The sequence below is a fragment of the Lygodium microphyllum genome, chromosome 29 (genome assembly GCF_053477565.2).
Source record: "Lygodium microphyllum isolate KBCC chromosome 29, Lygodium_microphyllum_v1.1.10, whole genome shotgun sequence".
Classification (NCBI taxonomy): Eukaryota; Viridiplantae; Streptophyta; class Polypodiopsida; order Schizaeales; family Lygodiaceae; genus Lygodium; species Lygodium microphyllum.
This window is the reverse complement of record NC_141163.1, coordinates 108,648,525-108,720,613: the sequence shown is the minus strand read 5'-3', so window position 1 is coordinate 108,720,613 and position 72,089 is coordinate 108,648,525. Positions and strand designations below refer to the sequence as shown.

The 72,089-nt window shown below is 39.8% G+C and overlaps 1 protein-coding gene across 1 annotated transcript; it reads right to left on the bottom strand.

The window, feature by feature from the left end:
• Positions 1-32,113: 32,113 nt before the first annotated feature.
• LOC148011008 (protein neprosin-like) lies at positions 32,114-46,881 on the bottom strand. Its single transcript, XM_087671605.1, has 7 exons — positions 46,636-46,881; positions 46,223-46,309; positions 45,592-45,915; positions 45,029-45,211; positions 44,445-44,507; positions 44,118-44,264; positions 32,114-32,524 (listed from the first exon to the last, which is right to left on the bottom strand). The coding sequence occupies exons 1-7, from the start codon at positions 46,879-46,881 to the stop codon at positions 32,114-32,116; spliced, it is 1,461 nt and encodes a 486-aa protein (XP_087527731.1).
• Between the last annotated feature and the right edge of the window lie 25,208 nt (positions 46,882-72,089).

Sequence of the window (72,089 nt, the reverse complement as noted above, 5' to 3'; positions counted from 1 at the left end):
AAGGAAGAGGGAGATCCTATGGATGGCCTAGTGGATTTTTTTCATAGATATATATATATATATACATATATATATATATATATATATATATATATATATATATATGCAAGTCTCCTTGAGCTCAAATATTGCCTCTAGCCATATATCGAGCACTGTTTGGCTCTTCGTCCTTGCCCTCCACCCTAGGTGAAACACACACACACGCACACGCACACACACACATGCGTATATATATAGAGCTCTTAACCACATATTTAGGAATTTGGAAGTGTTGATAAAGTTTGGGAATTCCTAATGTGATTAATATTTGTATACATTGTCAAATCTTATCCCCTTATTTGAAGGTGAAATATTCCTTAGATACTATATAAGCAACCCCCCCAAGTCTCACTCTCAAATATGGGGTTAAGATTTAGCATTAGGAAAAAAATGACCTCACAAATGGGCCCTTAAAAATAATATGGTTTAAGATGTGGGCCGTTTGGATTGTCCAATAGGAAGGCTAGATGTTGACATCCATGGAGGGTGAATCTTCTCTCTCCAAATCTTGGGTTTTTTAATTAAAAAAATGGGTAGTGGGGGATTTAAAAAAAGGGAGAATGAATAGTACACAAAATTTGAGTTTCTCTCACCTCGTATTTTTACCCCTTTTTTGGAGAATTTTCAATTTTGGTTTTTTTCCCTCTCATAAAATCAGTTCATGGTGAGATTAATTAGGGTTTTGAGCGTTCTGCTTACCTTTGCACTTTCTTCTCCATGCAGCTCCAGATTTTCGGCAAAACACAGGTGCCCATCTCTCTTTGCATTTTCTCTTGTTTGCTATTTTTTCAATAGGGTTAAATGTCATTTCTTACTGTTATTATTATTTTATTGCAGAGGTTGTTTTTGGGCACGAGGCATAGGTGCTCATCTCTCTCCCTCTCTCCTTTCTTTCCCCCCTCTCTCTATGTGTTGTTTCTCTTTTATGTTGTGTTTTCAATAGAATTTGATTTTGGTTCTAATTATTGTTTTCTTGCAGTGTTTATTTGGAGCAAGAGGCAAATGTGTTAATCTCTCTCTTTGTTTATTTTTTTTTGCTGCAATATTTTCAATACAGGATTATGTTAATTCTAACCCTTGTTGTTGTTTTATTACAGAGATAATTTTGGGTGACATTGTATAAGTGCTCATCTCTATCTCTCTCTCTCTTTCTCTCTCTATGTTTCCTCTTTTCTACAGCTTTTTCAGTATACCTTCATGTAAATACTAACTCTTGCTATTGTCTTTTGTAGAGATCAATTTGGGCAAGATTGGATATGTGCTCATTTCTTTCTCTCTCCCACGTACTCACAAACTCTCTCTTTCTTCCACTCTACATTTTTCCTTTTCTACTATCTTTACAATAGTGGTTGATGCTAGTTCTAACTTAAGGATAAATTGTTGTTGCAATACTTAACACAAGATAGAGTAGAGATTCTGTAGCTCAATTTATGGGTGAATCTGCAATATTTTGTGGTATCAAAATTTATTCATTTAATTAGTGACTTTTATGTTTAATGGGATTGATTTTTTCTTTTGTTCATAATTTGCAATGGGTTTTGATAAGCAAGGATTCAATCTTATCTTCAGCAGATTAACTTTTACGTAAGTTGGCCCTATTTTGTGTTGCTTCTATTCATGCAGTTATCTAGATATTTTTTGTTAAAAGAGATTTATGCAAGTATTTTTGTTAAAAGAGATTTATGCATGTATTTTTTTGTACATGTAGATATTGTACAAGGTTTAGATGAAGCACATAATTCTCGATTGACTATTTTGATGTGGTGAGTGATTTCTTTGTGCTGGATAATATGGATATGCTAGAAGTCGATGGTTTAAAAATCTTCTACTTTATTGGTCCTGTGTGTTCATTTGAATCTCCATACCAATTGGCAATGATCCATGAAACTCTTATATCATATAATCCATATAATGCACAATGTGTTGAGTCATAGAATATCTCATGTGTCAATCCAATGTGCCTATTAATATTTGCATGCCATATGGCTGCCATCCTTGCAACAACTACTCTATAATACCCACGTTTCATACAATGTATTGAGTCAAATCAGACTCCTATTCATTATAATGAAATTTATTTCAGCAAAATTCTTTGAGTATTTTTGTGCTATTCTTTCCATTATATTTCATGTAAATGATATGTGGTGAGTGATTTCTTTGTGCTGGATAATATGGATATGCTAGAAGTCGATGGTTTAAAAATCTTCTACTTTATTGGTCCTGTGTGTTCATTTGAATCTCCATACCAATTGGCAATGATCCATGAAACTCTTATATCATATAATCCATATAATGCACAATGTGTTGAGTCATAGAATATCTCATGTGTCAATCCAATGTGCCTATTAATATTTGCATGCCATATGGCTGCCATCCTTGCAACAACTACTCTATAATACCCACGTTTCATACAATGTATTGAGTCAAATCAGACTCCTATTCATTATAATGAAATTTATTTCAGCAAAATTCTTTGAGTATTTTTGTGCTATTCTTTCCATTATATTTCATGTAAATGATATGATTAAAGTGATGCCTTGAAATTGAATCTATACTTTGTGTTGATGTGCATATCCACATGCATTTTGATATCGATGTTTGTGTCTATTTACAAAAGTGTAAACATCTCTTAATGCCATGTTGATTTGTATGGCATATTGGTGATTATTAGATAGACTTAAAATGCTTATTATTTAGGGGTAAATATATACTTCTTTACATCTAGTGCCTAGGTTATAATGCCTGAGAGAAGACCAAGCATTTTCTCGATAGAAGTACGTAACAGAAAAGATGCAAAAGGGAATTGGATCATTGATATGTATCATTACTTGTCTTGGGTACATATGCGTCCAAGTATGAAGGGAGCTTTCAGGGTGAAAGCATATGCACATTTTTACAACATGTATTCATGAAAAAACAAATACATATTGCACCCACTGTGCCCTTTCAACGAAACATTGCAAATAATAAGTATTTGCAACTCATTGAGAATGATAAATTTCATGCTATCTATGTAATTACTTGTCTCATATTTATAGAAGTATACCCTTTGGATTGCTGTGAGTGGTAAAATGAGTTTCATAAGTTCTTTTAAGTATTACCACCTTGAAATCGATAGACTCCTCTTTGAGGGGCATACAACTAAGCAGCTTGCAAAGGACCTTGTTTTTTTCTATGACTCCAAGTACATATTGCCCAAGGGGGGTTGAGAATATGGAACCCTTGAGTGTATACACATACCAAATTTCCATAGCATAGAATGGTCATTGTGTAGTAGCAACATTTTGCACATGTGTAGCACAAAAAATTTAGCAAACATATTGAACTCTATGAAGCCATGCATTGGCTCAAATAATGTACATCTAAGCTGGTTTATACCATTTGCATTTTTGCACATATGCAAGGAATGTAAGGGTTTGAGACGTACCAAAAGTACGTACATCATAAAAAGTGCATCGGGGGATTATGTAACAAGGATTCTAGGCAAAACTTGGACATAAAAAATGACTCACAGTCCTGACACAGTGGAGTATCATGTCACAACAATGGACATGGATTTCAAGTAAAATTTTTCTCTGTTAGTTGATTATTATCTTACTTTGGGATAGATCAACTAACTTTCCTTTCCAATTACATGTACTTTGTTACATGACAGAATTTATGCCTAGTGTTCAAGTATCGTAGATGGAGGATGCTCAAGGGTAAATGGTTGTATCTTGATCAAGATATGCGTGAAAGTGTAGCTATGGATGTTACTATCATTTGTGAGGGGTGCAAGCCTCAAGTGTTGCAAATGGAGGATGATTGGCCCTTGAGAATAATGTATAAGAAAATTATAATGTTAATGCAGAATCCACCTGTTAGCTTCTATTTTAAACTAGATGGTAGGAGAATTCGAAGTTGAGCTAAGGATACTATTACCAGTGGAATGTGTGTGGCTCCACATATTTTAGAAATTGTAGTCTCCCTAAAAATCCCAACACCACAAGTTGTAATATCCAACACTTGTAAGTTTTTGAAATTTTTTTGGCCAATAGAATATTGTCGCTTGTAAACTTGTAATATTCAAAAATTATGGTATTTATGCAAAATCATACATTTGCTATAAACTTTCCACATCAACGCATTTACATATACATGTAAACTTTACAAAGACGTAAGTAAAGCCATAACTAAATATCATATACAAACAGCCCTTAATGGTTTAAAACTTAAGGTTTTTAAGGTAGAACTAGTTTAGTTCTTGTTTCATTGTTTCATTTCACACTTTCTCTCTTCATCTCTTTATATCCACCATATCCCTCCTACCTATTATGATGGATGCTCGCACACACTTTGACGAGTGGATCCACGAGACTATCTTTGCCAGCCAGGGTGACGAGATATTTTAGGTTTTCTCAAAGAACTTCAACCTTGAAAGCATGCTCTCATCACTGGATCCCCCCTTCAGGTTTTGGAAGACTTTGTGAGCACTATTGCTACCTGCACATTCTCCATCGAGGGATTCGACATGACTTAGGTGCCTCTGGAACAATTCATGGTATTTTGGGCAGGGAAGAATCACCAAAAGTGGTGAATAGGTGTCTGGCCCACATGGATCCTTCGCACAGAGTATGTATTGTTCCCATTGGGCAGTGCACTAGGTACAACACCTTTGGATCTTGTGGAGTCTGATTGCGCATTGTCAATTTACCTCATTGCATTGGATACACCCCTAGAGGAGGAGAGAGATGAAGATACAACTCCACAGGTTGTTGCTATCACATACACTAGAGAAGAGCCAATTGAAGAGCTCATAAATATTGAAGGGAAACATCGGGTGGTGGTAGAGCAAGGATTGGCTCTCATGGTGCCATCTTCTTCAGAAGAGCCACAAAGTCGAAAAACCCAACCTTTCCACTTTGACGCCCATTGAAGTAGATGGTGTACAATACTTGCTTCTATCAAATGTACTGTAATACTTGGAAATGAAGGAAGAAGAGTTGTCTTCATCCTAGTCAAGGATTCTATGGAAGACTTGATCAATTATGATTAAATGGATGTGGATCTGACAATGGCAAAGATTGAAAGATATAATGGCACAAGCTTAGATATAGTGAATGCTATCATAGCAGCACAAGAGCATATTATCTTGGTTGAAGAAGATTACCTTGTGCCGGATGCTTAATTTGAAGCACTACAACACTATCTGTTCGGACCAAGGCCCCAGCTTCTTACCAAGGAGTTTGCAGATCCCTCTACCCAAAGAGGTGCCTCGTTGACACATGAGGAATTGAAGATGCAAGATAATATAGAGAAGGTGAGATTTCTAACTACACCTTGGAGTCCACTAGTCTACTCCCCAGAAACCAAACTTTGGACGGCGCAGCTGCTGCAGGCATCATTTTTAGCTAAGATCTCACTGGTGGACTCTAGGGGACCCGATGCACCCTACCATCAAGTTTTGTCACTTTCTGATAACTGTAGCTTAGTTGCTAAATTTATTGTTTGATTTGACTTTGTCATTCAAGACATACTATATATAGATGAGTTTATGTTACCGTGTTTCCCGCAGCACAGAGGAGCGGAAAACGAAAAAAAGGAAATAACAAGAAAGGCGTAGGATAAAAGCAGAAAAAGGCGCCTTGACCGCTAACCAGACCCTAAAAAATTTAAATGATCGGGCACGACCCTCAAAAAGTCTCAGTGTCGCCCCGAGGCAACAAAAGAGTAAAAGGTGCACCATTAAATATGGAAGCGCTCTCGAATCCTTGTAAAAGAGCGCCAGGCTCGCTCCTGTGCAAATTGTACGCATTAGTTGGAAATAGGATGAAATTAGAGTGGTGGGAAATGGGAAAAAGGGCCTAGGCCATGTAAAAAAGGGAAAAAGGGGATGACCGCCCAAAAGGGATTTAGGGTTTTGTATATAAAGTTGAAAAGTGAATGAGAAGCTCATTCTTTTGGTGTGTGGCAAAAAGAGACTTCTTCTTCCTCTCTTCTTCTCTCCTTCTTGCTTGTGTGTGCTCTTGAGAGAGGGAGTGTGAGAATGTGAGGGAGTGAGTGTGTGTGGGAGTGAGGGATCAAGAGGGTGAAGCTCTTCACTATCTCCTCTTCTCTTCTTCTCTTCTCTTCTCTTCTCTTGCGCATGTGGCTATGGAGGATGGAGCTTGGAGATGGAGGAGGCTTGAGGATGCTTGAGCTAGCATCAAGAATCGTGGAGCTACTGGAGTGCAAGAGAGAGGAGGATATTTGATCAAGCATCAAGGTAAGCTCACTACATTCGTAGGATCGATGGCACGTCGGCTAGGTGAGAGATAGCCATTAGAGCTCGCTTGGAACGCTTGAAACAATAAGCGGTCCATGGGTCTTGGCGGTTGAGCAAAAGCTCCCATATTTTGGTTTCATTGCCAGGACCAACAGATTCAAGCTTAAGCACTTGCGCGCCTCATATCGAGCATCGAAGTAGGGGATACATCCCCGAAACGGAGCTTGAGATAGGTAGGAAGTTTGGGTGCTTTTGATCTTCAAAACAAGTAAGTATTTTGGGATATTTTGGTTGTTTGATGATTGGAAAGCATGGAGAATCTATTTCAGTTTTGTGCCTTCGATCTTTGTTGCATTTAGCGTAGGTTAGAGTTAGGAAATCGAACCGGAAAAGGGTAGGGTTTACTGTTTTAAAACAGGGCAAAATAGGGAAAAAATCATGCAAAATGGGTAAAATGCTCGCTAGTGATGCCTAAGATTGGCAAGTGAGTGATTGGGGGCATCAACGCCACATTTGGGAAGGCATATAAGAGCCAGGAGGCCAAGGGAGAGCTCATTTGTGCCATTTCAGATAGATAGATAGATAGATAGATAGATAGATAGAGAGAGAGAGAGAGAGAGAGAGAGAGAGAGAGAGAGAGAGAGAGAGAGAGAGAGAGAGAGAGAGAGAGAGAGAGAGAGAGAGAGAGAGAGAGAGAGAGAGAGAGAGAGAGAGAGAGAGCTCCAGCCCGTATCGATTCGATCGCATCAGCGACGCACTTACCGGCCCGTTCAGGTATACGAATCTCTCCTTCTACTTCCCTAGATAGGATTTGGAAGTGCATGACCATGGCACCGGCCTACATTTGGTGAAACGATCGAAATCGCGTTCGCGCGGGTTACGCGCGCCACATTCGGCCAGTCCGAGTGGCCTCTCCTGGGGTGAGTCCCAGAATCGGCCCTTGGCCCTTGTCACTCAGCCCACTCAGCCTAGTCGGCCCTCGGACTGTGTTTGAGGCAACGGTCCGAGTCAACCCATTTGGCCATTCGAGTCAAAGCTTTTTGCCATGTGGCACATCCGGCCTCGGCCCGTCTGAGTGACCCATCCGAGTCTCAAATTCGGCCCTCGGCCACATCCCAAATTCAGCCCTCGACCCAAGTGCCATTCGGCTCGTCCAAATCACCCTGTCCGAACTCGCCATTCGGCCCATCTGAATCAAAATTGTCCGAGTTAAACCCGGAAATTCGGCTCTCGACCCTGTGCCTCTGCCCGTCCAAGTGACCTACTCAGACCCTGCAATTCAGACCAGTTGGTTCGAGTGCAACTTTTTGTCAGAAATTTGACCTGGCCCGGCAAATACGCAGCAGCGCAAACTGTCGAAACCCTTCGGGTACTCAGAACTTGATTCTGGCACACGTGATAAGAGAAATTGTAGTGCGTAGCCGCTTAGCGGCTAGAAGTGGACAATTGCGAGACCCAAGGACTTAGATGCGAGCCGCTGAGCCGTAGAACCTAATCGACCGAAAACAAACAAGGCAACATACGAGAAAGCCCTGAACCCTAACAAAACGGCCAGAAAGTGGACCTACAAGCCTATCAGGCCGGAAACAAGTGAGAGTGTGTAAGACGCTGAGGAATTGCTTACTGCACTCACATTGAATTTCTGCACTTGAAGAACATTTAAGAAAGCTGAAAGCCTGATAGGGCACAAGTGCACGAGATGCGACACACGCATCGAGTGACTATAAATTTAGGGTTGTATTCAATAACCAAAGGAACTCACTCAGATAAACCACTCAAGGAACCCACCAATAGGAGAGGACTCGAGATATAGACAAACCATCAAAGTGCAGAATAGGACCAAGCAGGGAGCGCCAACGACGAGGATCTGTCAAGTCCATTCAACTTGATCGACAGCGTAGTGGAGCGCAATAACTCAACCATGATAGAAGAGAGCTCAGACCATTGATCTAATGAGGATCTTGATTTGAACGTATTCCCAGATGCTATTCAGCAGAGCTGGTGAGCAGTTACGACGCGTACGCCTGGTACGAGCACCGCGGCAGGACAGCAGACGCAATCATTGCAGATCTAGAGGAGGAGAGAAGGCTAGCCCGCAAGGTATTGCAAGGAATACCTGAGTACAATAGGGATCAGCAGGCTAGGAGCCAAAGGCAAAGCATGGAGCTGCATGAGGTGCAGCGAGTGCTGAACTTGGCTGGCCGAAACTGAATGGACCATGAGAGAGCACTGGAGGGAGACTTGACGTTGAGTGAGCTTCTCATGAAATGGCTGCTCGATAATACAACAATAGAGCGGAGTGCCACTGCACTAGTGACGTCGCTACTCGCAGGATTAGGGGCGAACCAAGGCTCAAAGAGCCAGGCCAAAATACCGATTATTGCCAAGCAACTCGATAAGTAGCAACCTCAGGACGACCCATATAGCTTTGTTGAGCAGTTTGAGCAAGTCTGCGAAGCCAACAGCCTCAACGACCAAACTCAACGCTCGCAAGCATGTGGGCTTTGCCTAGGCGACAAGGGTAGGATGTGGTATATGAGCCTAGATGCTGCAGAGCGAGCCAACTTCAATGACCTCAAATATCTCTTCGTCAAGAGATTCACCGAGCCCGGATACTTTGATAACCTGCTAGTACGCTTGATGAATGTCAGGCAGAAAGAGAAGGAGAATATCTGTGACTACGTGACCCATGTGAGGAGTCTCTTTAAGAGAATCCCTCTGTGACAGAGCAGTTTTGATTGTATTCATCAGCGGAATTCGAGATGAGGAGTTGTATAAGGCTTTGGCAGGCAATTCAAGCTTGCAGCGGGATGCGGTGGCTAGAGTGTTTGAGGAAGTCATTAGGGTCGATGATCAGCTAAAAGAGCGGAGCTCCAAGAGCTCAAATCTAGAGGAGACCAACTTGCGAAGCTCAGAGAGAACATTAGCCTCTAGCGAGCGGTCAATCCCATCATCCCAAGATAAGGGGAAGGCCAGAATGGAATTAGCCAAGTTGCAAGACATGTTGAGATGACCAATGCGCCCGTACGTCCAATGCGTGTACTGTGGCGGAAACCACTTGCCGGTCGAGTGTCAAGACCCTAGGTCAAGACCTTGTGTTAACTGCAATAGGTTCGGCCATGATGTCATGCATTGTAGACTACCAAGAAGACTTTCATACTCACAACCCTATGGCCAGTCTTATCTAGCGAACACGCCGCAGTCATTCTTCGGAAGGGGAGCCCCATTGGCTCTTCCCGTGCCTAACGACATGAAACCAGCCGTCCCTAGAATGGACATAAATCCTACAGGCATTCCTAGACCGCCTGGTCCTTATGTGACCCACCCACCAAGCGACGCTCCAGTACACTACGTGGAGGAATCGAATGATAAAGAGACCTACATATACCCTTACATCTTGCACGACGACGAGGGCAACATGGTCCTCATGAATTATCGACCCGTGCTGGTGATGGCATTAGGACGAGAACAAGGTAGAGGCCTAGGAGGGCAGCCGCAGGATCCAGTCACTTGTTGGGCTTGTGGTCACCCCCGTCATGTCTCATCATGCGGCCTGAAAGAGAGCAGCAAAACAAAGACAAGGCTAACCAAAGGTGCGCAGAGTGCGGAATCACCCATCTTTTCATAGATTTCCCAAAGTGAAAGCCATCCTCTAGCTTAGCCAACTTGCCATCTGTCCCATTGGGGCTGTTTGGTGTCGAAAACCCCGATGGGGAGGCCACACCTATTCCATTGCGGGTCATGACCCGAGCCCAAACGAAGCAGGCCGGCATCTCTCTGCCAGGACCTAGCAATCTTGACGCAACCTCCATAGGGAAGAAAAGCCGCGGGAGGAAGAAGAAGATATCGGAAGCTAAAGTCGCACCAAAAACCAAGAGTGCTACGACTCTGCCTGCGCGAAAGAAGGTTTCAGATGCAGAGGCAAAGACTTCAGCCCCTAAGACGGCCGAAAAGGGAAGCGCTAAGGTAGGGGAATACACGCATCCTAAGCGACAATTAGAGGCCATAGAAAAGGTGAAGGAATGGGTGAAGGAGGCTCAAGAGCATCTCAAAGATGCTGAGCCCATCATAGAGGACGAGATCGATGATCTCTCTAGCATAAGCACGCCAATATCACCACCTCAACCTAAGTCGGTAGAAGTAATTGTGCCACAAGCAGTGCTGCTAAGACCAAGCCTAGACGCGACAGAGCCGCAGATCACCCGCGGCCATTGGCCCGGACAATCTAGGTTAGGGGAAGGACGAGTACCTAATGATCTCTTGACCACGCTAGTGACCATCCCTATAACACTTAGCTTGGGAGTTCTACTTAAGCATCATCCTACCCTATGGCAAGATCTTAAGCAGTGGGTCGAAGGATCACAAGAGCAGGTCACAGCAGAGGGTCCCTTAAGACCAAGATGCAGAAACACAATTGCCAAGTTTGACGCTGCACTCCGTGCCTAAATCCTTGCACGTCAACGCCTTTTGGGAAGGCTCTGAGATGCACGCGGTCTTGCCGGTCCTAGCCCTGGGTGACACAACAAGAAAGGGAATCATAGACATGGGAGCTGGGGTTAGTGTGCTTAGCCACGCAATGCTTCAGACTTGGGGAAACCCGCCTGTCAAAGCTGCTAGGTTTAATGTCACACTAGCAAACGGTATGAGAGTGAAGCCATTCGGGGTACTGAAGAATTGGCTAGTGAAGATCACAGGTGTCTAGTTTTCTGTCGACTTTATAGTCATGGAGTGGACTACGATGTTCTATTAGGCCCAACCTTGGATGTGCAACGCTAGAGTCATCAAAGATTGGGGTAACGGCTTGATCTTCCTTGGCAATAGAACGGACGCCGTAAGAATAGAGATGGACACTTGGAAGACCTCACTAGTCGACCTAGACGCCATCTCTGCTATGCTTAAGGGGAATACTCAGGTCAAGAAGCCCTATGGGCCCTTGAGCAAGTATATCCCATGCCCAGAGGATGAGCGGGATTGGATGCATGTTCTTGCTACAATTGACCTGCCATTCTCAGATCATGAGGTATATGAGGAGGCCATCAAAACGATTGGCAAGTCTAACGAAGCACTCTCTACACTAGTGTGCATGATGGCAGGGAGCCGCCGGGGAAAGCCTGTGAGCCTGTCACCTTCCAAGTGCCATCCAACAAAAGGGAACTCCAGGGGGTCCTGGAATACCTAACGGACTAGCTAGTTGGCAACCCAACTGCAAATTTCAAACCACTCCAGGATCTCTTAGAGGATCCCAAGTGGCAATAGACCAGGATGCACGATTTGAACCTCATGTATAACTGGGCCCTAGTTCCTGACCAATGACACAAGGCATATCAAGCCCTAGGAGACGATGAGCAGTCGGATGACAAAGATTCTAGCGACGAATACGAAGACTGTCAATCCTTCAGTGATGAGAGCGAGGGTGAAGTAGATACTATAGAATACAACACTGAAGGACGAGAAATTGAGCAGATACGAGCAGACGCCAAGCCGCAGGGAAGGCAAACCCCTAGAATAGAGCGAGGAGTCATACGCATGGAATGCGATCGCGCTTGGTTGAAACGCATAGTATCCATAGACCTTGAGCAAGCAGGCCTAGCCCAGCCAGAAATGACATCAATACTTAGGACTGAATCACCATCTGAACTGCGGCCACCAGGGGAGACCACCTCTTCCAGCGAAGATGGAGGGTTTGACTCTGAGTTGGAAGTTAGTTTGGGTAGTGATCTAGAGATCCCTAGGCCACCCACAACCAGACGCACCAAGGGGGACTTACCCGTCCACTTGAGGTGTAGACGGTTAAGGCAGGAAAAGGCAAAGCAACATAGGGATACACGATTAGAAGAACAACGGAAGCCATAGGACCTCCCTAAACACTTCACGAAATTCAAAAAAGGGAATAGGGTAGTAGTTCTGTTAGGTGCCAAACGTCAAGGGCAGACGAGGGAACCAATCGAAGGACCAGCCAAGGTCAAGGAGGTAGACCTAGCCCAGGAAGGGGAAACACCTCGACCAGTGTTCATTGCCGACGACTTGACTGGTGAAGAAGAAACAAGTCTTGTCGCTCTCTTGCGAGAGTATGTAGACATGTTTACCTGGTCCTTAGAGGAGCTACAGGGGGTAGATCCGAGTGTTGCGACTCACAATATACCCATGATGTCGGATGCAATGCCGGTCAAGCAGCAACCGTATCCTATGAATCCAAAACACGCTCATGCTGCCAAAGAGAAAATTGACAAGCTGATGAGAGCTGGATTCATTTACGAAATTAAGCACACAGACTAGGTATCACCCATAATCATTGTGATGAAGAAGAACGAAAAAATCCGAGTGTGCGTCAACTACAAGAAGGTGAACGCTACTACGAAGAGAGATAACTATCCATTTCCGTACACTGAGCACATGCTTGAGAGGGTGGCAGGCAAGGAAGCCTACAGTTTTCTGGATGGCTTCTCAGGGTACAACCAGGTGCAAGTGCATCCTGCAGACAGGCACACCCACCTTTGCCACTGAGTGGGGCCTCTTCGCATACATAGTCATGCCCTTCGGGTTGACCAATGACCCCGCCACTTTCCAACGTCTCATGTGCACTATCTTTAAGGACATGCTTCGCAAGGAGTTAGAGATCTTTGTCGACGACCTGTGTGTCCATTTGACCTGGATCGAGCACTTAGACAAACTCCGCGTAGTCTTTGAACGGTGTCGCTTATATCGTCTCTCCTTGAACCCCTTGAAGTGTCAGTTTTGGGTAAAGCAAGCATGCATCTTAGGACACGTGGTGTCGAAGAACGACATTGCCACTCACTTCTCAAAGGTCAGGGTTATTGTTGACCTTCCATCCCCAATTAATTACAAGGGAGTTCAATGCTTCTTAGGCCATCGCCAGACCATTGTACAAGTTGTTGATTATCTTTGAGTGGACCGAGGCATGCCAACGAGTGTACGAAGAATTGAAAAAGACTCTAACAACATCACCAATTCTATGAGCCCCAGATTGGGACCATTACCTTCCACGCGCACATCGATGCTTCCAAGTTTGCCGTGGGGGCAGTGTTGTGCCAACCTGGTGAGCACAACTTAGATTATCCAGTGAGCTTTGCTAGCAGACAACTCACTGAGATGGAGATGAATTACTCGACAACAGAAAGGGAGGGATTAGCCATGGTGTTCGCTGTGAAGAAATTCTGGCATTATCGGCCACACCTTTCATCTTTTTCGTGGACCATCAAGCCCTGCTCTATTTAGTAAATAAACCTTGTGCTACAGGGCGCATAGCTCGATGGCTCCTCTTGCTTCTAGAGTTTGATTTCTCCGTGGTGGTACGAAAGGGAAAATAACATTACATGGCTGATCACATGTCACGCATACCCACAGGAGAAGCTGCTGGACAAGGCATCATTGATGAGTTACCTGACAGCCACTTATTCCACCTGTCCAGCGAGAGAGATTTATTTAAGGCTGATCTAATGCCATATTGGGCGGACGACATAGTCCAAGTGCTCAAGCATGGACTACCTGAGCGACCAATAGAAAAAGCCCGACTTAGGCACTTGATCCTAAAAATCCAGCCCTACCAGCTGATTGCAGGCCAACTTTATAGGCTGGGGCAAAACAGATTGCTGTGTAGGTGTGTGTGTGAGCATGAGATGCACGATGTGCTCTCGGAGGCGCATAGCAGCATTGCGGGAGGACACTTTAATGGAGACACAATAGCACGGAAGGTGCTGCAATCTCAACTATGGTGGCCCACACTTTTCCACGACACCAAGCAATTCGTCAAGCATTGTGACGAGTGCCAACGGACAAAAGTCCCAATTCGTATAGATCAAATGGAGTTGACCCCAATTATTGCTCACCAACCCTTTGAAAAATGGAGAATTGACTTCATAGGACCCATCAGTTCTGCGGCGTAGTACTCACAAGCCAAGTACATCGTGGTGGCACAGATTACCTCACGAAATGGGCAGAGGCAAGAGCCACACGAAAAAACGACGCTAGGACGACTGCCAAGTTCTTATGGGAGCAAGTGATCTTGCGCTTCGGTTGCCCCATCGAACTGGTTACCGACCAAGGCACACACTTCATCAACGAAGTGATAGTACATCTCCTATCCACCTTTCTCATCATCCATCGCAAATCCTCACCATACTACCCTCAGACCAATGGCCAGGCAGAATCAACTAACAAGATTCTTATCAATGTCCTGACTAAAGTAGTCTCAGCCTCACGAAGCGACTGGGACACTAAGTTGATGGCAGCCTTGTGGGCCTACCGCACTACTTATAAAACAACTGTCAGCCAAATCCCCTTCAGACTGACCTATGGAACTGAGGCAATTCTACCATTAGAATTCTTCATTTCTAGCCTGAGAATAGAACTTCAAGAACGATGGGAAGGGAAGTAGGCATGGACCCAATGCCTGGTTGAACTTGAACGCCTATCAGAGACTCGTCTTCTGGCCACCCACGCGCTTATATGTGAGAAAGCTCAACGCAAGAGCTGGTTTGAAAAGCATGTCAAGCAGCGCGAGTTTGAATAGGGTGACTTAGTGCTCCTTTATTCAGTTAAGGGGCATAAGCAAAAAATGAAATTCAGAGGTCTCGGACCCTTCAAGGTTCGTGCGATCAGCCGAATCGGCAATGTCCAGCTTGAGACACTAGACGGTGAGGGAAAAAGCTTCTTCAATGGCAGTCATGTCAGGAAGTACTATCCCCCCACGCATCCTTGGCATGATTGCTACAATCACCGAAAGCAACAAAGAGGATGAGGAAGCCGTAGAGCCCGCTTACCTCCATGTCACGGTCACTGCCAAGCAAACATGCGCTTTCAACGCCTTGATCGACGAGGGAGCAGACTTTAATGTCTTAACCCACAATCATTGGATCCAACTTGGCAAACCACTACTTCAACCCACAACTGCCAAATTAAATCCATATGGGGCCCAATCATACGCACTTCTCGGCAAGTGCAGAGTCGCCATTTCTATCGAGTCTGAGACTGTTCCAATGCTCTTTTACGTATTGCCAAGTGCTACAGACGTAGGCACGGAGTCACTGCTGGGGGAACCTTCAATAAGTAGACTCACTGCAATGTTGATTATGAGTCGCAACGCATCCACCTAGCAATAGGCAATGTGCGCATTGTCACAGTTTTCAACAAGGGCTGAGCGACACCATCACTGTCCGCAAAGCCACTGGTAGAAACATCTGTAGGCAAGACTAAGGAGGGGGTAGTGCGTGGTTGCCACTCCCCAACTTCCATAAACCGCAACCCACAACGACCAAAGTGAAGGCCCAATAGCCTCGCTTCCAGTGGGTGCCTAAATAGCCGCAACAACCGCCTAGGAGTCGATGCGCCTATCCTCATAAGACCCAAAACTCTAAACCTAGGAGGCCAAGACACAATCACAGGAAGAGCCGCATGATCAAGCAAAGATGGGTTCCTAAAGCCCTCTTGCATGTGCAAGGCTACTATGAGGGAAATACCTTACTGTGGATCCGTAAGGCCCCCATGGCCAAAGGCACTATTCATACGCCACCCTCAAGCTTGATCAGCGCATGTCCCGTAACACCTCAAAACCATAAGATGCAGTGCTCTCCAGAGCCCCAGGCATTAGACTCATCTACGCTTCAGCCCAAGAAAGTCGCACAAACCTATCGGCCCAAGCAACAGCCACCGTCACAAGAGGCATCATCCGACCAAGTCAATCCGACTCCCAAAGCAAAGATGAATGTAGTAGTCCATCTGTTGGGGCTGACCCTAATCCACCCATATTCTAAACAGCCCAACTGCAGGCTCAAGGAAACTCCCAACCGCCCATCTTCATTATCAAAAGTGCTTGTTCTGTCAAACCGCAACCACCTGTCGGCCTTACACCCTCCTATGAACGAAAATCGTTTCTAGCGCTAGCCGCTGACCTTATGGAGGACACTAGGGATGACATGGTGGAATGCATTAAATGACTCAATGCCACCTTCATGTCGCTAGCTCTCAGCTACGACTGCTTGGACTTAGGTCTATTAGAAGAATCCTTTGCAATGGAAGTGCGCAATATGCCTTGCTCTTGGGAGACCTTTGAGTTCGCATTTGCAAAGCTTCTCACTCTGGATTCACAGCGAGATCTCCAAGGAGCAAGCCATCAAACAGCGCCTTATCACATCATACGATCCACGAACCACTTCTGCTATCATTGACTAAGAAATCGCGGAGTTATCACCTCGCTGATACTAGATCACCTTTCTTGAGGCGATGGTACGCTCTTAGGTTGCAATGGGAAGTTGAAGGATGTCGCATAGTGACCAATGTTGAGCAACGCCGAGCCATCAAAACGGCAGAGTATGATCCCACTTACATCACGCCCACCTCGTATAGAGTGTTAACCACTCTTCGGGGCCGACCCATGGACGAGTATATCAAGGGGCATCCCTATCTTGACCGCCTCTTAACAGAGGAAGAACTCCACATTGCGAGTTGGGTTGACTCTGGTGACTTCCTCACAGATGTTCTCACATACATCACACACGTAGGAATTCGACCCTTTGATTTGGACCACGCAGCTCAACTGGAATACAATCCAAATTTCTATACTTGGCTCCTTCACAAGTAACTCCTACCCCAACATGCCGAAAGCCCTTAACCTTTTGACCCTCAATCCTAGGAAGGATTCTTTTCAAGGTGGAAGGGGAGGGGGGAGGGTGAAATGAATCAGATGAGAAATGAATCAAAAGGGATACAGTAAAGTAGAGTTAGTGAAAAGCATAAGCATGTAGTATGGAAAAAAAACGGACGGGGTAGGAAAATGGGCAGGAAAAACTTTGAAGTAAAGGGCAAAAGTCCAAGTCTAAAAAGAAAAATCTACATGGCTTCCTAAGGAATTCATTTAAAAAGCATAGAGTTTTTCTTTTTTCGCAATCGGCGAATTGATATGTGGAAAACACTAATGAAAGTTACGATTTATGGCAGAAGCATAAAATGTTGCAGCAAGACCGCGCCCATCGACTCCTGTTCACAGATGAGGAAAGGGAGCAATACCGCATCCATCTAGAGAACCACGCCTTCAGCCAGCTCAAATTCCGAACCATCCACAACAAAGAAGTCGTGCTGGCCAAGGAGGAAGCAGCCAGGAGGGTGGTGGAACAATGCAACCTCACGAAGTATCTCGAAAAGTTCTTGCAAGAGCCAAACCACTTGAAGTGCGTGGAGTTCCTCAGAACATACAACCCGGATCAATAATGTGGTATTGTAACAGTGGGCAGAGGAGAAGATGCAAAACAGGTACAGGTCCGGTTAGACCCAGCCTTGGTGGAGAAGGCTTTGGGATTGGTACCAAAGACACAGAGGAAACAAAAAAGGGATGTTTATGCCATGCTGAAAATGAAGAAGGAAGATGTGCTTACTAATGACGGCATAAGCATCCAGGATATCCCTGACACAGAAGCTAGGTGCAGGCCAAGCTAATACATGTGCTCTTCTCTAGCCGGCGTTACAATTCCTTGATGCATCGAATTAGCGTACCGGTACTGGAGAATGTAGCAGCCCATACCCTAGATGAAGTGGATTGGAATGGGCACGTGCAAAAAATGATTGATCAGGCGGCCAAAGCGTTGGCCCTGGGAAGTGCACCAACAAGAGGAGAATCTCCGGTTTTTAAAGTTACGGAAAGAAAGAAAGCCTCCTCCAAAGCCTCCTTCATCGGGTATGGAGGTATCTTGACTGCACTCATTCAGGAGGCAGTGAAGGAAGAACAGGAGGCAGAAGAAGGAGAAGGAGAAACGGTAGAGAGGTCGCCTCCTCACCAAGACAAGGATAGGTCCACCGATAGAACCAAGACAGAAGAAGAAGGGGAGGGACAGACTAGCAAAAAGACAACCAAGAAAACCAAGAAGAAGACGACGCAGAGAAAGAAGAAGGATGACGAAGGCAGAAAGAAGGAGAGAGAAGACTTGGAAAGGGCAAAGAAAGAGTCCCTAAAAGAGGCCAAGGAGAGAGAGAGGACAAAGAGACAGGAGGAGGAGAAGGAAAAAGAAGAATTGCAGAAAGCAAAGAAAGCGTCGAAACAAGAAGCAGAGGAGAAGAAAATGAAGGAAAAAGAAAAAAAAGGGAAGAAGAAGGAAGAGCATAGAAAAATGGAGGAGGAAAGGAAAAGGAAGGCGGATGAGGAAGAGGAAGAGCTACGAAGGAAGGAGGAGGAGAACTTGGCGGAAGCCACACGCCGGTCCATTGAGCAACAGAGTCGAGCAGATGAACTGAGGAGCTTGAGCCCGCATAGAGAAGAGGGGCCAGGGTCTAGCACACAAGTGCAAGATTTTGTGCCACCTCCAGTCCCTCAGGGCAAGGGCAAGGCGCGATTCATCCAATTCCTACCCTCCTGGTGCCTTCCGTTGAACCCACCACCATCACCCCTAGCATTCCGACCAGTGCCGACGTGCCAAACTTTGTGGCGTGGATGCAGTACTTCATCAAAAAAGAGATGGGCCAGGGATAGAGCACAGAAACCACGGCCACAGGACAAAAGAGGCCAGCTACGGATGCGGAATCTAGGCAAGGGCCCAAAAGGCAGAAGGTAGAAGCCTCAATCTCACCCATCCACACAACGATGATGGCTAATTACGGCGAATACGTCACTGAGCTGCTCTCCCAATTGGAGAAAGCTAAGGAGGAACACAAGATAGCTGTGGGACTGAGTTGGCAGCGGAGAAGGAATCAGTGGCCGCCTTCCAGCTGGATAAAACAAGAATGATAGCCATGCAGCAGAGGGAATTGCAGATCTCAAACAAGAAATGAAGGCTAAGGATGAGAAGGAGGAGCACTGGAGACAATAGCTCGAAAACGAGACACAAGAACTAGTCAAAATGCAAAGAGAGCACAAGCTCTTGATAGTACAATATCAGGAGCTCACTACGAAATCTGCTCAGGTGGATGCGCTTGTGACTAAGCTGAATGCCAGGGACGAGGACAGAAAACAAGGCATAAAGGAGCAGCAAGAGGAGAACAAGCGCCTGACAGATCAACTAACCTCTGGAAAAGAAGAGCAAGAGAGGCTCATTAGGGAGTTGGAAGACTATGACTAGAAACTTATGATACTAACCCTAAAGCAAGGAGAGGGCTCAGAAGAAATAAACAAAAGAGCAGAGGAGTGGGCTGCACACAATGAAAAGAGGGTGAAGACACTGGCGCAGCGCCTTGCTCTGGCAGAGAAGGAGAAAATCATCGCAGAGAGTAAGGCAGAAGCGACCCAAGTGGCCTTCAACACTCAACGGAAGGCCTTCCTCGACACCATCCTGGACACCACCCATGCAGCGTCAGAAGAGTCATTGGAGGTGACACAGAGAAAGCTTGGCATGGCGCGGAGAGCCCTACACGCTGGATTACAGATGCCACCCTTACCTGCGGAGGTTAGGCTGAGCTTAGATGAGCAAAGAAAATATCTATTACTGGCCGGCCTAACCCCCTAGGAAATCGACGCCCTCGGATTTGAGGAGGAAGCAGCATAGGGAGAACGGCAGGGGGAGGAAGCAAAACTAGAAATCGACATGAACCGATTCAGGGAGGATGTAGTCCCACAACCCCCCTCGCAGTAGTCTCAAGAGCCACCATAAGAGGACCCATCTACAGAAAGAAAAGCCGCCTCTAAGGAAAGACGCAAGAAGCTAGTAGAGGAAGCCAGGAAATAGCTGAGATCCAAACCAACCGTGCTATCGTCCGCACCTCTCCCACCGTGCCCTGATGATCTCCCCACGGGATTCCACGCAGAACTGGTGTTGTGGGAGATACATGAACAAGGAAAGGATCCATTCACCTTTAGTTTCCTCCTACCCAACAGTTTGCGGAGGGTCCTGCCGCTCAAGGTGATGGACGAGGTAATCGCGGTCAGTGGCCGGTTGGGGCAAAGATGGCTAGAAGAGCGAGAAAAGACCCCGAACTCTTGGGGCACAGAAGTGGCTGACTACTAGCAGAATAAAGTTTTTGAAGTCCCACACACAGTACAGGGCTACAAAAGCCAACCCCTGTGGACGAGGCGAGTATGCGACATTAGGATGCTCGCCTGGATGGCGTTTTGTAACACCCTGCCATTCGAGCAGAAAAACCCTACCTATATGGCATACCCTCGAAGGCTAGGGGTGGACTTTGATGCCACCCTCCACATGCGGTACGACTTTCCTATTATTTATAACTCCACTGTAGTATTCTTTGAGCATGCTCTTCTCTTTACCGTCGAAAGCCTAGATGTGCTATGACACGCTTTCTTGGGGATTTCTCCTCATGTCCTGACCCCGCTTTTGTAACAACCTGTAATTATCTTAGGTTACTTAGGCTACTCCTTAAGCAGGACCTGACTCCACAAGAGTGCAGCCTACCTCCCCTATTCTTTGACCCTAACGCTATAGACAACTGCGCCATGGCTCGTCTTATGATGAGGGCTAGTCTCCTTCCCTCTTTTTGCCTAGCCCTCCTAGAAGATATGAATGACAGCCAATTCACTAGGTGCAATCACCCTTTCCTGTCCACCACTTCTCTTCATGTCTGCATGAATCTAAAAGATTATATGCAAAGTCGCTAGTTTTTGAGCAAATCTATCCGAACTTCTTCCCCTCCTCATTCCGATAAGACAATTAGGCCTGGTTATCATAAAAAAAGAAGAAGAGAAATGCACCACAGTCACTGCACCTAGGGTTTTCCCTAGCCCCCTCCCCACTTCACACTTAGAGCAAATCAAGGGCAGGACTTTTAGACCTGTCACCCTAAGACTTGCACCGCACCTCAATGACGCATGAACTGGGTCCTCAAGTGTGGGACATTACCAAGGGCTTGCCCAAGGTTAGACCCATCTCCCAGTTCCACGGCCACGGACACCACGCACTACATTGAGAGACAGACACACCCCTTAGGGAGTGCACAAATTTTCTTGCAGGTTATGTTCGAGTTTCAAGAAATGGCTACTCCGCTGAAGAGGATCACCCACGGCATCCTCTAATGACCAAAACTTTTTCCATGTGCTGGTGTCCAGCCATCTGCCTCTGCTGATGGCTACCATGATTGAACCAAGTCAAGATAGATTGCTATTGGCATAGATCTTGGAACCTTATCTTCCAAAGATGCATGCCCAATGCCTCAAGATCTACGGATCACTTATTGATTCCACAATCCTGAAGAATTTCAATGCAGAGTTGAAGATCTTCAACGCAGTAATGAAGACCTTCAACTCAAAGACAAAGATCTTCAAATCAAAGACACAGATTTTCAATGTGAAGAAAAACCATATCTTTGTCAAGACAGAGTTCGGGGAGGCTTCTCCAGAATAAATCCCTCCAATACCATCCTCCTCAAGGATTGCTTATTGCTTCAAGCGTTTCTGATGCTCAAGGGACAATCGGCTACATAACGGATTCCACAACTGTGTGAAAGATGTCGAGCATCTTCATGGAGCTTAAAGCATGCCGGAATCTCTCCTGGTCATCGTCACTAAACTCCATCAACTCTCATTCACACAACCACCTTGAAAACGGTGTCATCCACCCACCAGTTCCGCCTAGCAGCAGACCTAAGTAGCCACTACTTCCCATCGCAGTGCCATGGGACTGGCACTTGGCTAGGAGGGGGGTAATGTTACCGTGTTTCCCGTAGCACAGAGGAGCGGAAAACAGAAAAAAGAAAATAGCAAGAAAGGCACAGGATAAAAGCAGAAAAAGGCGCGCCTTGAACGGTAACCAGACCCTGAAAAATTTAAATGATCGGGCACGACCCTCAGAAAGTCTGAGTGTTGCCCCGAGGCAACAAAAGAGTAAAAGGCACACCATTAAATATGGAAGCGCTCCCAAATCCTTGTAAAAGAGCGCCAGGCTCGCTCTTGTGCAAATTGCATGCATTAGTTGGGAATAGGATGAAATTAGAGTGGTGGAAAATGGGAAAAAGGGCCTAGGCCATGTAAAAAAGGGAAAAAGGGGATGTCCGCCCAAAAGGGATTTAGGGTTTTGTATATGAAGTTGAAAAGTGAATGAGAAGCTCATTCTTTTGGTGTGTGGCAAAAAGAGTCTTCTTCTTCCTCTCTTCTTCTCTCCTTCTTGCTTGTGTGTGCTCTTGAGAGAGGGAGTGTGAGAGTGTGAGAGTGTGAGGGAGTGAGTGTGTGTGGGAGTGAGGGATCAAGAGGGTGAAGCTCTTCACCATCTCCTCTTCTCTTCTCTTCTCTTGCGCGTGTGGCTATGGAGGATGGAGCTTGGAGATGGAGGAGGCTTGAGGATGCTTGAGCTAGCATCAAGAATCGTGGAGCTACCGGAGTGCAAGAGAGAGGAGGGTATTCGATCAAGCATCAAGGTAAGCTCACTACACTCATAGGATCAACGGCGCGTCAGCTAGGTGAGAGATAGCCATTAGAGCTCGCTTGGAACGCTTGAAACAATAAGCGGTCCGTGGGTCTTGGCAGTTGAGCGAAAGCTCCCACAGTTTGCATCGAGGTAAGGAGGAGCTCGACATGGGGATCGACGAAAGGATTTAGCTCTAAAGGAGTACATTGGCAACCTCGTTGCAAACTTGGTGGTCTTCCATAATAAGTGCTCACCACGAGGGCAAGAAACAATCATGAAAATTTGTGCTTTGACCAAGTTTGGACCTTTTTGAGTGATACCTGTGACATCTAGCTTGGAGAAGGTGGTGCTAGTCTAGCGGTCAAAGCTTCTTTACTTGTTTAACCAAACACATGGTGGAGCAATGTGTGTGCTTGCTATATTAGATGACCTTGGTAAAGTGTCAGATCCACTTCTCCTGGTGAAAGAACTGAAGGGGGAGAGTGTCATTTTTGAAACAAAGAAGGAACTTCTATTTTCATCGGAAGCTGGCCTCTCCTCTCCACCGATGAAAAAGCCAAGGAACGAATGAGAGTTCTTGTTGGTCATCGACTTTTTGTATCAACCATTACTATTAGCCATCACATGTATTTTTCTTGATGAATATAATATATTTTACTTTGTCCCTATAAATATGTATTTATTGAATAAATGTGTGGTTTGCGTAAGTGTGACGATAATGTATGGTACATGAATGACGCATTCGCATACGTTAACATAATCCAATTTAATTATGTCAATGCGTAGTACTGCACTTGTGATTGTGCACATGCAATAACGTAACTCGTATCCGTATGCATTACTACTTTCGATGCATGCGTATGTTAAACATAAATCAAGAGTCGTGTGTTTTAAGAAACAAAACAAAAATAAGTTTACTCAATTATTTGAATTCAATACATATCGCATAATATATATATATATATATATTACAATGTGGTAGAGTATACAAAATGTTTTGATCTTCCAAGATGCTATGGTGCTATAACACTCATTACAGAACCTTGTATCATTAATCTCATAACCTATGGAGGAGTCCCCTTGCCGTGTCGAAGGCGAACAATAAAGTTCATGTCTTTATCTATGATTGTGACGTGCTTTGCATGGATGGCCACTAGTTGTGTATATCAAACAAGTCAATGAGAAACCCCTCTACAGCTGTTTGCAGGGCCTCCATAGCTGCAATAGTCCACCTTCCTGCATGTGGGCCATCTCGCACTCGTGCCCAAAATCTTCCCATCCCTTTCAGCTCTAAGTCTTGCATGACTTCTCATACAACCTTATGAAAAGATCTTTTCGAGATAAGAAGCTTGTATCCACACTGGATTCTCCTTATCTCTCGAAGGGCGACAATGCCAGGTTTCCATCTCCTCTTCTTTTGTGGTGGTCATTGTGCTCTATGGGAAGCACTTGCTACTGCACTACAGGAGACTCCACATTGTGCTCTATGAAAATATCTTTTCGGGATAAGAAGCTCGTATCCACGCTAGATTCTCATTATCTCTCGAAGGGCGACAATGCTAGGTTTCCATCTCCTCTTCTTCTGTGGTGGTCATTGTGCTCTATGGGAAGCACTTGCTACTGCACTACAGGAGACTCCACCTTGTGCTCTAGGTGGTGGACCTTGGCATGAGGCATTTCCATGGCCAAAACTATGACATGCTTGCTTGGTGCGTGTCATGCAAGCTCAAGGAGAGCAAGATGGAGAAGAGATAGAGGTTGGGGGTGTGAGAATAGAGGAAGGAAAGGAAGGAAGATGTGAAAATGAGAAGAAGAATGAACTTTTAACCCATTTAAATCCCAAAATCGGGTTAATACAACTTTATACTCATTGTCTATCGTGTGATCGTAAATCCATAACCTTTTATTAGAATGCGATGAAACTTCACACTCACTCTTGTTAGGTGGCCAAAAGCTTGAATTAATTTTTCTTGGAAAAAATAATACCTGCAAACCCTTGGTCTGAAGTTTAGTGTCTGGAGCCACTTTCCAGCAAATAATTCGGGCTCTTAGCCACCTAACGAGCGTGCGTGTGAAGTCTCGTCGCATTTCGATACACTTTAGTATTTTAAAAATCATCCCATACCAAAATTATGGATGGATCGATAATTGAGAAATCAACATCGCAACTACTGGCCCTTAGAAACTTTGCACCACATAGACAGATGCATTAGGAGTAAAGTCGGCAACAAGGAATCATCAATTTTTGTATGTTTTTCCTATTGAAATTGATAGTACTAGCGAAAACTATAAGTAAGAGTTAAAAATACAGCAAAGATGCACAGTCAAAGTTGAGAGTGCTGGACAAGAGTAAAAAATTAATTCATATTTTAAGGGCGCGTATAACAGTTTTGCACTAGGACATAGTCATATGTCCAATGCATGAGGATAACACTATGTCAAAAAAGATAACATTACAAACTGTGATCATTCCATTGGAACGAATGCATCCTTCACTGCTTGAATATTTCTTATGAGTTGGAAGTCCTTGGGAGTTATAGTGATGCGCTTCCCAGGTATTGCACAACGTTGAGTATTAGTCAAATCAAGTTGACTAAAAAGGCCTCTGTAGCACACTGTAGAGCATGAAGACATTCTTTTATTTAGCGATCAAGTCTATCCAAACCTTGTGCCAAAAACCACCTTTTGCTTTCTATGTTGTAGAGGTCTTGCACAATCTTGCGAACAAGTCTCAAGAAGCTCGCCTTTGGAATGATGAGATCAAAAGAGCGTTGATACCTCCTAATTTCTCTCAGGGGGGCCACTGTATCTAGCTTCCACTTGCGTTTCTTGAGGGGATGCTGAGGAGGACCCTTGTGAGGGCGGCTTGAGGAAGTTGGATTAGGTTGAGAAGGGGGTGCATCTGAGCCAGTAGATGCTCCAAGGGGCTGAACACGATATGGATCTTTGAGCGGAAGCTTATTTGCAACTTTCTTAGGCCTAGCCATCTTTCTTGCATAAGAGATGTAAGAGCTCAATGAATAAGATAGAAAGTGAAATACTCTTTTATATAAAACGAAACTATAAGTGTCATTCACATAGATCATACTCTCTCTTTCTCTCTTAAACTATGAATTGCATTCACACTGAACACATTGTTCATCTATATTAGCTCTCTTCAAACCCATTTGCTGCCTTGTCAAAGCCTTGTTTCTAGCCACTTAGCATGGTTTTATTTGGCACTTGAGGATTCATAACATACTCTTTTGGTGACACAACATGATTCCATCATATTTGGAGTCGATTCATTAGCACTTTCATTTGATTTCTTTTGCGAGAGTTTAGCTTCATCCGCTACTATAATCCTATACCACCAAGATAGCAATTGGATCATTGAATTGCTACCATTCACTCCTCCACCATGATCGATTTTTCTTTGGTATGCACCACGTGCTATCCAATGTGAATTTTCCATCCCTTGTGTAGACCAAACTCCGATGCTTCCATTTTCTGCAAAGTATAGCCCATGTGCCTCAAGGATATGCTACAAAGACACATATCACACATGAGTAAACTATGCTCAATAGTTTATAGAATTCATACAATTTTAATATATTAACTTAGTACGCACCATGTAATGTGTGATAGAGATTTTGCCCCATGCTTCCACCATGTTTTTGTAGAAGTAATGCACAACATCGATAAATTCTTGCTCATCTTCATTGTTAAACACCATCTTGCAAAGGAAGGGAGCCAATTTGTTAAGACTTATTTAAACCTTAGCTTTGGCCAACATTGTTTTTCCTCCATTACTTTGATCAGGAACTGCATAATGTAACTTTTTCCACCCATCGTAGTCATGCGGCCTATGAACCATGACATTCCCTTCCTCATTGATAGCCCAATTTCTAATAGCACTCGCTCCACATTCTTACACATTGCAATGGATTCTTTTTTTGGTTGCATCTTATAAGCAAAGCAAATGTATTCATATACAAGTTTCTCCATAATTCTGACAAAAGGATGTAATGAACAAATGTGAATATGATCCAATGGAATGTTGAATATGGGCTTTTGAGTGAGATCTTCTCTATTGCGCGTCAGTGCAGCCACAGGGGATTCACTAGTAGTAATAAGGAGACATCACCTACGTGCAAGAAATATATGAAAATACCCCTTATCTACCCCCTATTTATGGGACCTTACCTTATAAAATGTACATTCCTTTCCTTAAATAACCCCCCTCCCTTACACTCACGTGGTACCATATGGTAAACCCTAGTGGACCCCCCAGGGGTGCAGCACTTGTCACCGTTTGCCAGTTCTTCTTTCCGTCCTTTCCTTCCCTCTCTGTCAAGTAATATAGGCATGTATTCTTTGTACCATTGGAGATTCCACACATGCATTTTAAAGTTTTCAAGTCTCCTACAAGATGCCATTCAACCAAGTATTGATCGTATCCTTCAACCAAGAGTATCTCACCATGTTCTTGATGATCAATGATGCTTGGAATGCTTGTGTGCATAAAGAACAGCTACATCACCTCAAATGTTTCCTTAAGGAACTTCAAATGCAGCGAGCCACCACACATGGCACTTAGATTGAACACTAACCCTGGGTTGTTCTTGTCGTATTGTAAAGCTATATTCATCAAAGTTACACTAACTCTTTCAGGTTTTACTCCTTTGACGATCTCACTTTCATCCAATTTTATAATAAATTGTAATTAACCATTACATTTCACAACAGACATATTGTAGTACATTACCATTGCTGACTACATCTTGTACAAATCTAAATAGTAATTGTTGAGTTCGGTGAACTTCAACTCATATGCATTTTTGGTCCCAACCTTTAGTGTTTGCATGCATTGAACATGCATGGGATCTCCTATTAGCTCCAAAACCTTTGTATTAAGTTGCCGTCGGGTCTCTATTAACTTTGAAGGTTGAGGAAGAGGCACACTTCTATTTCTCTTCAGCACATGACTAAACCTAGCTTTCACACCTTTGAATATATTTGAGTAAGTTGCTGTGATAATACTCGCCCTGTCACAAATGGATTGTGCATCCATAGCTGAGAACACATTTGACACATCTTTTAAGATGCACTCAATCACCTTTTCCTTCATATCCTTAAACTTAGGATTGCTGAAAGAGTTTTCCAATGTACTTGCCTTCAGTAATCTGCTAATACATGATCCAACCTCACCCTCACCTAGGTTCTCATTCTGAGCTACCTTACATGCTTTGATATGTCACTTCCACTGGCCAATATTCACAATTAACTCATTGATTGGCTTCTTTGTTCGTTTGCGCTCCTGTGTTAGCTTGTTGTTGATCTTTCTCAGGTCATCCAATTGTGCCTTTGCCTCCTTATATGAGATACCAATGTCATGGATAGTGTCTTGCATTGAAGTAACTTGATTGTTTTGTTGAACTATAGTGTCATTCAACTGTACCACTTATCCTATGAGTTGTTGTATATGAAGTTGATGTGTAACGATCACATCATGATAAATTTTTATGGTTGCTTGGCAAGTTACAAATACTTTGAATGCTTGGTCATTGAGCCGCCTAGTGTAACCGAGCAACCCATTTTCACCCTCGCACACATACTTAAGAAAATTTGTGATTCCTGAGAAAGTTAGAGGCTTATTCTTTAAGGGGTCAATTGGATAGATTCCCCCACTAACCCACAAGTCTACATGTTTTAATCCCATTTCCTTGTAACTTTGTAGAATCCGAGGGTTGACACTAGTATGTTGGGTTCTTTTGAATAATGGGGTGTATTCAATCTCTACCTCAATATGCAACTCCTTTTTTCATGTATTCATTTTCCTATTAATAGAAACGGGGAGTCTACTTGATTGTCCCAGGAGATAGAGTGGAGATGCATAAAGAGGCACACAAAGGTACCAAGGGAAAGGAGGGTGTAAGTAATTTACTCTATTAATGAAGCTTGCATAAACATAGAAAAGAGGTCACAATAGATCCATAAGAGAGTATAGATATGGGGGAAAATGGCTCAGAGAGTAGGGATGTCCAAGGCTTTTCATATTGTAGACATTTCTACTTTACCTCCAAAAACATTTTCAAAAAACACAAAATTTGATTACTTGGCTTGTTTTTTGACCAAAATCTAGAATATAAAAAATCCCCAAAATATCTCAAAAGAAACTTTCGAAATTTTATTTTCCTTGTTCTTGATTAAAAAATCAATAACCTTGTATCTACTAATAATTTTGCATTGAAAAAAAAGCACCACACTCTCGTAACTAACTCCTTTTTGAATATAAATTTTGCTTGAAAAAGACTTCTTGAATGAGGAGATAGAAGGAATATGAGTATATCTTTGTACATAATATAAAAAAGGCAAAACGAGATTGCAAAAGTGGAGAGAGAAGATGATTATTTTACTATTCTTCTCTCCTCTTTTCCTTGTTTTAAGGAGGAGAGAGGGGGGGATTAAAAGGCCCATTTGTGTGTTTATTTTTTTCCTAATGTCACTTTGTAAATCTTTACTCCTTATTTGAAAGTGAAACTTAGGAGATTCCCAAATTCTCTAATATGGTATTTCTTGATGCAAGTCTCCTCGGGTGCAAATACTACCTCTACCCCTACCTTGAGCATTGTTTGTCTCTTCATCCTCTCCCTCCACCCTAGATAAAACATTAAAAAATGGAGAGAGAGAGAGAGAGAGAGAGAGAGAGAGAGAGAGAGAGAGAGAGAGAGAGAGAGAGAGAGAGAGAGAGCTTGGTACAAGAGCCTCCATTTGTGCACAAATGGCATCTAGTCTCTCTAGCTCAAACACTACACACACACACACACACACACACACACACACACACACACACACACACAAGAGAGAGAGAGAGAGAGAGAGAGAGAGAGAGAGAGAGAGAGAGAGAGAGAGAGAGAGAGAGAGAGAGAGAGAGAGTATTGGAGCCAACCCATTACAAAAAGATAAAAGAGAAAGAGGGACAAGGAGGTCCTCTACATGCAAGGGTGTGGAGCTTGGCTTCTACACCTATAATGTCCTCTTGATATCTAGTTATGCTTTTCCCCTTTAACTTCTAAAAGGTAGGCATGTTTTGGAGGTTCATTAATAGCGATAAGTTGCATGCTTTCATAGTTCATGAATAAGAATAAGGTAATAAGGCATAGGGATAAGTAGTCTTGTAAAAAATAGCTTTGAGTTCAATAGTTTGCAGCATGACATGATTGTATGGATCACGAGCATGGTAAATGTGGATGATAAGATATGTGTGTGGCATGTACATACGCTATTTAAGAGTTTTTTTATCTTCTCAAGTATTAAGTGTAAGCTACAATAGCAAGCTTTTTGAATGTAGACACATGTTAGCCATAGAAGCACCCTATGGTTGTCACATGACATCAATTGAAGCCTCATCATCTCATCTTACAGCCTCTTGTAGAGCTTCTCATGGTCTATATATATATATATATATATATATATATATATATATTTGTAGGACTTCTCTTTGCCTCCTCCTCCTCCCCTCTCTCTCTCTCCTACCTGTAATGGGAGAAATTATATTATGAATCACATGAGAAGTTTAGGGTAATGTAATAGAAGAGACTATCGTATGTCAAGGGAATCCTCCTTATGGAGAAGAGCAGTGTGCTAAAAAAGATCCAATTGTTGCCAATGAAGAAGTCCTCTCTCTCTCTCTCTCTCTCTCTCTCTCTCTCTCTCTCTCTCTCTCTCTCTCTCTCTCTCTCTCTCTCTCTCTCTCTCTCTCTCTCTCTCTCTCTCATTGTGTAGGAGGCACAACAAAGTTTGGGAGATGAGCACAACGATGGGAAGGTGGGGAGAGAGGGAAAATATTAATTAAGGTAATAATATATATAAATTTAATTATTAATTAATACTAATATAATAATTACTTAATGTTAGTTAATTATTTGTTACATGTTATTTGACATAATTTAACAATAGGTTATATATAACCTCCCACAAATCCTCTTGAAAACGAAATGTGCATTAAATCCCACTAGGAGAACACCTGCATGAAGCACCGGGAGAATCTAGGTGTGACGCACTTAAAATTGTCTTATTTGAGATTGTCTACATGGAAGATGGTTAAGCCTATCGTTTGTGATATATGTTACTTAACTTAATCATGTAAGCATGACTATGTTAGATGTTATGTACAAATTTGTTTTGATTTACTATGTATGCTTGTTATACTATTTATAATGATAATTTTATATAGTAAACATAGTTATATTAGATATTGCATAGAAATTAATCTTAGTTTAGCATCATGTAGACACTTACTTGATTGGCACATGTATTTAGTAAAAGTAAAAACCTAGTTTCAATTAAAAAAATTCCTAGTTATTAACTAGAAAAATTTATACATTTACTAGATACGGGTCTATTTACTATTAATTTAGTGTCTACATTTCCGTGTGTGCAGAAATATGTCTTCTCCTTTTATGGGTAGTCACAACATCTTTGCGTTCAATGTTGGTTGTCTTGCCATCGTCCTCATTAAAGCCATCTACCATGTCTACATCCTTTGAGTTGGACTTGCTTTAGGATGCTTTGAGGAAAGTCCCATACACAAACTAATGCAAAGTAATGTGGCGTACGTTGTTTTAAAAGAGGTTTATGATATTTAATGAAGACCTACAAAAGTAAGTAATGGTTCAAAAGGCCACTAATTGTCATCTCCCTATGGCATACCTATTCCACTATCTCTTGTTTTTTATTTTTTAAGCATTTGAATTGTTCCTAATTTGATTATGTGAGTTAGAGAGGAAAAGTGAAATATGTTTAAAGCTATGTGGAATTTAAGTGCACAACATATGTGAAGAGTATGAGAGAATGTGTGTGTGTGTGTGCGTGCATATGAGCGCATGCAACTAATGCTTATTCACTTTTATTAATAAGAGGGTTTGCATTTATATATTAACATTGAGCACTCCTATTTACAAGGTAAGGGAGTTGCAAATACCTAAAGAACTTTATCCCACAAAGTAATGGATTTTGATTGACATATTGATGGTCATATTAACATACTGTGTTAACATATGACATTATGTTAACATATTGTGTTAAGATATTGATGGTCATATTAAGAAAAGTTCTAGTTCTTTGCTTTTGAGTAGTCTCTATGTTGAAACAACGAATAAGAAAGCGCGAAGAAGTAATGTGTATGTGCATATGTTTGTGCTCATGAATTGTGCATGTTGATGCATGTGAATGGTGAATGAAAGTCTAAGAGAAGGCTGAGGAGAAAACAAATGCATTGAGAGAGAGAGAGAGAGAGAGTAGTTAAAATTTTATTCTATGGTTGTCTACATATAACTTGGGTTATGATGTGTGTGAGCACGCATTGTAAGGCTAAGAAGACATGTTATATAAAAATACGAAAACACATTTAAAACATTGGAATGCCATGAGTGAAAGTCGTGCGAAGAAGGAAGCGGACGTGCAGTCGCAGCATCATCGCGGGAGACCGCAGGCGCAGCAGGCGAGAGTGTGATGAGAAAAGAAAGGTGGAGGAGGCGGACTTGAGGAAGGTAGTCTAGAAGCCGGAAGGGATGCAAGAGGAGGACTCGCCGGGGCCGCCAAAGAAGATGACGGTGGTGCGATTGGCGGGGGGGGCATCGGCGTTGTAGCAACCGGGCCTGGAGGCGGCGAGGTGGAGGGAGGGGATGGGCAGGGGGGCGAAGGAGTGGTTGAGGGAGGAGGAGACGGCGGGGAGGATGGCGCAGGCGGCCTTGCCCCAGCCCTCGGTGGGGAAGTGGGCGCTGCCCATCTGCGTGCGCGTGGCCGGGACCTTGGGCCCACCCCCCTCCCCCATCGCCGTAAACACCTCCCCCCCAAATTGCGCCACGTCCGCGCCCTTGTCGCGCCCCAAGTGCCGGAACAGGCTCGCCGGCCAATACCCCATTTCCTGCCAGTTCACTGATAGCCAGATGCTTCCCTCTTCATCCTGCACTCGCCAGCAGTCGCATCATGCATGCATATCCAGTCAAACCAACAACTTATTATGATTAGCACTCATTCACATACATGCCTTTAAAACGACGGAACCAGAACAAGATTCAAGAACTGGAAAGGGTCAAGGATGCCGCCCGCTCTCACAACTTACAACGGCCCATTTGAATTTTGTATGTCAGACAATATTTAAAGATTTCCGCAACATTTATACTCTTTTGAATTTAAAAAAATCTATTGTTTGCTTTTTCAATAAAAAAAATGGTAAAACTTTTAGAAATATGTATCGCTATATTGGCCATTCACTTTGACTTACTAGTATTTTCTGTATCCTTCTTTTATAATTAGGTCTTCTCCTTAATAAAGATATCAAGAGTTTTCTTCCGAGTATAACACGATCTTATAAGTTGCAACTATAATAAAGAACCATATAATTCATATAACTAAAAGTATCCGATGGGCAAAATCGTATAATTTACCTAATTAAGAGTATCAAATGGGAAATCTTTTAATGTTGCTAAATAAGTCCCTCTACAACAATGCATTACTTAATCGTTATGAAAAGATTTTAGACTATTTATACATTAATACCAAAATATTTTAACATGGTTGCTCACAAATCCTTACAATTATGTGTCACCACGTATTATTTGAGTATACTTGTCATTTCCTACATCCTCATATTATCAATCCATTGCTAGGGGCCTACAAGAAGGCACCTTTGACGAAAACCACTTAGCCACTTTTACCCCTGTGACATTGCTTGACAAAGGAGACATAACCCAGGATGCTGAACTTCTTTACTTCCTCCTCTCTAAGCTTGATCTCTTGTAGAGCAAGGATGCATGGCTTATACCTCTTGAGGTCAAGTATCTTTTTCTTTCTATTCAAATAGTCATCTAACATTCCAAGTGCTCACAATGACCCTTTGGAAGCAATTGCTCATTTTAAATATTGTTATTTTCAAAGATGTATTCTTTTCCACCAATATGTATTCTTTTCCACCAATTGCCATATAATAACTACTATCAACAAGAGATAACATGGCAAGATCTTTGCATATAATTTGGTTTTTTGCTTTCTCTCATCTAAATTTTCCTTTATACTGCATAGGAGACTCATTCTCCTTACATAGGAGATTGATTTTCCTTATCTTCTAATAATATTACATGGAATAAAAAGAAAGGATTTTAAAATACGTTTTAAACATATTTTTTGACATACAAAAGCATGTCATTTAAGGGAGTTATTCATAGATGGAATAAACAAGGGTGTGTTGTATTTAGAAAAAAATAATGGATAAGGGTATTTTTTAGTAGGCCTTAAATGCACATGATGCAGAGGGTTTACATGTAATAACTCCCCTAGGATGATATACATACAAAAGTATGTATAGAAGATTTGTTGTTACCCATCAAACATTTTTTCATATATACATCAACATATGAGTCATGCAAGGACTTTGATGATTATCCCTAGGGGACCCAAGGGGATATGTATTTTTTGCACTGTAATGACAGTACCATCGAAGAGAAAGATTATCGAGGATAGATGATAAAAAGTATCATTGACACAATGATAAGGGTTTTGAAATCTATTCAAAGAGTGATGTGCAAATGCCACATAGTATACATGCTCCATTTGATTTAAGACATGATAGATATGATGCTTATTTAGATGGAGATGTAGAGTATACCCTTGTTTCTGAGAAGACTATGAAGGAATTTCCAAGAGAGCATGATTTGAGAGTGATTTGAAGGCACTAGGGAGATGGGAAAATTGAGGCTTTAAGTCAAACTAGCATTGGATGGATGGCAATCTATGGATCCAAATATTAGCTAGATCTTTTGACAATCTCTCCAAGTATTTCAACCATGTTTGCACAATTTGCATGAGATTTTAAAAATGTGAATATCACCAAAATTTTATGAATGTTAATGTTTTCTCAAATTAGTTTGTGAGGTTTATGAGTAGTGGGGGGACTACTTTTACATTGTTTTTTTTTTTTTTGGGAAATATTTGCAAGATGTATATTGTGCATGGCATAGTGGCTTGTGACACAAATGCTTGCCTTCAAAATCAATAAAAATTTCTCCCGATATACAATATTGAGTGGGATAATATACCTCAATTTGACCCAATTTCTGGTTCTGGAAACAAACCATTTGAACTAGCTCATGGTATTAACAATAACTCATTTCTACTAGTACTTGTCAACAAGCTCTTGTCCTGGTTGATTTCTATGCATTAAAAATCACACTTGAAAGAAATTCCATCTTTGCCCTAAAAGGTATTAGTTTTGGTTTGCTCATCTTTCTCTCTTTGAGTGTAGACTCTTTGAGCACAATGGAAAAGCTCATGAAGTTTATAAATCTATAGGAAACATTCGATTCATATGAATACTAGCATTACAAATACCTATTTTCCTTGGATGGTATCTATACCATTTGTGTCAAGTCAATTTGTTTAACCAAGACAACCTACTTGTTACCAAATTGTTTAGTAAATTGTATTGATTTTGTTCTCAAAAAATATCAAATAACACAAACATTGAATTTCAAATATGCAACTTTCTATTTGAGCTGTATGAAAATTTCATAAAGTCTAGTATAGTGACCAGAAGGATTTAGAGGATGAGTAGGATAGATGCAACACACAAAGAAGTACAAAGGAGGGCATACACATGGGGATGCCTTGCAACTATCATGCACACACTAGATTAAAGACCAATTTGGTGACTTTGCAATTAGCTTAAGTACTATTTTTAAATATACCCTATAAAAACGACCCAAACTTATATATGCAATGTATACTTTGTACTAGCATTAACATGTATATCTAGATACATATGGAATAACCCAAGTCAAGGTTCATTGACAAACATATTAGAAATGTCATTAGGAATATTATTAGTGATAGAAATATTGAGAAACTAGGAGGGAAGTAATAGAGGACTCAAATTTCATTGAAATTAAGCCTGAGGGAGGAGGAGTAGAAGGCTCAATTTTGAAAACTAAATTTGAGGGATGTGAGAGGCTAAATTTTGAAATTTAGCCTCATAAGAGAGGGGGAATGAGTTGGCCTCTTAGGCATTCGATCTTGAGATTTAGCTTAGTGATAGAGAAGCTATGAGGATTGAAGGCTTTTAGAGCCTAAAATGTGAAACTCATTCTAGCTAAGCCTAGGGAGTTTACTCATTGTAAAGGAGATGTGTCACTTGTGAGGGAAGAATCCTAAAAGGTCCCTCTACCTATGTCTTATGCAAGGGTCATATGATCCCTCTTTTGACTCTTATACGATGTATCAAAAAAGTTTATTGTGAACCCCATTGTTTAGATATAGTTTGTGTTCTATTCATTTCTTATATTAACTAAGCCTAAATGGCATTTGTAACATAAGAATTACACATTGCAATGTTAATGAGACATGATCTTGTGCCTTATTTGGCATGAATCATTGTGGCCAAGGGCACATTGATGGTGATATAATGTATAACAAATGGTGATGCCTATGAATTTGTCAATATATAAGCTCCTAGACATTGAAAGAAAGGTCTATATTGAGTACAACAACCTTTATGCATTTTCCCCACAATCCACCCCTCCCCACTTTTTACTTTTAAGGTTGGATAGGAAAGGTAATGGGGGCCTATCCCTAATGTATACACCTATGCAGTTTTTGAGCCTATGAAGAGTAACTAGCGGATCTATTTCAAAATTGAGCCTAGGAAGGAGATAGGAAAATGATTAATTTTGAGAATGGGCCCCATTGCATGATTTTCTTTTTTGGCTTGTTGAGCTAGGGTTCTCTAAAGGAGGCATAATTTTAGAATTGGGCTTGAAAAGAGGAGTTAAAAGACTTTGAGAGGTTTAATTTTGGAATTAAGATTGAGCAACGAGTCATTCTTGGAGGCTCAATTTTTTACGTGAGCTTCATGGTGGAGATGCATTATAGTCTTTTTACAGGATTGATTTTAATATGGATCTTAAGGAGGGTTCTCTTAGAGGTTCAATTGTGAAATTGAGCTTGAGGAGAGCCCCATGAAAGGCCACATATTGACCAATCACATGTATCTCATCAATGTGTAGACATGCCCTATCAAGGCATCAACTCCCATTTGATAGATGGGAATGGATGATTGCCAAGTGGTAGTCTTCTTTCATTGCTTGCTACCCCACTTGACTAGTAAGAGGTTTGTAGAGAAAGCAACTCTAATTGGAAGTGATGGAGATGGTGCATGTGAAGGAGAGAGGAAGGTGTTCAAGGAGACTGGGATGGCATGGAAGTGGACTATATCATAGCTGTGCATGAAGAGCATATGAACATAGAGGCCATTGAGAAACAGGGATGCACAAATTGGGCTTGGATCACAAGATCTTGTGCCACATTGCATCCCCCAATAACATTCTCCCCCTAAGCTCAAGAGCATCTTCATCCTATACTCTATTGTAAGGGTCTAGTTGTATTTCATGGGATGAATTCCAAATGAGGCTAAGTTTGAATGTTTGTTCATGTACAACATTCTAGAAAAAAGCCATGTTGCATCAACAATGATCTATTGGAAAAGGCTTCTTCTTTGCTCACATGGGCTTCCAATAGTGTGCAACTTTGTGCTTGGAGGAATTGTTGGTTTTGATTGCTAATCTCATTGGCTCTATTCTAACTTTGCTTTAGAGAAATTCCTTATATACAGGTGTCTTGTCTGTTACGCTTCCCCTTCCTACCTGATTGGTTGGAAGGGGGGACTTGGAGGTGTAGCAAAGTCTCTAGTGTGTGTGCTACATGTTCCCTTAAACAATCTAGGTGCCATGAAAGTGTAACAACACACATGCAACTTATGGGATCGGTACAAGGTCTCAAAAGTGTTGTAAGTTTAGGATGCCAATTGAATTGACATTGTCACAAAAGTTAAGTTTGCATTATTCCTTGATAATTGTTATTTATGGCCATTTTGTTAGAGCATGTCCCAATAGAAATGCAAACCATGTAGAAGCCAAGAATCCCCATGAAGGGATAGTGGATGAAGAATTGCTAATCACCAACAAGCTAGTGGTTCAAGAGACACAAGGAAACATTGTTGTCCCATAATGTGTCTCATGGGAGCATGCTTGACCCAATAGTTTGATCGTGCCACCCAACTATGTTTGCAATAAGATAGATTAAATTCTTACGCAAAGAAGAACCCAACCTAGCCTTGGAAATGAAGGATCTCCCCCACAAATGCAAAGAGAATGTTAAGCAAGGCCATGTAGATAAATAGGGGACATAGAAGAGTGGAAAGTCCAAACCCTCTCTCAAGATGTTATGTCAAAAGCTGCTATGAGACGAAAATGTGTATGCATGATTAGATGGGGATGCTTATTTTAATCTAAAGCTTCATGGTTAGTAAACTAATTATATATGTAAAATTGCTTTATTGGAATGTGACAGATATATGTAGACAAGCAGAAGGCCTTGTGCTATGGTATACTGAAGAAACACAAAATAGATGTTATTATGATTAAAAGGTGAAGACCCACCCTAGTTGCAAGGATTGAGTTGCATTGAAGGGATATGATTGGTTTTAGGAAGCATGGACCAAAGGGAAAGGTACCATGACCATCTTTGGCGAGGTGGCACATAAAGCTCATGATTAAGATGGTCAAGGGTCGATAGCATCTATCAATCTCAATGAAGAAAATTTGGTGGTGATCTCAACATACACTTACAACTTGTTAGGAGGAAGGGTAGTGTTGTGGTATTTATTGAAGTATAAAATAGGTGTTGATCACATGACCTTGGATGAGGCTAGAACATGGCATATGAAGAGTGTGATAGATTGCAAGATTGTGGTTGCATGATTTAAGAGGATGGGAAATATTGGGACAAATGTCTTGATACATCAAGTCAAATATGTATCCCACTTGGATGATGATGCAATTGGTGAAATATGGGGGAGACTACCTCTCAAGCTATGATTCTCGATTCTAACTAATAGAATTACATTGATGCCATGATAAGATTCTAAAAGGGATATGGGCAAAATATATCTAGAACTACTTGTTTACTCATTTACAAGGGAGAGCAGTAATGTGTGTTGAAAGATATGACAAATGATGTATGCTTTAGAAGAGATGCTTTGTATCCCCCATAAGCACAGTGAGGAGAGTGGAACAACCCAAAGGCTATATAAGCATGTACTTTTTGTCCTTGTCATGTCCTACTTAGGATTGTGTTTATGAGTCCAAGCACTTAATCTTGGAACCTAATTCACTTGAGTAACATCCATTGTCTTTTGTCTATGTCATCATGGTTCATGTCTATGTATTCTATCCTCCATATCTAAACCATACTCAAGATCCGTGTTTCTCAACAAGGTATCAGAGTCATGGTGAGCATGGCCAAGCTCATCAAACTCTTCCTTTAGCTCCTCTTCATCTCTGGTTAGCTCATTGTTAGCTCATGAGCTCATTTCTCACTCTAACTCCACTTTTTCCTTCATGGCAACCATAGCTAGCCTGCACCTACCCTGCTTGGAGATCTCATATCTCTTTATATAAGCCAAATCTCTTCAAGCTTCCTTTTGGAGATTTGTTCCTCACCTTAGGGTGCTCCTTTGTGTCACATTGTAGCATGATTGCATAAATTTGTCCTCGCTATCTAGATCTGTGCCTGCGCTAGTCGTATCGTATACTCCTAACTCCTAACACGAGGAGGTAGATTCAACCTATGACCATAGGGCTTTTAAAGCCCACCCTATAGGCTCACTTGTCATCCAATATTTTTCCGAATGATCTATTGTATGAGCTATAGTAGATGAAAAACCAGTCACCTGTTTCTAAAACCCTAGTCCACCATAGCCTTAAGCTTTAAGCTAAAAAATGTCTTCACTTTCTTACCTCTCTCAGCTCAAAGAAATCCATGCTACTTTGATTCACTGAGTCACTAAAGTTCCCGGCAAGATTTTCCCTCCAAGTCAGTAAGAAAAAGATTCAAGAGAAGACCAAGCATCCATAGCCACCAAGCTCAAGCTCAATTAACCCTCTGTTACTCAGATCTGATCAATTCCTAGCAACTTAACCCTCAAGCAGAAGATTTGGAGTAGTCCACCTGAAGATAAAGAAAACCACTTGAAGATCAAGCATCATCAAGCTTGCTATCAAGTTTTTCATAGATAGTATCTTTTGATGCCAATCTAATGCTTGTTGGCACGTGTTTTTTCGGCACATTTAATACTATCTGGTTTGTTGGTTTTACTTCAGTTCTTGCAATGACAAATGTGAAGATTTTTTATATGGAATGCCCAATTGATTAAATCCCTTGTAAGCCTCAATCTCATTGTAAAAGGATAGACACTTCTTGAGTATACTTGCAGTAAGACCTCCTTCAAAATCTCAAAACTTGAGCAAATAACCAAATTCAATGATGAAGGCTTTCATACCTAAAAAGAAAAAAAAATGTACCATCTCATGAGAAAAGGCATCTGGGATCTATTTGAGGATGATATAGGAGATGCAGATGGCAAGAAGGAAGATGATGAAGATGGGCTTGTTGGAGAATTCCACCTCAAGACAAAAGAGTGGAAAAAGATGAACAACAAGGCTCTGTTAGATATGATCATTGCCCCACCCTCATTAGGTGCTACTAATGATCCATGGTGCTCAAAGTTGTAAGGCCCCCATTATGAGGAGAAGCCAAATGTGAGCCCGGGCATTGGTTGAGTCCTGACTTGTATATCAAATGAGGTCTATGTGACCGGATGGCAAAAAGGTGACTGTTGTGGGTCTAATCTTTGGGTTAGACGGAGTGGTTAAGCTGGTAGCGACCCGAGGCTCATTGCATCGAGTTGCGGTGTAAGGGAGTTAAAAGGGGCCCCTATTGTGGGGTCCGGGGGCTGCGGAAGCGGCCCCTGGCTGGGGGGTCCCAGGGGGGCCAGTGGCCCCCCTGGCGGGGGTTCGGGGACAGCGCCCCCAACCCGATGGTAAAGGGAATATTCCCTGGACGACTAGTGGAGGCTCATATGGTAGGTCAGTCAGCAGGCCGACCTAACGACCTTCGCGGGCTATAAAAGCTAAACCCCTTCGCAGCCATCTCTCACTTATCTTTCACCTAGTCAGAGTTGTTGTTCCAGCTAGCCTTAAGCTCTTCACCTATCTTCTGTCTAGATCGCCATCTAAGCTTCACATAGTGGAAGCGCACGGGTGGACAGAGCCATCTTTGTATCAGTTGTTTGAAGTTAAAGAATTTACTGATTCTCCTCTTATCTGTTGTGTACTCTCTATCTCTTTCTCAGATTCTGTTCGTTGCGCCGTGTAATATTTTACAGGCTCTAGGCATCATTTCTTGGGGACTATCTGATGATGTATTGCACCATATCTCTGGCATCAAAGATGCAAAAAGGACATGGGATGAGCTTGATAGGATCTTTGGAACTCAAGCTAAAAACTCAAAAGTAAAATTACTCATGCAGTTTTATAAGCTAGATGTAAAGGATAGTTCTTCTACGACCGTGCACATTAATAAGTTTAAGAGCCTAAAAAATCAACTTGCAACTTTAAAGAAGAACATAGATAAGGATGAAGCCATAGTGGTGCTACTAGCAAGTGTAAATCAAGAACCATCTGAGAACCTTATGTCTACCCTAAGTAGTGTTCCTAATCTCTCACTCAAAGACATTGAGCATTCTCTAATTGATGGAGAAAGTAAACTTTAAAATAAGGATGTAAAAGAAACCATATCAAAGGACAATCTCTTGTACACCAAGGGAACTTATGGAGCAAAAGGATGTGGACGAGGATTCAACACCAATAACAAGGATCGGGTCACATGTCATTATTGTGGTAAGACTGGTAGGCACATGGCCAGTGAATGTTTCCATAGGAAAAGAGCACAACAGGTGCAGAATGGTAACCATCAAAATCAGTTCATGAATTAGAGAATGCTCAATGTCATCATGTACGGGGGGCAAAAGCCAACAAGTGTAGGAACTCATCATTTGAGGGGAGGCTTTGAAAGATATGACAAATAATGTATGCTCTAGGAAGAGATGCTTTGTATCCCATAAGCACAGTGAGGAGAGTGGAACAACCCAAAGGCTATATAAGCATGTACTTGGTTCTTATTTCAATGCAATGCTATTGTACTTTTTACTTCCAATATATGTCCTTGTCATGTCCTACTCAAGATTGTGTTTATGAGTCCAAGCACTTAATCTTGAAACCTAATTCACTTGAGTAATAGTAATTGTCTCTTGTCTATGTATTCTATTCTCCATAGCTAAACCATGTTCAAGATCTGTGTTTCTCAACAATGTGTTTGTTAATCTTGCTCTTGGTATTGACAATCCAATTTTTCTTTGGTTACTTCAAGGTGTTAAAGATTACCTACTTATTCAAGAAAATAAAAAAGTTAATGCTACTAGTCTACAAATAAAAAAATTAGTTGTAGATTGAGGGTGAGGCTTAGGGGGCTAGGAGTAATTTTTCTTCAATGCATTCAAAAGCAAGCACAAGAGAGAGAGAGTGTGTGTATGCTAGCATAACTAATAATGATGCTAGAAACATTGAGAATGATAGTATTCTACAATCAAATGATGTGGTAGCATTGCAAAAGGTTTTTGACAATGATCTCTCTTGCATAATTGGATCATTCCTAATAATAATGATCTCATGAAGGCCAAGGTTCAAAGCATGCTAGACCTTTTATAGAATAATCGCTTGACATTATTTCCCATACGATAAAGAGAAACTCTAGGCCCTGACAAATTTTTGGTGACATTCTTTCAAGTATTTTGGAGAGTGTTGGCTAAAAATTTATGTACACTCCTCAACTAGTTTAGAGTGGAAGGTGAAGTATCAACCAATGTCTATGATAGGTTGATAAAATTCATTCTTAAGGTAATGCAAAGGGTATGCCCAAATGATTGATGCGGCCCAATCACGATTCATGATGAATACTACTTATAGAATATTGGTGATAGCCATCTCGTGGAGAAGTAAATTCAATGTCTATGAGGGGATGATAAAAGCAATCTCTAAGGTTATGCAGAGGACATGCCCAAATTATCAATGCCCCCTAATCATGAAGAATACCGTCTATAGAATATTGGTGAAGGCTATCTCATGGAGAAGAAAACCTGTGCTACTAGATCTCTTGCACCCATAACAAAATGACTCTGTCTTTAGTAGGTGCATTCAATATCCAATCTTGAATTTCGCCACACTACTTGAATATGTAGGTATGCTAGGTGAATAGCTTATGATTATTAAGATGGACTTCAATAGAACCTATGATAGGGTGTCTTAGGAATTTTTAAAATCAAAGCCCTTCAAGCCCTAGGGCCGTACTTTCCCTCATGCATTGTTCCCTCCTATAGTTGATAACGGTTATCGCTTGTAGATATGTCTCCCTTTACTACTAGCCACAAGTGTTATGTGTCATGTGTCAAGCTTCTCACTACTATTTCACCTTAAATATGGCTTTTTTCAATCTTTCCCCTCTCTAGAAGTCAATGCCACTTTCTTATGTTTGCTACCATGGGGTCATGCCCATTGGTGTGTTTCATTTGTTGCATTCTCTTTGCATGCCATATGGTCTCATTAAGTGACATGATAGCAAAATGCTTTATGCTTGACTTGCTCACATATTGGACCAATTGATGATGCCCAATCTAAAGTGTGTGTTCTTGAGTGAGGTCTGCCAATATAGCTATTATGATAAAGAGGAGAGGTTCTTCTTATTTGAAAACAAGCTCGAAAGACCACCAACTCCATCTCTACTCTAAAGCTTGTCCAACATTGGTTATAATATTTTACTCGCAATAGACACAAATATTTATAGGAAGAAAAACATATGGAGAAGCCAATTGCATGGTTGTACATGTAGCTTGAAACGGGAGTTGGTTGCACATGTAGCTCAAAATGGAGCTACAATTCTATAACCAACTTCTTGGGTTTTTAAAAATAGTAGAAAAAAACATGTCTATAAGCACATTTATATTTACACTTAACACATGCAAATGTAACATGGTTATAGACATGGATTTGTAGAGGTGCCTATAAATTTTTCTCTTAATTCATAAAATGCACATGTTTGCCTCTCATTAGGCCTACTTCCTTGTAGTTCTAGCTCATACATGTAAGTAGAGAGTTTTCTAAATAGCACTTGAATGCATGTAATATATAGGTTTCTTTATGCTTGAGGGTGAGATGTACCATGGTTAAGTTGTAGTCAACATTTTGGTTGCATGCCATTTTGGCCTTTAATATATGCTGATGATTCGTTGATGCATATTACTTTTGCAAACTTGGAAAGCTAACTATGGAATTAAGAAATTCCAAATTCCATAAAGTATCATACATAGTGCATTCATGTATATTGGTGTCTACTATGCATGACATGTATGTATATAGCTACATATCAGCATGAAATGGGATGTCTTTAAAGAGATGACTATTATTCACAAAATGCAAAATTGTACTTTTATTTCCATGTAATCATTTTATTTCATATTGGATAAGTCAAGTAATTTTGCAAACATTGGTTACATTTCTTGTTAAAACATAAAATATAATGTAAGAAACTTGTAAGTGTTTATGTCCCACACTAACCTGCCATAGGGTGAATATATTGTCATGAATGGCCCCACCATAAACTGATAGATCTTGTATACTTGCTCCTGCAACCCACTTGTCGCTTACTTGAACAAAACCAGGGCACACTAGGTTGTAACATCCAGTGCTATAGTAGTAATCAGTCTAGCATTATCAAAATGGCGAAATAGTCAAGTGCTTTGAAGCAAGTTATCATAGCCTACAAATGATTTAATACAAGGATTAGGTAATGGCATAAAAAACATGCATTGTTAGACCTATATAGTATGAGTTAGTTTACACTTGATTTAAAGCTTTGTATGATGTAGGAAAATGTAATCTTACAGTCCAGAGGGTATAAAAACGGGTCCAATTGCGATGTTCATTTGCAAAAAGAGAAGGGTACACCTACAAAGAAACCAACCACCAAAGATTTGTAGACAGAGTCATGTGAGCTATATTTAGAGTTGAATGAGTTTGGACATAACAAAGAATAATTCATTTTTTGAGTTTTAAAAAAATAATAGTCTCTATCAAGTTATAAGGAATGGGCCTTCTTGAGAGTTAAAATAGAATGATTTTAAAAAATAAAAACATTCCGATTTTTGAAGATTGGGAGCAAAAGTTAAGAAGTTGAGGTAACAAATGATCCTTGATATTTTTGAAATTAACTCATAAATGTCAACCATCTATGCCATCAAGACACAATGCTTTTATTAGTACCTTGCCACAAATGCCTCTCCTACATGCCAGAATATGTGCCATGTGCAATTACATGAAAACATGATACTTTCATTCATTTCAAAACGAGATTATGGATTTTTATCTCATTTATTGAAAATAGAGGTGATGAGCAATGAGGCAATTTGAGATGGTGAAGGAAGAAATTGGAGCTGCTAGATTAATTCCGCGTGGGGTGATGATCTTACTATCCAACCGGCTTCCACAACGTCGAGATCATACGCCGTGCCCGTGCCAGCCACGTGTCGCACGAGGGACTTGCTGTAATCCTGGGGCTCCACATGCGGTCCCCACGTTTGCAAACGCACTTGGCTTCCCAATATCCACTTGTGATGCTCGTCACTGCCTGCGACATAAGTTGCGCCAGCCCACTACCCAAAAACACAAACAAACAATATGGCAATATATGAACAAACGAACATGCAATATATGTGTGTTATTCATCCAGCGCTTCTAACATTAATAATAGTATGTTATTGGCTTGTCAGTCTATTACAAGACGCACAATTATTCCATAACTACTAAGGTTTTAGATCACACGACGTACGTGTTATGGCCTTATTCTATAATTATGTACTATGTGCGATTGTAGATATTGGTTTGTAACTATATTTGCTCGTATGTAATATGAATTGTCATCAATAGCGAAGGCACGATACAAGAAAGAGAGATCGACTGCAATGAAATGGTTAATAGTCGAGATACGATGGATGAACCTGCATTGATATGAGAATATCGGAGATGATTTTACCGCTATCTCAGAGCTTGGACCAAGGATGAAGTCGGATCCGACAGCCAGGCTCTCAACGATTGCCGACGACGACGAAGATGCTGATGGCGATGACGACGATGATGATACCGGACGTCGTCGATGTGCAGCAGCTGCGGCCTGCATGGCACGCTGGTGATGGAGGATCTCAGACAGCCTTGCCCTGCGTATGGGCACTGAACCCCTGGGACAACCGATCCCTGTCGTGTGCCACACTTGGCTGATGCCCATTAATATATTATCGCTGGCTGCCTCCTCCGACTTCGCTTGACGATAGGCCAACTTTGGCTTGGAGGCCGGGCACTCCTGTAAATATTATTGTAATTGTATTAGACAAATTTAGCGGAAAGTCAGAGACCGCACTCTATTATGACCAAGTCACGGAGTATTCATGTTGGAAGCTTTTCTTACAAGTCATCATAATCAATCATAAAATAAAAGATCGAAGATATTCCCTTTCTCACAATCTTAAAAACCTAGGGAATCCTCAAGCCTAACGTTGGATATAGTCAGTATGATACATAACGACCGCATTATAAAAAAAGATCTCTAGTCAGAAGATGAGAAGAGTACGTCGAAAACGCATCGATTAGTGATAAGAAAATGAACTTACCCGGAAAGTATGGTTCCTGAGAAGTGGGTGATCGAAAGCCGGTTGCTTGTCGCGGGGAACGCAATCGATAATGTCCCCGTCTGGGCTCTGTCATACAAAATTACTTATGTGTCAATAAATATAAAGGAAGCTGATTGACTGGTATCATCCAGTGTCGACATAATATTTTATAATGAGGTTCGTGTACAATTTATAATTGCGGCTTAATTGAGGATGTGATCAGTGATATATATGGCTAGAGTAATGTGTAAAGAAAATGACGATTGTTTAATCGAGGCATCCTCATCGGCATGTAAGAAAACGTTTAGTGACATGATTAGCCTGCGAAGAATTTGCGGTGATTATATGCTTGGCAGTAAATCATCAATCCTACCTAGTAAAAAGACAGGGCGAATCAGAGTAGTGTTTGTTACCTGGATGCTTCGGAGGGACGGCCTGTTACTGAGGTTGGCAAGTTGGAGCCGCGCTTGCGCGATCTCAAGCTCGCTGAACTTGCCCGTCAAGGCATCCATGTCCTCGTCTTCGTACCTGATCATATGATGATGATCATCTGTTGCAGATAATCCCTCAGGAATATAATTGTCGGAGCTAATCGAGTACTGCGTTAACAGGACTAATGATAACAATAGATACACAAGCGCCTTTGCAGTAGCGCCCATATTAACGCAAGTCAGTCGCATCACCTTGAGCCCTCAATATCGTCGCGACTTGAAATCCCACGCAATTTCATCTATCTTTCTCTGAAATATAAATATAAATATAAATATATATATATGCAATCTCCATCGACCGACAGAACTGCAGTCTCCTGCAATACCCTATAGTTAGTGAGTGTCCAAAGCTGGTTATCAATTTTAAACCTGCACTTTTTCTTGCTCATCGCTAGCCCATTCCTTACTACTATACGTAACTACCTCTCACTTTAATATCTTACGATGAGAGTCTTAAGGATTAATTGAGCTTTTCCTACCATTCACTTCTAGATCATGGCGAGAGTACAATTTTCTTTCAGTCCCTACTAGATACAGACCTCATATCGACGTTCAAAGCGACGAAAATATTCATAAAAAAATTTGCCCCCGTCGTCGCAAAAAACGTCAGTATTAGCGACACATATAGCAATGAACTGTGACGCTAATAGCGACTCGTGCAGTAAATTTGCGACACTAATAGCGATGGTTATAGGGATTTTTTTTTTGGTGCCAGGGCATCAAGTTGCCCTGCCACAAATAGCACTATATATTGCTTTATCTGGGCCATACAAAAGAGTTATAGTAAAGTATACAATGCTCGTCTCCATGAAGGCAAAGTGTACTTGAGTCCATAAGATTGATACATAAAATAAATACTAGATCGCATAATGAAAGCGGCGGTACAATCATGGCAAGATACAAAGGATGATAATAAGATAGTACATAAAGAATGCCTACATAAATCAAATGACCAAAAAAGAAGAGGATGTGTGCTCCACGGATTCGAGGGCGAGCCATAGATCCTCGCCATCTGAAACCTCGTCCCACCACAAAGGAGCATCGAATGGACTCTGGAAAAAAAAAATTGTACATCAGTCCACTATACAATAATGCATTTTAATTAAATTTAGTAACTACGGACAAGAAAGATGAGTGACTTAACAAGATGCCAAAACATATAAATGACTCAAGAAAGCAACATTAATTTCTATTTAGGTAGTAGTGTCTAACATTTGACATCACTTTTGAAAATCAACATATTATTGTGGACTAAATATATTTACGAGATGTCAAATTTGGCAATGGACCGGAAAAGGTATTTAGGTTTCTTGAGGTTGGCAACTATTACAAGAGATGAAGGTATTCTGATTCTAAATTTAGATGTAAATGCATTGGAATGTCCATCAATTTATACCAATGTATATGCCAACAATCATTCCATCAAGTGATCATATTGACAAGTATTAGTATATATCTACGGTCTTATTGATGTGCATACCCAAGGATATTCCCATACTAATTAAAAACACATACATATGAAAGCTTTGCACACCATAGCTTGAGATAAAAACATTAACCTCTCTTCATTTTTTTGCATATTTTATTCTATTTCTTGCTTGTTACCTCCAAAAAGATGTTCACTTCATTCTCTAAAGGCAATGTAGCTTGTTAACTATAGGTTTTTGTTGTTTTTTTTCTTTGTTATTATATGCATAATTACACACACACACACACACACACAGAAGCCTAGCTTAATAAAGCCTAAATCACTCCTAGTCTAGCCTAAATCACCCCTAGTCGGACATTTAGTCTAGCATCACTAGATGTCTCTCATCGTCATTAGCCCCATATTTTCCTCTTAGTAGTCAAACAAATAATTGACTATAAGGCACTCAAATAATCTCAACAACAATCACTAAAAGAAATTAGGCTCATAGAAGGCGAATTAAATGTAATTTATGAACTTTTTAAAAAAAATGATGGGTACATCTACTATAAGCAAGCCTAAGTGTGCATCAAAGTCCATGTATCTAGATTTGTGTATATATTCCAAATAACAAGTGTGATTTTAAATGTGCTTTTAAATGCATTTCAACTACAATTTTCATGTGAGATTAAATGCAAATTTAAATGCATTTCATATGCAATTTTCACATAACACATTTTAAACATACAAATAAGTGTGGGGTTTGTGGGAAAGAAAAGACCAAGGAGCTAATAGTGAGAGAAGTGTGGTTATTTTTGCAAAAAGATAAGGTACGGGAAAAAAGACACATTTTTGCAAAAAGACCCAACTATTTTTGCTAATAATGAGAGAAGTGTGGTTATTTCTAGATTTGTGTATATATTACAAATAACAAGCAGCTCCCTAGTTTCTTCTTGTCTCTTCTTATGTGTTCATTGGACATTGCTTGTATGAATAGAACTCACATATTATAAAAATCTACATACAATAAGATAGCTTTACAGAAGAAAATATTCAATGAGAACATAAAGCAAGAATGAGAATAGCCATTTAATATCTGGTTTTAAATTATAATATGCATGTGATTGTACATAGTGCTTTGGAAGTAAAAGTTTGGCTTACATACTAGATATGCAAGCTCAAAGATCCCAAAGTTTGGCTTGGACTACAAAGTACAAGTATTGCAACCTAAGAAAGTGTGTCTTATCCATTTTCCTTATTAAAACCATTAGACTCACTTGTTTTTGCTTCTTTCTCTTCCTTTTCATTGCCTTACATACATAAAAAATATATTAGCACTAATAAAAAGTTTACAAAACTTTAAGTTAAAAAGACACAAGATTAATAAACCACTTCCCAACTTAATTAACAATTCAACTATTTTATTATTAAAACCACAATTCAAATTACACTAAAATTAAGAGCATTCTTATATAGCTTTTTAGATTTATATGAACTATGGTTGATGCTCTAGCTCTTCAAGAATGATGTCATCTTGTAATCTCTTGGTACTCTTTCTTAGAGTTAAACTGGTCATTAATCAACACATTCTTGTCTCTTGACATTTAGCAAGGGGACAAGGATTTGATTATGTGGCTTTATTGTTGAATGTAAGACCCAACACTAACTTATGCTTACATAATGTTAGGCCTTGATAAAGTAAAGCCATCTTGATCCACTTTCAATATTTGCAAGCATTTGAAGATGGGATAATTTGTATTTCTTATATATTGTCATGGCCAAATTATAGACTATTTCCACATACACTTCATATGAATCAAGACAAAGAGTCTAAGTATGCCCCAACTAATCAAAGATAATGAAATAAAGGTCGCATGGAAGAGAGTCCCGTAAATATTTGGGCTATGTGTGCTCCATGATACAGTTCTTAAAAAAGATTGAAAGAAGGATTATGCTTAATGCATCATTGTCAAAGTGCCATACACTTGAATCCACAACAAACATGTAAGAATCATATAAAGAAGATCAATAGTTGTATTATGCACTAAATGCCCACTATGTATCCTACATAACATTTGTAGTTTAATACTTAGAAGGAGAGGCATCTGCAACAACCATGCTAGCCTCTTTCTTCTTGGCCTCTTTTGCAACCAATTTAGGACAATCCTTGATGATATGATCTTTTGACTTATAGTATATGCAATCTATTTTATTCTCAAGTATTTCCCATCATTATAAATCCTCTTTGTTTGAGTAGTATTTATAGATTTCTACTTACTAATAGAAAATGCACATTTTCCTTTACCTTTCAAACTAGCCACAAAAGGTTGATCTACTACATACATAATAGAGTTGTTTTGTCAAGATTATTTTGCTTGTAGAAAAATAAAAACCAACCATCAAATGAGAAAGCATTTGGATTGCCTTTTATCATCAAATGAAGAGTAGATGCAAAATTATATGTCACAACTTCTTTTTTGCATTTGTATTATTGGAAAATAAATATGATTACAAATAATAAAGTTGGATATTTCTTACCTTTACAAATTTTTTGATAAAACCTATTTTTATATGTCTATTTAAGAAAAAAAAGATTGCTTCTTTTTGCCATGATGAGAATTAAGAAGACCATTGAGACCAATCTACACAAGTGAACTATTTGTCAAAATCTCATTTGCACAACAATCAACTAATCATTGATATTTTTTTTATTTGTTAAAAATATTTTAATGGAATAATCTTAATCCATATGTTCACTATGATCTAGCTGCTTACACAAGTCAACAACATGGGCCTCATTTCTTCCTTTATACAAATGTGCAACTATATCCCAAGTATTCTTAGCTGACTTACATAAGTGAACATGTATGATCAATGGTTTGTTTGACAAAAAATGCAATTAAAATCAAATCATGAGTATTCGCATCTCTTCCATCCCAACAAATTTGCTTAGGAGTAAGTAATAGTTGTGCTTTAGCATTAACTAGAGCAACTAGAATCCATAGCATCCATAACACTTGTTTCTATTGTTATTTACTACATTTACAACTTTTGAAATACCACAAGGGCATTTTTCAATTCCATACACAATGTTCTAAAGCCCCTTTGCAAGCAACACATGACACATCATATAAGCCTGCAATTTATAGTTTGCTCTATCCAAACTTATCCTCAATAGCCAACATATGGAATGCTTCATTGTTGCTAGCGATGGCTATTGATTAACTTGATACAAAATCTACCTATATAAAGAAAAATATGAAAAAAACTAACATATGCTAATGTAGCAGTAAAAAGGAGACTTTAGGGACTCTTGTAGAATTAAGTGCTTTCAAAGGTGTATGAATTACTGGTAATAATGCAAATAGAGGCCAAAACAAATGTGAATACAAAATATAACTATATCAAGCCCTTAATGGATTAGCAACAATCTTTGTTGATCTAAAAATACTCATGAAATCTCATCTCAATCTAAGAAAATCACACAAAGGGTGTTAGCAACTCTACCCAAGAGGTCGAAGCCTATTCAGATACCAATTGTTGGAAGTAGGGTTGCAAAAATATACATACATAGCTTGGGGAAGAAGAAACATGAGAGAGCACAACTCAAAATGTATTGAGAGGTATCAATAGAGAAGATTGTAAACTAAATACATCATATCTATCAAGCATTTATATAAGCAATTTGATGCCACCCACCTAAAATAAAAAATATATCTATTATCTCATCTCCAATCTTCCTTTGGTATATTTATTGGATAAATATTATTCATGGTTTAGAGTTCAGGGTCTACTACCTAAACAATAATAAACAAAAACTAGAAAGAAAAAACAAAAAACTTATAGTACAAAAAAAGGAACAAATATTCTAAGTCTAAATCACAATCTCTAAACAAAGAAAATTTTTAAATACAAACCATTGATTATTAAAATATAGAAAGTAGAGTATACCTTTAATATTTCAAGAAGAGGGTTCCCTCACATTGTAAAGGCTCATGCACCTTGGATCTCATCTTTGACTCCTTGCACATCTTATGAAGTATTTATATTGCAAGGGATGAGGGGGAATATTAATGGAAAATTTTGATGCATTCTTACTACAAGGAAATAAAGAGATAGTGATAGTCATTTTTTATGTGAATTGATGCAGTCGCTAATAGCATCACTAAGAGAGAGGGCGGGAGAGAGAGAGAGAGGAGGGAGAGGGAGAGGGAGAGAAACAAAGAGGGAGAGAGATAAAGAGAGGGAGGGAGAGAGAGAGAGAAATAGAGAGAGGAAGGAAGGGAGAGAAAGAGAGAGAGAAGGAGAGAGAGGTAGAGAAACAAAGAAAGAGGGGGAAAGAGAGAGATGAAGAGAGAGAGGGAGGGCGATAGAAATAGAGAGAGAAAGAGAAAAGGAGGAAGATAAACGAAGAGGGAGAGAGAGAAAAGTAGCGAGGTAGGGAGAGAAAGAGAGAGAGAAGGAGAGAAACAAAGAGGGGGGAGAGGGAAGGGAGAAACAAGGAGAGGGATGAAGAGATAGAGAGATAAAGAGGGAGGGAGAGGGGGGAGAGAGACATAAAGATGCGAAGGGAGAGAGAGAGAGAGAGAGGAGGGAGGAAAAGAACAAAAAACAAAGACAAATAAAGATAAAGAGAAATAGAGCAATAGAAGGAAGGAGGGAGAGAGATAAAAATAAAAAGATAGAGAAAGAGAAATAAAGAGAGATAAAAATAAATATAAGAAAGGAAAATAAAGAGAGGGAGGGAGATAAAGAAAAGAATGAAGAATAGAGAGACAGATTAGGGAGAGAGAATATATATGTGTGTGTATGTATCTACGTATAGAGAGAGAAACAAAAAAATATACATACAAAGAGAGGCAGGGATATATATATATATATGTGGAGAGAATGAGAGAGAAATAAAGGAAAGGACACTAAAAAAATGGATAGAGAGGAATAGAGAGAGACGAGAGAGAGGGAGAAAGAGAGCGAGAACGGGATATATGTAGATAGAGAGGAAGAAGCAAAAAGAGAACTAAACAAAACTACAAAGGGAAGGCGGGAAGGAGAGGGAGAAAGAGAGGGAGTAATGAATTGAGAGAGAAGTATATTGTCCACTGTGACATAGAGAAAATGGACAATGATGAGGATTGTGATGTTCGAGATTAAGAGGCATATCTCAAATAGCACGTTCCATGTCCTTGTATTGTCCTTGTACTCAGTGTAACTTGCAGTTCGACGAAAACATTGCTTCTTTATAAACCATGTGCAACACTTCAGTGAGTTTCAATTAAAAACCATTGATCAAATGATCTTGGACTTTGAGTGAATAGTGAGAAAAGTGTGTACCAATCATGCTTTGCAATCAAAATCTAATTGAAATAAACTTCAATAATATTAAATGTGTCCTAGAAATATCCATAGAGATGTGTCGGTCCCCATCCCAAGTAATGCACCTATTATGGTGTGTAAGAAGAGTTTGTGGCCATACAATGGAAAGAGGACCCCAGTTGATAAGCCTGTTGGAGGGCAATCCCCTAACTGCGCCCTCGATATTAGAAGACATTGGAGACCTTTTTTAAATCTTGAAGCGTGAGATGGAGGCTATGATTCGTTTTAGGGGGAATATGGACTCAAAAGGGGCCCTTTAGCTTAAGAGTTAATGAGTCTTCTAATGACAAGAGATTTGAGGTGGACCAATGGGAGAGGGGGCGGTGTGCTCATTTTATCCACTCCCTTTTTTTCCTTGTTCTTACCACTTATAGGCTTGCTCCCTTATGTTGCCTTTTACCCCTCCTCCCCTACTTTTACCACCCCATGTTAGGTGAGTTCCACTAGGTGTCAAAAAAAGTAACCCAAAATTTGATAATTTTTTCTTCTAAAATAACATTTTTTCTCTAAAATCCTCTTCTTATGACATGTATTGTAAAAAAATGTATTTTTGGATGTCTTTCTATAAGACATGCTTCTAGCTTGGTCATTCTTTTACTTCCATTCACAAATCTTCTCAACTTTTTATGCTCCCATTTGGAAAAAAAATGAACTCATAAATGGGCCCTTAAAAATAATATAGTTTAAGATGTGGGCCTTTTGGATTGTCCAATAGGAAGGCTAGATGTTGACATCCATTGAGGGTGAATCTTTTCTCTCCAAATCTTGGGTTTTTTAGTAAAAGAAGAGGTAGTGGGGGATTAAAAAGAGGAAGAATGAATAGTATACAAAATTTGAGTTTCTCTCACATTGTATTTTTTCCATTTTTTTGGGGAATTTTCAATTTTGGTTTTTTTTCTCACGAAATCAGTTTGACCCAAAAGTTGAGCAACATACCATTTTTCCTCTCTTCTCTATACTGGTGAATTTTCGTCTCCATTGAAGCTCCCTGATGAGAGTAAATAGGGTTTTAAGCGTTCTACTTACCTTTGCACTTTCTTCTCCATGAAGCTCTAGATTTTGGGCAAAATATAGGTGCCAATATCTCTTTGCATTTTCTCTTGTTTTCTATTTTTTCAATGGGGTTTGATGTCATTTCTTACTGTTATTGTTTTATTGTAGAGGTTGTTTTGGGCAGCAGGAGGCACATGTGCTCATCTCTCTCTCTCTCTCTCTCTCTCTCTCTCTCTCTCTCTCTCTCTCTCTCTCTCTCTCTCTCTCTCTCCTTTCTTCCCCCCTCTCTCTATGTATTGTTTCTCTTTTATGTTGTGTTTTCAATAGAATTTGATATTGGTTCTAATTGTTGTTTTCTTACAGAGTTTATTTGGAGCAAGAGGCAAAGGTGTTAATATATATATATATATCTCTCTCTCTCTCTGTGCTTGTTTTTTTTTTGCTGCTATCTTTTCAATACAACATGATGTTAGTTCTAACCCTTATTGTTTTTTTATTGTAGAGATAATTTTGGGTGACATTGCATAAGTGTTCGTCTCTCTCTCCATCTCTCTTTCTCTCTCTATGTTTCCACTTTTCTATGTTTTTTCAGCATACCTCCATGTTATTGAGTTAGTTGCTGCAATAGAGCTTCTATGTAGAGATGCATGTTGAGAGAGCTGAGAGAAGAGATAGAGACACACAATTTGTGGTACTGAAGAGTGTACCTTAATAATGATTTTAGATAGGTATATGTACTATGTACAGGCTAGCCCTTACGAGCAAACACGAGCATTGCTCTTTATCCCAACAAGCTCCCCCTTAAAGGTAATGTGCCCAAAGGTAGAGGAAAAGAATCAACTATAAAGTCTAAGTATAAGTAAAGCTGAAGAGACGATACCTATCATCTGTCGGCAATGGGAAAACCTCTCTATTGGAAGACCCTTTGTGAGAAGGTTTGCAGGATTATCATTAGTATGCACCTTGACCAGCTCAATGCTCTTGCTATCAAGAACCTCTCTGATGAAATGATACTTCACATGTATGTGTTTTGTCTTTGCATGAAAGACATGGTTCCGTGCTAACATGATAGCACTTTGACTATCACAGTGGAGGATAAGAACCTCAGTAATCCCAAGCTCAGCAACCAAACGTGACAACCATAAGGACTCTTTGCATGCCCCTCAGTGGTAGCCACATACTCTGCCTTCGTAGTAGACAATGCAACACAATTTGTAGCCTAGATATCCAAGAGACAGATCCCCCTATGAAGTTAAACACATACCCTATAGTGGACTTCCTGCAGTCCACATGTCTAGCATAGTCTTCATCCGTAAAGCCAATGATAGATGCCTTTTGCTTACCAAAGCTGGTGCATAGATCAAATGCCGTAAGCGCGCATAGTGAGCGTCAGAAGGTCCCCAAGAACAAAAGAACTCTACTTTTTACACATAAATCAATGTAGAAAACTTGCACGACATGAGAAAGAGACCAATTGGGTGCAATCTCCCCCCATGCCTTGTGTGAGCGCTCCACAAAGCATGTATTTCATATATTAATAATCTTCAAGCTCAAATAATAGCCCAAATTACAAAATAGCACGCTTTAGCTTTTGAGTTTACTTTTGTGCCAAATAGAAATAAAGCTAATGGGCACCCAAGAAGTCAGGCGTACCCAAATACAATGTCCAAATACAAATATCTAAATCGTGCGCCCATGCAAAAATAATAAATAAATATCTTACACCTTGATAAATAGGAGCGACAAAATATAGGCACCATGCCTAAGGTATACGCCCATCAAAATATTGACGATAAATTTGAATACACGCTATCCTCCAATGCTTTCCACTGCCACCGCTGCTATCTCTACAAATCAACTGAAGCATTCACAATCATTAGTAAAATAATACAATTAAACCGACAAAAGTGAATACCTAGCAGTCTTCAGCTACATAAATAAATTAATTGGTTAGAAATCAATCCTAACCTTAATTTATTACGAGTGCACACTCTAAACTCATAAACGTTTATTAATTAAAATATGTATTTTGCAGAATCACCCGCTATGGAATCACCCATGTACACACTAAATTAACAAAACACCCAAAAAGGATAGGCATCCCCATCGACTTCTCGCACAAAGAATCCACTTTGTGTATGAGCCCCGGTAATAAAAGTTTATGGAATCCATCGTAAAATCTCACGGAATCCACCGTGAAATATACCTCCTGGCATTATACCCCCGGGGTGGGATAGTAATTGTCCTCAATTGCTATTAGCTCAATGTGGAGCTAACAGAGTGGGAAAAGCATTTAAGTCTCTAGCGTGCATCCATTATGCTTCCTCTACAGGATGGTTCTTAAATTTGACTAGATATCTAGAATATCTACTGCCAGTTCTAGTGGTCATAAAGTCAGTATCTATAATAGCTTCAAGCTCAAGGATTTCAGTCTCTTCATCTAGCAAAGGTGGGTTTTCATAGACAGGGTGCACAGGTAATTGGCCTCTAAAGGGTCGTAGTAAACTGATATGAAAGGTGTTTTGAATTTTCCAATGTGGTGGTAGTTCTAGTTTAAATGCATTGTCATTGATTTTGTTTATGATCTTAAATGGTCCATAGAAATAGGTGCTAATTTCACTATTGGGTGTTTATCTACACTTTATAATCTACGTTTTTCTATTCGTAACCAAACATAATCATCAACTTTGAAATTCATGGCCTGTCTTTTCTTATTGGCTTGTTTTGTATATTGCTGGGCTTTGGCAATCATATCTTTAACTTCATCAAAAATAGTAGCATGTATGTTAGCAATATCATCAGCAGTTTGAATTTTGTTTGATAAAGACGCAATAGGTGTAGACAATCTATATCCATAAATAACTTCAAATGGTGCTTTCTTTGTAGCTGTGTGTGGTGTATTGTTATATGCAAACTGAAGTAAATGTAGATATGTATCCCATGTGTGTGGTTTTGAAATAGTGTAAGCACATAAAAGATCTAAAATAGTACTGTTAGTGGCTTCTGTTTGATCATTTGTTTTAGGATGAAATACAGATAAAAAATCAATATTTATTCCTAAGTTAGCAAACAAAGTAATCCAAAAATTATTACAGAATGTAGAATCACGATCAGAAATAAATAACTTTTGGTAAACCATGATTAGTAAACACAATTTTCAAAAACAATTGAGCTTCTTGAGATGCAGTTAGAGTTTTCTTGCATGGAATAAAATATGCTTGTTTACTAAACCTGTCAACAACAGTCCAAATCATATCATGGTTAGCTTTAGTGTTAGGTAAACCAGTAATAAAATCCATAGAAATCTCTTCCCATGGTCATGATGGAATAGATAATGGCAGTAGTAAACCATACTGTTTACCATGGTATCTTTTAACTCGTTGACAAACTAAACATTCAAATACAAAGTTAGATACATCAGTGTCCATATGTGGCCAATAAAAAACTTCAGTCAATGTACGCAAAGTAGATATAATACCTCTATGACCTTGATATGGAGGACAATGAATCTCATGCAAAACAAAAGATCTAAATGGAACTGTCACACATAATCTCTTTTCATAAAACATGAATCCATTATTGTAAGACAGTGAATCAATATGAATCCAATTAGTTGCAACTAATTTATTCCAATCAGCATGAAAAGTAATATCCTGATGATAAATATCTTTCATAGGGATAAGGGAATCAAATGATATCACATAAATATTATGAATTGTAGGTCTTGTACTTAAAGCGTCGGCTCCAACATTCTCTTTTCCTGGTTGATATTGTATAAGGGGATGAAAACTTTGAATGAAAGCTGCCCATTTAATATGTCGGTCAGATATTTGGGGTTGACTAAGGAGATGTCTAATACTTTGTTGGTCAGTTTCAATCATAAATTTAGAACCCATTAAGTAATGTTTCCATTGATGTAAGGCTTGTACTACAGCTAGCAATTCTTTATCATATGTAGAATATTTAAGTTCAAATGGTTTTAGTTTACAGCTAGAGTAGGCGATGGGATGGTTATCTTGCATAAGGACGGCTCCTATGCCAGATCCACTAGCATCAGTAACTACTAAAAATAATGGTCTATTGAAATCAGGTAGTTGTAATACAGGAGCATGTGTTAATGCATGTTTCAATAAATAAAAAGTTTTTGTTTGATTATCAGTCTAGTTATACACAATACTCTTCTTTAAAAGTTTAGTCAAAGGTAATGTAAGTAATGAGAAATTTCGCACAAACTTTCTATAAAAACTAGCAAGACCTAGAAAAGAACGTAACTCATGCACATTCTTGGGTATGGGCCAATTTAAAATTGCTTCTATCTTTTTAGGGTCAACCTTAATACGTTTTGATGAAACAATATGTCCTAGCTATTCAATTTCTGTTTGAAAGAATTCACTCTTTTCTGGATTAGCATACAATTGATTATCTTTTAACAACTTGAAAACTAAAGACAAATGTTCATAATGCTCATTCTCATTTTTACTGAATACCAATATATCATCAAAGAATACTATAACATAATGTTGATATTTCAAGAATATGCGATTCATCATGCGACTAAATGTAACAGTTGCATTAGTTAGACTAAAAGGCATCACTAGAAATTCATAGTGTCCAAATTGTGTTCTAAATGTAGTTTTGAATATATCATATTTATCCAATCTTACTTGATGATAACCAGATTTAAGATCTATCTTACTGAATATGGCAGAACCTTGTAGTTTATCCATAAGATCATCTACCCTAGGAATCGGATATCTATTCTTAACAGTAATTTTATTCAGGGCACGATAATCAATGGACATGCGATAAGTATTATTATTCTTCTTTACCAATAAGACATGTGCACCAAATGGAGAACTACTAGGTCTAATTAATCCTCTGTTAAGCAATTCTTCTATTTGATTTTGAATTTCTTTCTATCCAATTTGGTTATGCCTATATGGTGCTTTACATGGTGGTTGTGTACGAAGAATTAAATCTATTTTATGATCTTCAGGTCATGACGGTGGTAGTCTAGGTGGTAAATAATCAGCAAAACAATCTTTAAATTGAGCAAGAAATTGTTTACGCCTAGGATGCATATGTTTTTCTTTAGCTTGAAGTTCATTTACCCATATTAAATAAGATTTGCTACTTTTACGTAATGCATGTTTAGCTTGAGTATAAGTAAGCAGTGGAAAATTATTAGAAGCATGCATACCATGTAATGTGATTTGTTTTCCTTGAAAATAAATTTTAATTGAATGCATAGAATAATCTATGTCAGGATTATATTGATGACACCAAGGCATTCCTAAGATAATGTCATTAGACTGCAAAGGTACAACTAGGAAATTTTTTCGTTCAGTATATTCACCAATTTTAATTTCTAAATTATGCAATTCTTGTGCTCCATTATATCTCGTACCTAAGAATGCTGCTTTAATGTGATAATGTGTAGAAAAAGTTTGTAAATTTAATTCTTTCACTAACTTTGCAGAAATAAAATCATGTGTGCTACCATCATCATGCAAAATAATCTTTTCTTTACCATGCACTAAACATTTCATTGTCAACAAAGAATGTGGAGTTGGCATACCTAGCAAAGTATCCGAAGTAGTACCAATGTCGTCATCATCTTCCGTAAAGTCAGGCATTTCCTCACGTTCTTCATCTTCCATTGCTCCAAGATAATTGATATGGACATGTAGCTTTTTCGATTGGCATTTGGTTGCTAAATGTCCAGGTTGATGGCATTTGTAACAAACTATAGGTTTGGCTTTAGATACATTATTGGTAATGGCAAGAAGTCTAGGAATATTAGGGTTTGGCTATGAGGATGGCTTAGGGTTTGGATTGGTGTTTGATGGCAAAGCAGGTGGTCGTAACCAAGACTTACGAAATGAAGATGGAAGAAAATGACTTTGGATTGGTGTTTGATGGCAAAGTATGTGGTCGTAACCAAGACTTACGGAATGAAGATGGAAGAAAACGACTTTGATTGGATCTTCTAAAATTTGAATTGAATTGTTTGGAACCATAGTTACCATTAGTTTGAAATTGTTGTGGATGCTTGTCTCTTCCTCGAATCTTGTCTTCAGTGTCATGAGCCAAAGAAATTGCATCTTCAAGAGTTGTTGGCTTGAACATATTGACTTCAGCATAGTAATGTCCAAGTAGACCAGACATAAACTTGTGTTTGTGAGTCGCTTCAGGTACATCTTCGAGCATTCGGAGTTGCAATAGGGCATTCCAAAAATGTTCAGTGTATTGGGAAATAGGTTCACGATCTCTTTGTTGTAGAAGATTCCATTGCTTTATGGCTTTTTCATGGAACTGGGGAGGAAGGAAATTCTGCAAAAACTTCTTTTGAAAACTCTCCCAGGTATCAATGCTCTTGTGAACCACAATCCACCATAGAGATGCTCGATTGACTAAATGATTAGTGACACATTTAATTTTGTCTTTCTCAGCATATGTCTCTTCATGAAAGTAATCATCAAACTGACTGATAAATGCAAGTACAGTATTTCCATCTCGAGATCCATTGAAAGTACGAAATTTGAAGTTTCTTTTACTTATCTTTGTTTCTTTGTGGATGGATTGAGCTTCAAGTGTCGCATTGATGGTATGTATAAGATCTTCGGGTTGCGGTCCATCTTTGTCAGTGGTAGATCGTTGCAAATTGGCTAATTGAACTTGTAAAGCTTGTCGGGCTCTTCGTTCTTCATCAAGTTGCATCATAATCAAATCCAATTTTTATTCCTTCGTTGGTTCGGGTAAATCACCTTCAGCCATAAGATTGTCCATATTTTGTTCTGTCATCTTGTAAAATCCAAAAGACCTCACACTCTCAAAATCTGATTAGCGGGATGAGCGTAGCTCAAAGTCGGGTATACAAGGCTTATATATTTTGTTTGGCTTTTATGATCTTCCTCTTTTTGCAATTGCGGTAGTCGTTGTCTTCGTAGAAGTTGCGTATAATCTTCATATGACCTGCATATGACCTTCTGCATTTGCTGAAACTGGTTCAGCAAGTCTGCAAATAGAAACAGGGTCTACCAGAGAGCAATTCTGTGATTTTGTGCTTTTGCGTGTGAACAGTCTTTATGGGAGTGGTTGGAGTAAGTCCTTTTATGACTACTATGAACTTAGGTGACTTGTAGAAGTAAGAGAACTTGGGGAATTGCTTAGTAGACTTAGAAGACTAGGAAGCTTTAAGCTTCTTGAGCCATCATGGATACATAGATGATATACATGAAATGGGTATTGGTACATAGAAACTTGGCTACCAATTCATCATAAATGGGCCCTTGGAGACTATGGGTAGTGTGCTATGTCTACCACAAGATTGTTGGGGTAAATCTATCATAACTTTTGATGGGCTACTCAGAATGGGCATGCCACATGTCAAACAAATATTATGAGGAGTACTTTTAGCCCATGTATGAGGCTCTTGGTTGTAATTGATGTAGGTACAACTAGTCTTCAACCCATTGAGCCACTTTTTCGTGAGGAAACTCCTCTAAATGTTGACTAGTTAGCAAGAGGCTTCTTCTAGGGTAGGTTTTCCATTTGATGAGGTATTCTTTGATGGATCGGGACCTCAAATGCTTATCTCATTGCCCAATGATTGTCTCAAGTATATAGTGAATGATGCCTTCTTTATCTATGGGGGATAACTCCTCCACATAGTCCACTAAGGTAATGCATGGCTTTATCAGGCTAATATGAAACACATTATGAATCTTGGTTGAGGAGAGGACTTGTAAGTAATAAGCCAAGTAACCAACTCTCTTTATGATCCGATATGGGACATAGAAAATGTGGGTCAGCTTGTTGCTACTGCCATCCTTGAGAGTGGAGCAGCATGACTTTATCACTTTCAAAAGGACCTACTCTCTCTCTCTTGGAAATCCTTGCATAAAGCTTCATATGATCTTGTGCTTTTCAAAGATTCATCTTACATTGCTGAAGCAAGGTATGCATGCACTCTAACTCCTCCTGCTTTGAGGGTTTATCTTGTAATTGAACAATACCATAGAGAGAGGAACCTTATACCCATATAGTACCTCAAAAGGAAAAACCCCAATGCTAGACTGCGTATAATTGTTGTATACAAAATTGGACAATTGGAGCCACGTATCCCAACTATGTTGTGTATCATGGAAAAACTGCCTTAACTAAGTTTGAAGCCATATATTGACCCTCTTGGCTGGGCCATTAGTCTAGAGGTGGTATGCTATGTATGGAGCAAGCTTGGTACCCATAGATGTTAAAATTGCCTACTAGAAGTTGCTCATAAACTTAGCATCCTTGTCATGCACCATGATATCTATGATAATCCATGCAATTTAAATACATGCTCTATAAATTGAGTGACCACCTAATAAGACATGGTTTACTCACTCTTAGTGGGCATAGAGTGGCTAGCTCTATTGAGCCTGTCTACTATCACATATATTCTATTCCAACATTTCTTGGTTATGGGCATGCTTGTAATAAAGTTCATGGTGATACGCATCCATTTTCCCTCAAGGATAGACAAGGGCTACAATAAATCAATTGGTTTAAGAGTGATGTCCTTGTTATGTTGACATGGAATGTAGCTAAGCACAAAATCCTTAGCATCCCTACATAGGCCCTCCTAATGAAAGACTTTGGCAATCCTATCATATGACTTGAAGACATGAAGGGACCAACAATGGGAAAAGAATGCATCTCTTCCTTGATCTTCTATATAAAGGGAGAAGTGTCAGGGATGTCAATCTTGCCATGTGACCATGTGAGTCCATTCTTAAGTTGATATTGGGAGTTTTGTTCCATTACCCCATGCTATAATATTTGAAATATGTGATTAGATTCTTCATTCAGCAAGTAGGCTTCCTAGAGCTCAATCAAATCACTATGAAACTCTGATATGAAGGAGCTATTGTGAGAGATGTCAAAATCATAATTTTGCAAGGTTGCCACTCATCTCCTCTACTTAGGAGTCCAACTAGATTGAGTCACAAGAAACTACTACATTATCTTTGCTCCTAGAGTGAGAGGTGTCAAAATCATAATTCTGCAAGATTGCCACCCATCTCCTTTGCTTAGGAGTCAAAGTAGACTGAGTCAGGAAGTATTTGAGGACTCGATGGTCACTCTTCACTCTAAACCGATTGCCATAGAGGTAATGGTGCCATTTCTTAATAGCATGAAGGATGGCCAACATCTCCTAGTCTTAAGCATTCATTTGCATTTCCTTTTCATCAAGATTTATGGCTTTCAAAAGCAATCACACCATGTTCTCTATAGCAAAATAGCACCTATACCTCTATCACTATCATCAAAATAAATGGCAAACTCTTTTGAGAAGTCAATGCCTAAAGGATAGGAGCTGAAGTAAGCATTTCCTTCAATTGATTAAAACTAGAATCAACTATAGCATCCCAAAAAAAGGATTCATTTTTCAGATGCTTTGTTAAGGGTGCTTCAAGTGTGGCATTGTGCTTGATGAATCTCCTATAAAATGAGGATAGACTAAGGAAACCATATAAGGAATTTTTATTGGAGGGTGTGGGCCAATCCTTTATTCATTGCACATTTTTTGAGGTCATTCTATATGCCATTTTTGCTTAAAATATGTCCCAATTACTTTATTGATATTTGTATGGATACATACTTTGCATCTTTAGAAAATAACATATGCTCTCTGATGACATCAAACACCCTTTTGACATGTGCCAAGTGCTCTTCCAGTGACCTGTTGTAGATAAGAATGTAGATAAAAAATACGAGCACAAACTTGAAAAGAAAGGGGTGTAAGATTTTATTAATGAGGTTGTGGAATGTGGCTAGGGGGTATTCATCAATCCAAAGGGCATCACTAAGAAATGATAAAGGCCACAATCAATCTTGAATATTGTATTTTTCTCATTACCCTCTCTCATGCATATTTGATGATAACCAGATCTCATATCAATCTTAATAGAGTACCATGCCCCTTTGAGCTCATCAAGAAAGTTATCAATCTTACGGATAGGATATCAGTTCTTGACTATAATCTTATTCAAGTCTCTGTAGTCAACATGCATGCATAAAAGAGCCATCTTTCTTCTTGACTAACAGGACTAGGGATGCATAAGGGGAAGAACTTGGCTCAATAAAACTCGACTCAAACAAATCTTTGACTTGCTTTGCAACTTTTATGTGCTCACATTTTGAGATTCTGAGGAGGTTTATTCACTCACTTAGAATGATGTTCTAGATTAATGGGGTGATCCACTTGCCTCTTATGAGGGAGGGTTGTAGGCATCTGAAAAAAAATTGATACTCTTCAAGTAAGGTTTTTGATGTCGAATTCTTAGTAACTTTAAAGGGCTGATCTATGATCTCCTTATTCAAGTGTAAAATAAATATCTGTGAGCATTTCTTCAACTCCCATTTGAGTTACTTTGTTGTAATAACTTGAAAATTTGCATTGTCTTGAAGTCCTTGTAAATGGATGAGTTGCCCTCCATGGAAAACTCCATATATAATTGAGATAAGTCCATAGAAATTCTACCAAAGTGAGTAACAGCTGAATACAACATGAATGGGGCCCATTTCTATTGCAATTAGATCAACTGATGCCATATAGTTTTCGACCAAGCATAGGGGAAACTTTGAGCATACATGTGTGCTAATTAGAAAATCACTATTTGCAACTTGAACATTGAGGGAGAGCTATAATTCTATAGGAAAAAAATTTATCCTATTAAAATGGCAAATCTATTGACAAAATTGTACGTGCTAGCATTGTCCACTAGGATGAATACATGTTTCACATAAATTTTCCCTTGAATGCTCAGTGTGCTAGGGCTCCTAGAGCCTATCCATGCATTCATATATATGTAGCAAATGGAAGTGCCAACATGAGAGGGTGTAGTAGATGCAATCAAATCGTGGTCTCAAGGCAAGCAATTGCTTGGGTCAAAGGGAATCTGACATGTCACAAGGGAAGCAATTGCCTGGGTCAAAGGGAAACCAATCCGATAGGTCACATAACTGCTCTTGCTCTAGGTCCTCTTTAGATTCCTCATTTTTAGCATGTGCCATGGTATTTATAGCATTTAAAACATGTGAATCCTCATCTTCATTTTTCCAGTTGTCCATGATATACATGCTATGAACTTGGATATTTGTTGTTTTGTAGGGGCATTTTGAGGCATGGTTTGATGTGTTCTTATTTGCATGCTTAAAAGACAAGCCCTTTTCTCTTCTATCCTTCACTATATCTAGTGGAATAAAATTTTCACCACTTTGACCACTCAGGGTTGAGGCATTTTGTGGTCTATCTTCAACACACTTATCATCTTCATGTGGGCTATGTGTTGTCCTAAAAATTGACCTATTTTATTTTATCACTAAAGGAGGGATAAGTGGCAATTTTGTGGCTACTGATAGGCATGGGATTTTCTCTTTAGACACCACTATATTGGCCCTACCTCATTGGAATTCTTGGCTACTTAAGACCTTGCTAAAAACCCTTATTCTTGTGATATTTCCTTGCATAATTCAATTGTATCAAATAGGGTAGATGGTCTTTGAGCGATTACATTAGTAGATAGGCTTGGCTCTAATCCATAGATGTATTTGTGCAATTTGGCATCATCACTGACACTCTCAACATACATGGTCAAGTTCAATAATTGATTCATGTATTCCCTCACTATGAGAATGTGTTGGTCAAATTGGTACCACCATCCTGACAACTGTTACTTTTCCACAGGGATACAAATATTTGAATCATGAGCACCTTAAAGCCTATACAATTAACAAACTATTGATTTTCTTTACTTATGTAGTTCCACCATGTGTAGGCAACAAAACCCTCCAAATGTAGAGAATCAAAGATAATTTTCTAGTAATCAAGGCACGGGTAGAAGTTGAAGTATGACTTTAGTTTGGAAGTCCAATCTTGTATGTCCAAAGGGCATGGTGATTGCCCATTGTACTTGGTAAGAATAATCTTATTACAAAGGTCACTGGGTCCTCACTACCAATAAAAACCTTACTGCCCATACATGCCATATTGTCCATACATACCATGTTACATATTTATAACATGCTATCCATTATAACTATGCCGCCCATGAATGCCATGCTAGCTATGCCATGTTGTGCATGATTGGGTTGCCACATAATTTCCATTGGGACCACCAATATTGGAAGGGCTCCTAGGGAAAGTGGTAGGGCTTCTACCAATGGTGAGAGGGGGTTCTCACTTGAGGGCTAGCTACATGGATAACATGAGAGCTCAAAAGAGACTTGTCATTTTTGTGGGAGGATTCACCAACCTCATAAGTGATAAATGAAATACCCTAGCTCCAATAATACCATGTGGGCCATGTACCTACTCTAATGGTGGAAAAAATAGTGCTTCAAGCTTGAACTCATTTACCTTCTCTTGTATTGGAGTGGTGGCTAATTGGGCAACGAGGGTGGTGAGATGCTCCTATGTTTATTGAATCTAGGAGTTGGAGAGGACCATTTGTTTGATTGTTAGATTAAAACTTAGAGGGAATTTGATGATGGTTGGTGATTGTGTCATTGTGCCTCTCCATATTGTGAAGTTCATGTTGGCATAGGGTGTGATTGAGCATGTTGTAGGGATCTTTATCAAGCACTTATTCTTGCATTTCACCATTGTACTCTTAGACTAAGCTAGGTTCATCATTCATTGATGCTCGGGAGTCTTTCATCTTCTTTTGGACTTCTTTATGAGCATTTCCTTTCATACTTAGATGAATTTGTGCTAGATTTCTTCAATGGCATTGGTATACTCCAAATCATTGGAGGATCATGAACTTAATCTAAAGATTTCATTATATACCAAGAAGAGCAATTGCATATCCTTCTTGAAAAAAATTAAATATATGTAGGATATATTAACTCTATCAAATGAATCTTAGTAGACTCTATAAAAGTAAAGGACATCCTCGATTAATTAGTACCTAAAGGCAATCAAGGGAATTTGACAACTTTTGGGACTAATGGGATGGTATCAAATCTTCATCAAGGATTGTTCGCTTATAGTAGCACCTTTGATTAATCTCTTGAACTAGAATACCTTGATCATATGGGTAATTGAACACAAAGAGAGCTTTGATAAACTCAAGAAAGTCATAACTATTACTTAGATACTAAAACTCCATGACTTCACATAGCCATTCAAGGTGATCATAGACATAAGTGGATTTGTGAATTGAAGAATACTATTATAAGAAGGAAGACCTATGGCTTATAGTTCAAGAACACTAAAACCTTATGAGTTTAATTATGCCACATACGATCTCAACTTACTTGCAAAGTGATTCATGCCTTAAAGCTATGGAGATATTTTCTATTGGCTATAGGGTTCACTCTAATGTGACATATCATAAGAGTTTTAAATGGGTTCTCACCCAACTTAACGTGAACATGAAGTAGAGAAGGTGGATGGAGACACTGAAAGAGTTTGATTTTGAGCTTAAGTATTATCAAAGAAAGGATAATATAGTTGCTAATTCCATAAGTGTCAGAGACTATTCCTTACTTGATAACGTTATTGTAGAGCTTGTAGGCCAAGCCATTTTTTAAGGTAGGGAGTATTATATGCTATAACTAAGGTACTCCTTTGACAACAAGGAACACTCCAAGTTAAAGGACTATCATACAAGCAATGAATGTATTTACTACCAACATCACCTTTTATTCCAAAAGGATGAGAAGCTAAGTAAAAGACCTTATGGGAGGCACAAGCTAGAAGCTTTGGCAAGGAACAAGCCAAGATAAATGACTATTATATAAGCAATGAATGTCTTTACTTCTAAGCACACATTCATTCCAAAAGAAAAAGAGCTAAGGACAAGAGTTTATGGCAAGAACATGATGGACATCTAGTGATATACCAACACTCTTAATGTAATTCCCAAAAGCTATCACTAGAAATTCCAATACTAAAAAGAGGGGTATTATAGTATGTAACCCAATTCCTAGCTTGCCAATAGGTCAAGAGAAGAATCAAGAGGCTTGAAGAACTACAACCCTTGTATGTTCCATACATGAAGTGAGAATTGATAAGCATGGAATTTTAATCACATAATCTATTACTAGTAGTGGATATGATTCTATCATAGTAGTAGTGGACAAACTGATCAAAGTCACTCACTTGATTCTAGTCAAGACTATCTACAAATTATTTGATATTGTCCAAGTCTTCTGTAACGTGTCATCCAAGATTTTCTTGGCGGTACATTCTTACTAGCCCATCAAGACATGTCTTAGGAAGTGCCATCCAGGATTTTGATAAAATCCTCGGAGTTTGCTAACTAGGCTCACTTGAGTCTACCCTGTAGTGGAAGTTCTACCCGCTCATACGAGGATCGACCTGAGTTTTTCTTGTTAAATCTATTACTAGCGATTAATTAGTATTAGTGGATTCTAAAGTGATGCAAGTTAGGATTTTTGGTTTATAATGATCCATCAAGTGTTATTTTTATTCCTTCTTAGGAAAGATCTCGGCTTACTGAGACCATCCAGCCATAGATCTGGATCCGCCGTCAAGAGTCCATCCTCCCACTTCCCTCAAGAGAGTAGTTTTAGTTATTTAATTACCTACCACTTTAGGTTCAACATATAAAAACAAATTCTTTGAATTATCTCCCTACAAATTCGTTATACGCCTTTTATTCACGACACAAAAATAGAGTAAAGAAATTCCTTCTTAATAGTTCCTTTCATAAAAATGACATTTTACAAATATTTTCTTGTTCGAATGTATTATTCTCTTCAAGTTCCGTTCCCCAACTAGTATTGGAACTTCTAGACATAGTTTGAAAATCGAAGGGTAATTAACAATTCGTAAGAGCCTAAGGAGTTTATGACTAGAGTCCCTCGGTATCCTCACCTCCTCTTGCCAACTAGAGATCCCTATGACAAGACCTTTCGCATCATGATTGGTCTAAACTCACTAATGCTAAACAAAAAAAGAAAAACCCCTTGGATTAGGTTTTATTCATGTTGGCATTGGGGAGGTCTAGCACCATCCAGAACACTGCCTCAGTCGGCGTTCGTGTTTATCGGAATATTGCCTCAATCGGCAATCTGTACTTAGTCATCCATCTTTTAGCCTGATGATTTTAGGAAAGATTAGTACCTAGCTTATAATCACAAACATATTTTCTTGAATGCATTATACATAAACTTTTAACAAGTTTATTTCCAAGACAAATCTTTTCATTCCAAAAATAATAACATTGAGGCAAATTAGCATAAGTGGCAAAATAACTTCGAGACAAATCAACATAAGTGGAAAGTTAACTTCGAGACAATTCAACAAAGTGAAAAAATAACTTTGAGACAAATCAACATAAGTGGCAAGATAACTTTGAGACAATTCAGTATAAGTGGCAAAATAACTTTGAGATAAATCAGTATAAGTGGCAATAGCTTGCAATAGTCTTCCTGGACTTCCTCTTTCCTTGGGGATTAGTTTGGACTGAATTTAAGCAAGAATTTCATACTTGAGGATAACTCCCTTGGAGTTTTTGGGTCTTTGCCCGCAATAAAAGAAAATCTTGGTTAGTTTAATTACGAATAGTATCATTTGGCAATTGCATCTCAATGTCTCTTATATACCAAGGATTAATGTTCGTTATTACCCATCAGAGATTTCATTTGATCAACAAAAAAATAAGAAATATTAAAATCTATTAGAGACATAGTATCTTCCTTGTACTTGCTTAGGTTCATTTTGTACAGACCCAAGTTACCCCCCTGGAATTTGCGGTTAAGAAATTCTCAAAGAAATTATATGTAAGAATCGAATAAAATCTTATTTTTTACATGTAACTTTTGTTGCCTATTCATGGGATAAAGGCATGCTAGCTATTTTTATTTAAGAAAAATAGTACATGAGGATCCATGATGGGTGCTTGGTTGATGGTATTTGTAGCTTTTTTTATAATCCCCATACTCACCATTCCATTTGTAGTAATTGTGTTCGCAGCGTTATTGGCAACTCTTGCCTCTGCAACCTTCGTAGCTTTCTTCTTCTTTGGCACCATGGCATTTAATTGCAAGATTGCAAAAAAAAGAGGAATTTGGCGAAGGAGCTTGGAGGTATTTAGATTGATGGAATTTTTAATTGTGACGGGGGGAAAAAACAATCACCAAGAATTTTGAGAAATTGAGAAGAATCTTGATTCCACAAGGGGGGATAGGATAGAAGGGATGGAGAAATTGAATTCGAGAGCTCGCGGAGTATCCTCCTTGTCTTCTTGATGAGAAATTCCTATGCTCATGCTTCTCTTACCCCACTCACTCTTGCTCTCTATACTCTTGAGAAGGGTCTCTCCTCTCTTGCTTGGACTACTCTCAATAGCTCCCCATGCCTCTTATTTATCGCTAAATTAGAGAAGAAGGGTTGTGGCTAAGAAGAAGAACTCTTTACAGAGGGGATCTTGGCAAAATCAGCAATCCAAAGCTTCGAAGATGCAATTTGATACTCAGACCACAAATTCGAAAGGGGGGTAAAACCCTAGGACGCCTACTCAGAATTCTTCTAGATCACTCATTCTTCTTCTCTCCATTTTCGAAGTGCTATTTGCTGCATATAAATTGTGATCGCGACACACATGATTTTTCCCATCCTTCTTTTTGCATTAAATGTCCAAAACTGGCTGAAAAAGCCACTTGTTTTTTTTATATGACACCCTGTTCTAGAAGTTTCCATAGTTTTTAAGGATATTTATAATAAATAATATCCAAAATATGCTAGTTTTGTCCAAAATCTAGTATTTTTGGACCAATAATACTAATATGGCTCATAACTCTTGTTCACACGGTAACTTCCATGACGGGGGGCTACAGTCCTTGTCAATTCGGTCGGGTTATGATCCTCGGGTTTTTTTGCTCGAGATCTTTTCTATTTAATGATTTTAGATTTCTTCAAGTCCATTTTGCGAGAAGTCAGGAAGATTGAAATTAAATTCGGGATATCACATCCTCTCTCCCTTAGAGGAATTGAGATGTCCTCATCTCAAATGAAACTGGGGATATTGATTACATAGTGATTCATGGTCAATCCAAGTGGCATCCTCTTCACAGTAGTCTTTCCATTGGACGAGATATTCTCTAAGGGTTTTGCTTCTTAGAGTCTTCTCCCACATGTCAAGTATCTTTTTTGGTTGACGTTTGAGGACTCCTTAACTTGACATTACAATTTGTTGGTCGTTAACTACATGGTCTGGGTTAGGAACATATGCTTTCAATAGACTGACATGAAATACATTATGTATTTTCAAGTTACTAGGGAGTTACAGCTTGTAGGCATTTGGCCCTAGACACTTTAGCACCTTATATGGTCCACAATACCTGGGACTTATCTTCTTGAATTTCCCCAAAGATAAGGAACTTTTCTTTGGGAAAACTCATAGGAAAACCATGTCACCTTCTTTGAAGATGCATTCTTGCCTTCATTGATTGGCATATGCCTTCTGTTGATCCTTGGCAGTTTGAATATCTTGCCTTATCGCCTTCACTTTGCTGATCCATTTCTTCTAGCATTTGCTTAGATGCTTCTACCCATAGGGTAGGATCAGAAAAATTTAATGGG

Excerpts from the sequence above, each read along its gene's own strand:
- LOC148011008 (XM_087671605.1), bottom strand. The coding sequence starts at position 46,881 with ATGGGCGCTACTGCAAAGGCGCTTGTGTATCTATTGTTATCATTAGTC. Across the intron at positions 45,916-46,222 it reads TCAGGAACCATACTTTCCGG|GAGTGCCCGGCCTCCAAGCC; the intron begins GTAAGTTCATTT and ends TAATATTTACAG. Across the intron at positions 44,265-44,444 it reads GTTTTTATACCCTCTGGACT|ACTGATTACTACTATAGCAC; the intron begins GTAAGATTACAT and ends TGATAATGCTAG.